General features: G+C 38.8%; 2 protein-coding genes across 4 annotated transcripts; one reads left to right on the forward strand and one right to left on the reverse strand.

The window, feature by feature from the left end:
* Positions 1-272: 272 nt before the first annotated feature.
* Positions 273-2,921, reverse strand: LOC121959457 (N-acetyllactosaminide beta-1,3-N-acetylglucosaminyltransferase 2). The gene is made up of 2 exons (XM_042508733.1): positions 2,894-2,921; positions 273-1,639 (listed from the first exon to the last, which is right to left on the reverse strand). Exon 2 carries the CDS (start codon positions 1,608-1,610, stop codon positions 273-275), a length of 1,338 nt encoding a protein of 445 aa, XP_042364667.1. The 5' UTR covers positions 1,611-1,639; positions 2,894-2,921.
* A 1,582-nt stretch (positions 2,922-4,503) lies between these two features.
* On the forward strand, positions 4,504-27,959 carry smad2 (SMAD family member 2). 3 transcript variants are annotated; one of them, XM_042508730.1, is made up of 11 exons: positions 4,504-4,644; positions 8,928-9,450; positions 17,141-17,230; positions 17,977-18,170; positions 18,718-18,852; positions 19,052-19,126; positions 19,321-19,374; positions 19,626-19,838; positions 20,182-20,319; positions 21,108-21,252; positions 24,726-27,959. In XM_042508730.1, the coding sequence occupies exons 2-11, from the start codon at positions 9,194-9,196 to the stop codon at positions 24,847-24,849; spliced, it is 1,425 nt and encodes a 474-aa protein (XP_042364664.1). In that variant the 5' UTR covers positions 4,504-4,644; positions 8,928-9,193; the 3' UTR covers positions 24,850-27,959. The 3 variants fall into 3 exon arrangements, with proteins under 3 accessions (XP_042364664.1, XP_042364665.1, XP_042364666.1); XM_042508731.1 differs by having other exon boundaries at positions 19,052-19,114; XM_042508732.1 differs by lacking the exon at positions 17,141-17,230.
* Positions 27,960-72,089: the final 44,130 nt, after the last annotated feature.

Consider the following 72,089-nt stretch of genomic DNA (forward strand, 5'->3'; position numbering starts at 1 on the left):
GTCATTTGTGGGGCCTAAATTCGTAGATATGAGCTGTTGTGTGTGCATTTTGGAAAGATATATGAACCATTCTATGAGGATACGTTGAATAGAAGTACACTTTGAGGTAGATCTGTCTCCTTCTCCGTGTTACTTAACACTGGGGGGAAGGTTCATTGCATGTGACTTTCAGACCACCTGCACACAATCGCAGTTTGTAAGTTTTCCATATGAGTGTGGTGACAGCATTCGTCCTGCACTCAATGAATCCTATTTGCCTGGCAAATGAGTCTTTAGCATTGACCTGGCAGGTTGTGGAGCTGCTTCCATAGAGTCAGCATCTCCTTGGGACTCCGTCTGTGAACAAGCAGAATGGATCTGTAAGCGCAAGGATTGCCCCTGTCCGTCTCTGGGAGATCAAATGTTAAAAAACCCGGGTGATGGCTCGGAGAGAGTCCGAGTCTGTGCATGCACATGCCCAGATACACATCATCTATTGGGAAGAGGTGCACCCTCTCAGACACCTCTTTCAGTCGTAAAGCAAGTGAGCCAGAGTACACCACCCCTCCTCCACCTGCATACGGAGGGTACACGCCTTTGTAGAAATGTTCTGGTATGTAGTATTTAGTGGATGGCTCCCGGTTTGGCATTGCGTTATTGATTACATCTCCCACAAACAAATTCAAGTTAGTTTCATTTGTATAGGCCTTCCACAGGTTGTGCTCATCCCATTGCTTGTTCAGGTAATCCAGAAGGGCACCTGTCCGAACAAAGACATCATCGTCCCCTTTGAAGACAAAGATAGCACTGGGGCAGTATTGCTGGAGCCAATGCCAGAACAGCAAGTCCTTTAGGGTCAAGTTAAAGAAAGTGTCTCGGAAATCCCACTGTAAGATATCCCCGTACTTCTGATTCTCAAGCTCCAGGAGGTTTTTGAGGTCTGGGTGGGGACCTGTACTTGAGTCCTGCCTTCCAAGCAGGAACACTGTGCGCACTAATCCGCCCCTTTTATTCGATTCCCCCCTCACCAGACCACTGCGTCCCCATGTTTCACGAATGGCCTGCCTGTTTTCGAAGTTCCCCACTTGAGATTTGATAGCCATGAGGAGCATGGGAGAGCCCAGACCCAAGCTTCTGTTGTTCCTCCTGCACATACCAGGTTGATTGATAAGGAGCGGGTACTCCCTGCAGTGCATCGACAATATAAATGCCCTCATTTGTTCTGGCAAACTGTTGAAATCATGGACACGAGGGATTGAACACTTGTGCGACATGCAGTCAGAAAGGCATTCATCTTCGACTTCGGCTAAAATCTTTTTCTTCCTCAAGATCCCAGTGGCGTTTCCTAGCAGTATTGGGTTATGCTGGCGGTCCCAAGCGTGCTGCAGCTGGTTCCACAGTGCACTGTCCTCCAGACGAAGGTTCCAGAATGGGCCAAGTGGGTGAGAGGCCATTGCAGAGGAGTTAGCAGAAATCCCAGATGCAATATAGTGAATGGTTATTTTTGGAGGGGTGTAGGAGATGGTGACAAATATGGACACCATGATGTAAATCAGGAGGTGGCCGGTCATCATGCAGGGCAGCAGGCACATGCACAGAAGTCTCCCGTTGCATTTGCAGCATTTGCCCATTGCCAGTAGTGAACAAATCAGACACACACCTAAAAAAAGAACCACATAAAAATATTTTTTAAACAGAGAAAACATTCAAATTCCCCACCTCCTTCCCTACCTGAGAGATTTTTATAGCTAACACTGTGAGCAGCCCTCTGGAGTTAGTGTCTCCTTGGTGACGGTCCAGTGAGGGTAATTATCTGCTCTTGTCTACACATTCAGAGCATCATCTTGTGCCTACCTGAAAAGCACAAAGCCCCTGTAGACATAGTGTGGAACATTTATATGCAATATATTGGATTAACTCACTCCTTCCTTTGCTCTTAAAAGTTGAGTAAATACTGCATGTTAATTTGGATTTAGCTTCAATAGTATTTGATTTGGGCTGTACACAGCCGCTACATGTATTTTATTTCCTTTTGTTTTTGACAGCAGCACTATGAATTTTCTAAAATGCCTCACCCAACTACCCCCAAAATATTCACTGTTACAGTTGGAAAGAGCTTACTAGCCAAAAGTCTCTGAAGTGCATTTTAGTCAAGTATATTTGATATTTTTCTTTTTTTTGTGAACGTATACCCATGGTCCTTATCAAGAATAAATTCAACAATAAAAATAAATTCAGCTATAAATAAAATATACAGCCAAGCCTGCCACTGCTTGGATTTTGATCAGTTACCGTATGGTTGCTTTGAGTGGCCAAAATGGATCAAGAAAGACCTGTATTTTAGCATATCAAGTGAAATAACATTACTTTGCACATTACATGAAATCCCATTATAATTTGAAGATACTGTACTGTTATTTTATTTAAAATAGGAGCTCCAAAGTCAATTAAAATGCCATTATAATGCATTCATAATTTATTTAAAAATTCAAAGGATTCTTGTTCAAGGTGGCCTGGCTGTCTCCATGTCAAATGTTATGTGATTTTCTTTTACAGTTTTTGAGAAATTTAAAGGGAAAGTCAGTTCAAATGAGATAACAACACACTCAACTCATCAAATGTAGGCTATTCAACATCGCCCCCCTCCGATTTCCCTGAGAGGGGAACGATGACACTAAGAGAGTAAGATGAAGGTTTTTGTACGTTTACATGTTATTTTCTGTTTGAATATGGATAGTTTTAAAGTTTAAGGTTATGCTGTAAATTATGTTGGTGTGAAGTATCTTTAAATCTTGACTCAGGTGCCCCTTTTTAACCTTGAGTACCTGTCCTGCCTTAATTTATGAGGTCCACTGACAATGATATCTGTTTGCCAAGCCCTTGCTAATCGAAGACAAAGCATAAAATTACTTACAAGTGTGTGAGCTGCCTTCCTTGTTAAAGCCGACTAAGATAAAAGACAGAGTAATTTCTGGGGTCCACTTTATGTTGTAGTGTTTCATCCGGCTTGATTATAGGCTGGTTGTAATATATCAGGCATCATTTACGTCCATAACGATGGAGAATAAAGACAAGCATCCTTAAAATCTAAGCGCGTCCTCTCGCCACAGTACAGGCGCATCTGAGCAACAGGTCCCAAGTGACTGTGCGCACAGAGCATGCGCCTCTTTGGCTCCTACACACCACAGTGTTGATGAGAAAAATACTCACAGGATTAATGCAAGAGTCTACCTGTACTGACACGCACTGATTTAAAATCGGGTGGCAGCCTCATCATGGAATAAAATATCCACAGAGAAACTTTGATTTGCATGCAGGTGCTGCGGGAGCATTTGTCTGCGTAGGGCTATTTGCATCATGTGCTCAAATGGCCTATGACTGGAGAACTAAACCGCAACCTTCTGGCCGTCAAAGATGATAATGGATCAACATTTTACTGCTTATACAAACTCGAAAAAGTACTTGGCAAACCACATAATCTATTCTCTGCGTGTTGGAGGGCATCAATGTCCCTATTATAGCCTTCAGTTGCTTGCAGTTTTGAATGCATAAATAAATTAACAAACAAGTTGGCAATTTAATTTAATTTAATTCTTTAAAAAAATCGAATTAAATATTTATTTTTAAAAATATATATTTAAATTAAAAACAAAACAAAACACGAGTTAGCTAATGAATATATAACATCAATAAAACAGCTTGGAAAAAAATGAAGAAAAAAGAATCCGAAAGAAAAAAACAATACGAAATAATAAAAATAAATGGCTATACTGTATGTTTATACGATTCAGTTTAGTGATTGTTGGTTATAGGCTTTTAGGCTGAATCACGCGGTCTATAGGCCAGATATACTAATATAGCTTCATATAGATTAATGGTATAATTGCAACACTGTTATAGGCTTGTGGAGTTTACAGTGATTTTAGGAGATCTATTTTGTCATCAGGGTAGTTTTTAAAAGGATAGATAGATAGATAGATAGATAGATAGATAGATCTTTGGCTTCACAAAAACACAATGACATGGATTACAAACAAAACAACATTTAAAAACAATGAGATTAAGAGAGCGCTTAAAGAAAATAACGAGATCACTACCGTTAACATTGTTCATTAAGAGAAAGAAGTCAAAAATGTAAACATAGTATTTCATAAACTGCCACAAAATTAAAGTTTCATTCCCTATCATTTCACCATTTTCGCAGATAAAACTAACCCTACAACACGGGGGGGGGGGTGGGGGTTAGGGTTAGGGTTAGGGTTTTATTCTATTCTATTCTATTGACGAGCTAGTTTTATGCAATTGTATTAGGACAATCAAGGTTCCCACTGAAAAACATCACCGCTTTACCTTCGTACGTAACAACGTATGACGGACCTCACCTCCAGCCAATAGAACACACGTTTGGCAACAGGTTATCCGCGGAACCCCGGGAATCAGCCAATAGGAGGAGAGAAGAGGCGGGATATAGAGGCGTCGCTCCGCCGCTTATGTAGCGTGAAGCGATACATGTTTGGTTGAGCTTTGAATGAGGGGCCATCATCCCGGCGGCTCGGAGGTGGAAAATACAGTTAAAAGTCTCTCTGGATGCGTATAAAATGAACAAGCTGGCCTCTCAGACAGGCACCTGAGTGACCGTACAGCGCCATTTCACCTCCTCGTTGGGTAAGTGTGGTTTATAACAATGAAACGGTTTTGATTTGAAAGCGACAAAGCATGCAACAGACCTGTTTATTTGTCTGTGACACAAAGTAGCAAGCTTGCTAGCGGATTTTTTCGTACTCTTTTTTAGGAGGAGGAGGAGAGGGGAGGGGGGCTACCAGTCATTTCGAGACAAAAGAAACCCGAATATTTTCACTGTACGTGCGGCTCACCTCAAATGACACCCTGAGTGATATGAACTCGCTTTTTGTAGCTTGTCAAAGTCAATATGCGCTGGTTGTTTTAGTCTAAATCGCCGTTAGTTAGCGTTAGCTTATTCTTCAAACCGTGTGTGTGTTATGTGTGCGGTTTCGGAGAAGAAGAAACCCAAACAGACAGTATTTCTCACCAAAAAAGACGAGACGCTGCAGACAAAATAACGTTGATTATTTTTGCTCACAAGGCCCTGATAGCCGTGGTCAGCATTTCCAGTAGACGTCTAAACTGTGGCCACAGCAGCATGTTTTGTGCTTTTTGTTCCTTACATTAAGACTTTGTGTTCAGTTTGAAAGGCTCCCACTACGACATGGTTTCGTCCCCAAACACCGAAAGGTTATGGAGTTCATACGTCCTTCTTTGTGTAGGCTTTTGCAAAATGAATGATCATATTCCTACCTTTACGCGATCCTTTATTTAGTAAATCAATCACTTTTCAATGACCCCAATCAAGATGACAAACCTGGAACATTTTACTTAGGGACTGTTCCTTATTTGTGAGAAGGGAGTGGGGTGGTGCATGAAGCAGGGTTCCTGAGAATCCTTAAAAAGTCTTGAAAGGCGTTGAAACGGCCTTAATTTGTGTGAAATTGACCTAAAATAATCTTTTGAAAGTCTTCAGACATGGGTGGGAGGAATTTATTTATCTTTTTTTATGATGTTTCATTGTAAAATCTCAAAATAATAGGTACCATCTGGGTTTTATTGTAAATTAATGAATACATTTCCTTTCTCAAACTCGTCATGATGTGAGTCCGAGCAGTGGAATCTCTCATGCAGATTGAGAAACACAAAGTTGCCCAGAAAACAGCCCAGAAATTAGATATTTCCCACTTATGTTGGTACACCAAATAGATATTTCATGAAAATATAATATGTTTATTTTCCTCCATGTGTTCCTCTCTTGAAAGGGTTCTTTTTCCAACATTTGATGGAAATGATCTAACTTTATCACTGGACAAGAAAAGTCATGTTTTGTGTTACAATAAACATTTGGGCAAAACAAAGTTGTCCTTTAATTTTGGTTATCAGAAAACTGTTCATAAACTTAGTTCCAAATGGAATTAAAAAGTCTTAAATCGACCTTGTCTTAAGCTGCAGGAACCTCGAAAAAGGGACAGGCATGTCAAATAATTTTTAAGCACTGGGCATGACTTTTGTTTTATATTTTGGCTCAGGGGAGGGATATACAACTTTGAATGACTTTATTTTGTATTTAGTTTACTACAGATTCTTAATGAAAATATACCTTTTAAAAATTGCCCAAAACATGGCCATTTAGCCATTTATAGAAAGAAAATGAAAGATAGATATAGATATTTTTAAATTTTGCCAAAAAATGTTTGCACTGACTTACCAGCTTGCACATTTAATACACTGTCCTCAACTTCTAAAGTTCAAAGATCAAAGAATCATTTTCTTAAATGTAACTACCACTTCATGGTGAAGGGAAGGTCATGCGTTTTCTCCAGTCACCCGGGGAGGCTCAAGGAAAATTCTTTGTAGCTTCAAGAAGGGAAAAAAAATCATAGTCACACCCCGGCCAGCGCCTTTGTCTCATAAATAAAGAACAGTCCCTTACACTCTATTTTTTCCCTCTTATTCTGGCATCAAAGCCTTCTCCCTGAAGCAGTCATTATGTGGTGTATGCTGGCCCTAATTGATAGCATGTTTCAGTGTTTAGACAACATCAAGCAACTGCAGGTCCTCAGATTGTAGTTAATTATTTTCAGGAATGGTTCGACCCATTCTGCAAGCCATACTCTTGCACTAATAGTAAGCAGTCCAAGGGTTAAGCCTGTGAAATTAATTCTTAGAAGGAGCTTGGACTTTCAGAGTACCATGCTAAGGACAGTTATCCCTTCCTCCCACACAGCTAAATAGAGAAACCGACATCACTGAGTGCTTCTGTCTGTATTTATTTAAATCAGATTGATCAATAATCTAAAGCAGTTATCCCAACACAACAAAACTGTTTTTAGAGGACTGGACTAGGAAAAAAACCCAGATGTTTTTCAAATTTAATTTAACAAATCAAATCGAGTAATCTCTCTTGGTCATTCCTGGTTTGAGCATGTTTCCTCATTAAGCTGAAAACTGGATCTTGGCAATAAAATGAGAGCTATAATATAGGATAAAGTTACATGTGCAAGTGGGAGCTCATGTCAACGCACAGAGCTGACAGTTTAGTGTGTGTTGTGTGCCCACTGATTTTCACATTTTACAAGCTGTTTTCGGCATCATTGCCTCTTTAGTATTAATTTCAAATCATTGAATCGCTCACCTTCTCCTGACTGGGTTTTAACAGTGTGACACTCTTAAGCTGTAGTATTAGAGGGTGAACACTGGTTTCAGCATAAGGATAGGTTCACTATGGGATTAGCATAGGATTAGTGCAGATATTGACAGAGGTTTGTCACCTCATCCAGAAATTCCTTGCTCTTTTTCTGTAAAAGACGATGCTTAAACATCATTATAAATGCAGTTGTTTTCAATGACATTTTAAAGATTGGCCAAATAAAAAAAAAAGAAAAGACATTATTTGACACAGGATCATCCACCCCCTTTGCCATTTGGAGTACAGTTGATCATAGTTAGGTATTTGGGAAGTTTTTAAGTGATTAGTGCAAAGCTACAGATGTACGAACAGCGTCTGTGAAGTTAAGTAACTGACCTGTGACCCAGCAGTCTGGTGTATATGGTGAAATGCTGCCTTGATGATGCGTGACATATATGTGTCACCCGGTTTCCACTATTAAAATGTTTTGTTTTTGTAAAACTATCACTAAAGTTTTTTACAAATGCAACTTTATCAATTCATCATCGATGGTACAGGGCAACATGGAGAAAATCAAATATGATATTTTTGACCAAATTTCTCAATATCGATATTGCTACAATATTGAAGGGTTAACCATATATTTTTCTAATTAATCACCAGTAATGTGGATATAATGACAAAATGGGTAAAGCCAAAGAGCTTGAGCAGTCTGGTAAGTAAAGAAAATTACATAATTTTACTGTAATGTAGCTTTTAAAACCAGAAAAAGACAAAGGTTACGATATTATGACATTTGAAATCTAATATGATATATTGTCTCTTGTCAAGATTAAGGCTGCAAGTAATGATTATTTTCATTATCAACTAATCTGCATAGTATTTTCATGATTGATTGTTTAATCAGTTTGTTTATTTAAAAAAGCCACAGCCTAAAGCCACATCTTCAGTTTGCTTACTCTGTCTAACTTTATTTACTACTTAATTTTTTATCATAAATGACAAAAAAAGCAGCAAATTCTCACATTTAAGTGTTAAACAGTTTTGCTTGAACAATGACTGAAACGATTCATCGATTATAAAAATACTTGGTGATTCATTATTATGTGATCAACTAATTTGAGTAATTGCTGCAGCTCTGATCACAATATTTATCTAATAGCGATATATTGCCCAGGCTTTATTACATTACCAACGCCAAAATTCTGGTAAAATATGCAGTGTGTAAGCAGTTATTGCCCATTATCAACAAATGCACCCCAAAAATAGATCTGTGTTTAAGGATGTAAATGACTTTAAGTTGTTTAGTGGGATTGCAATCCTTTTTGTGCAAACAACAGAGATTAATCTTGTTCGAACTGAAAAAGTGCTAAACAGCACTTCACAGTTGCACAGCAAAGTGTGCACTAGCAGTAGAGTATAGTCATCAGGGGATGACAGGAGAAAGAATGCTGAATATGAAACAGAATCAGTTCATGCTTCAACACTGTGCAGGGTGTGTAGTGCTACGTCTGCCACTCTGGCTTGTACATACAGTACTGTACGTGGTGGGAGAGCCGGCAGCAGGGGGCTATGATAGATGTGGCTCTGGACAAAAAAAAAAAAAAAACCTGTCACAAATCTGGATGTGTGGGTATAATTTATGTCATATCAGAAGAAAATATTATGCAGTGAGTTCGACTTTCATCTTCTTAAGTGTCTTGTTCACAGGTGTTGATATATACTTTCTCTTGTCCCCCCTCTTGTTTCTTAGGTTTCTTGGATGCACTCCTCCCACTTCCTGCTTCCCATCTGATGTTCCTCAAGATTCCCCACAACTATTGCCCTCATTCTGACTAGAAATTAATTAAAAGATACATACACATATATATTTGTTTATAACATCCAGAATTCAATTACCTGTCACCTGCATCACCCTCCTTCCCCTCTCCCTTTTTATCTTATCATCAAATTTAAAAGGGGTCATCAAACACTCGTTACGACACACAACCACATTAATTCATACATACAGAAGCCACCATGTCCTCCATCCTTCCCTTCACTCCCCCGGTTGTGAAGCGCCTCCTGGGATGGAAGAAGACTCCAGCAGGGAGCGGAGGAGCAGGGGGAGGCATCGGAGGAGTAGGTGAGCAAAACGGGGGAGGACAGGAGGAGAAGTGGTGCGAAAAGGCTGTGAAGAGCTTGGTGAAGAAGCTGAAGAAGACCGGGCAGCTGGATGAGCTCGAGAAAGCCATCAGCACGCAGAACAGCAACACAAAGTGTGTCACCATACCCAGGTGAGAGGAGGGCACACACATCTGGTATTTCTATCTCTTTCTGGCTCTGTACATTTGCAGGGTTCCCACGGTCATGGAAAACCCGGAAAAGTCATAGAATTTCACAACCACATTTTCAAGGCCTGGAAAAATTATGGGAATGTGTTGTGTGTAATAAATTAAATTACCTCAGTGTTACATAACGGTGAATTTATTTTCTGTAGCTGATGAACTAATATACCGTACGTTGATGTGTAACAACATTTTGGTTGTTTTTGTTTATTTGTTTCATTTTTTTCATTATCTCCCTGTGTTCTAACTCTCCCTTCACGTCTGCCCATTAGGCATTTCAAATGATTTTGTATGCCCTTGTGGCTGAGGGGAGGGGCATATTACTTTAAGTGGCTGTATTTTGTAATTATTTTACTGCAGATTTTTAAAAACATGCCCAGGGATATGGAAAGCATGTTTTCTTACAAATCAGCAATTCTTCAAAAAAATTGGCATTTTTTTTCTTTAAAGTTTTTTGGCCATTTTTATAAAGAAACCTAAAAAACTGAGTTTTTTTTAACATTAAAAGACATGTTTTCTTTCAAAATTACCAAAATGACACAATTTTTTCATAGCCAAAAACTGTAAAAACCAGAAAATTATTGTTGGATATCTGAAGGTCCCGGGCAAGTGGTGCAAGAAAAAAAAATCATTCAATCATTTTGAAATTTTGTCCATGACAGTGTGTGAGAACCCTGCATTATACTCTGTATAAGTATAAAAAATGTACTAGAATTTACTGAGACAAATGTCTCGAATAATCAATTGTGCATCAAAACGAATGGATGAAATGGCACATCATTTTAGCACTTACTCTTCAAGTTATGCTCACATTTACACAATTACACATCCGCAGTCCCTGTGCACTGGTATACCACAATACCACCAATTCAGATCAGCACAGGGAGGTGTGCCAACACACATGAAAGTATGACAGTGAGATGCAACCACAGGCTTGCAGGAAGAAAAGTCTCTGTTGTGCAACAACACGTCCACTTCCTCCTCTTGCTGTGCCACAGGTTAGCAAGGCAGAAGAAGTGAAACTGGATCGGAGGAAATGCATGTTGAACACATGATGCCAACCAAACTCTGTAAACTTAGTGAAAATTGTTAGAACTTGGTATGCATAAAATCATATCCGTGCATTCACATAGTGTGCAGCATCGTGGATGATTTGTTCTAGTTTGAGTTGCTAAAAGTGTGACAGGCTCTGATTGCACCTCCACCACATCCTTCTGCAGCTGCATAATTGGGAACTGCCAAACCTTGTTACAGTCTTGTCTTTCATCCCATTATGCTGATCAGATTTGTTGACGTAGCCTGTCAGGAGGTGCTAATTAGACTAAGATCAGAGAAATTTAATCAAAAGAAATTAAATGAGTTGAGAGCTTATCACAGGTATTTACAGCATCATTCTTAGATATTTTGTAAACTATTCAAATAGCTTTAAAAGCAGAGACACACCAACACTCTGCAGCATTCATTATCAGTTTAGGTATTATGATGGTTTTGATCAAAAATGTTCTTTGGCATTAAAAAAAAAGTCTGCAACTTCAAGGAAAATGCATGATAGAGCTTTTGACAGATGCAGTAGTTTTGTGTTTCTAACTGATGGCATTCATTTGAGTGTGAGTGATGTTAGATTGGTACTCAGCATTGTCCTCTACACTTACTGAAGTTGATGATGTCTGAATTGGTTCAGAAGAAATTTTGTTTGTGCACCTCTTGTTGGAAATAAAAGAAACAAAAAAACTGGAAAGCTTTAATTTGTCAGGCAGATGTACTCTTCAGTAAAGAAAATATTTAATTAAGAAAACAAAAGCCCTTTTTATACAGAGATTGCGCCATAGGGCTGCTAAAGAAGTAGCTTGTTTAGGCCGCCTGCCATTTTTACCAACCAACAGCGGCATCATTCTGCTCCAGCGTGTGAGTTTATACAGCATGCCAGCAACACTGAAGCGAAAGAGGCATGGCGGGAGTGAGATATAACACAACAGCATCAGCCTAGAGTGACATATAACATTTCTAATCCATAACAATCGCATAACACGGAAGTGACTATCATTTACTGTCCCTATTGAATGACAGCTGATCTCGTCCTCTGCTTGGAGGACAAAGAGCTCCAAAATCTTATTGTTTTCCCAATTTGCAGACATTTACAGCTACTGTTCTTCAAGTTAGCCAATGACTGCTGCTAACTGCTTTTTAAGTCTCCCGTTGCTGGATCAAAGGCGGGATAACTCTGTCCCCCTATTCCGCAATAATTCCTTTTATACAGAGTGGCAAGGAGGCATAACGGAGAGATATTCCCTTCTTAAACAGGAAGTATAAAAGGGACTGTTGAAAAAAAGCAATCTGTATGGCTGATGATGACTGATAATCTGACATTCGCTATGGGCTTTGGTGCATACATTACCCACCTTAGAAGTATAGATGGATTTATATATGACTAAGGTTGAAGAGACTGTACACTATTAACAAAAAAAAGTCTTAGACTGAACACAAAGTTGTAGAAAGAAGATATGATGGAACAAAGTATCAATGCATCAAGCGCTGTAAAGCTGTGAAGAAGTCGTTTAATGTAGAAACTGTCCTCTTATCACCCTAGACTCTTTACAAATGTTCTGAAGAAGAGAAAAATGACACCTTTCATTCGTTGTGTCTGTACATCTCTATGTACTCTCTGAAAATGGAACACCATGAACTCAAGTTGCACATCTTCACATTTCTTACACAGTTTAAAAAAAAAGAAGTCATTTGACAACCTTGAAAATAAACTTAGTTTGTATAAATGTGTTTTCTGGACGCCCAAACTTGCCAATACTGTAGATGATCAGACTGAACAGTTACAGGTCATGTGTCTTTTAGTATAGATTTCTCCTGCATGACAATGTACACGGGCCAAGTCACCAGACCAGGTGAAACCTTATCAAGATAAAGGTGGCAAAGTCAGAGGAGCCCCATGAGAAGCATGTGATTGACGTCAATCAATCCACTGAGGGTCAGCAGAGACGGGAGATAACTAGGCTGCTCTGTGAAGATTTTATGAGCTTTCCTTCTCAAGTTTTCTGTGTAATCGACCCTTTCTTCTTTCCTGCTATCTTAGAATCCTTTGAATATGAAGTATCAATAACAGACTTTACTTTGCAGAGAGATTTACCCCTTTTTGCTCATCTCCCACTCGACCCCCATGTCAGCCACAGATCAGCTCACCTGTAGCTAATGGGAATTTCTTCTCAAAGACACCTCAAAATGGTAGCTTTTTATTTTTTTAAAATGGTGTCGGAACCCTGGCTTTTCACTGAAAAATGCTACTGGTGGGAATTCATTTATACCACATTTTGCAATGTAAATCTGTTATGCATTTGGTTAGACAACAATTGCATTGTGCATTTGCATTTACAGCATTGTATTGGCGTCATTGCGCCCACGCTTGATGAAGCTGGAGAGGTGGCAAGAAAAATAAACATGACAGTTTCAGGGTCAGCAGAGGCGGTGGTAATGTGCTGCTGGTGTTTACTTTTCCTTTTACCATGGAAGGGTTCATCGGATCCTCTACGACTTTAGCAATATCAGATGTCAATGTTCCCTGGTGGGTGGATAGCTTCTCAGCAATGCACTCTGGCTGAGGTCAGGCAAATCTAATCGCACTGCAGTCTTAATGCATGCTCTGCAGATCACACCTTACATCGACGAGCTGCCTTACATGTCTTAATATCAAAGTTGTAGAATTGAACCAGCATGAACATCAGTGCTGACTCAGGTCTGTGCAGCTCAGTGGAGCAACTCACTGATCACCCTTTTCCACCAAATTAGCTCTGGTTCTTGAACCGGTTCTGCTCAGGATTTTTGTAACATTGGTGCTATCTAGAGAAACAGCTTGTGTTTCCACCAATTTTGAGCAGAACCTTTGTTATCAAGGATGCATCATCAATGGAAGGTGTTCAGAATTAGAAATTAGTACCAGCCATGAGCCAAATGCTGGTAAAATTTCAAATTACTGCTGGATTTTCTTCAATCAACAGCCAAAATGTCAATGGTAATCTGTTTAGTGGCTGGTAGATTTTGGAATCCACCAGCCACAGTGGCAAGTGGACAAAAAAAGTTAATTTTCAACCTTGAGGGCATTGCACAATGCACAACAGTAAACAGAAGTAGCAAGATGATAGATTGCATTGATTACCTATGAGCTTTTGTTCTGTTACTTCAGATATTGGTTTTAATCGACAAAAAGCATGGGGCACCTATTAATGATTAGGAGGTGTGGAAGACTATTAGGGCTGTACACAATTCAGAATAACGCACGTGGAATCAGATTTGGCTGTTCAATATGAATGCTCGATGATTTGTTTTGTTTTCCATCCAAAGTTTTCAAGTTAAACAGGGCTCTGCAGGTTGTCAGTATGACAGTGGCATTCAGTCAGATAGTAAGCAAGCTAATGGTGCTAACAATGGGTCATAAATCATCTACGGTCCAAACCATCCCCAGAGGTACACTGCACATGCTGAATAGCAAAAACAAACAAATAAAGCAAACAAACTGCTTGACTTGAAGCAATCTCCGTCAACTGAGGACTGATGATTCAAATCTCTGACTCTCAAAGGGCAGCCCTAAAGACTATTACTTGAAAGACTCCATCGTCTCTTTCCTACCTCTATAATATGACATTCTCACTGATGTTGTGATGGTTCGCACTTTAGGTTAAGGAAGACCTGCTGTTTTTGGTTTCAGCTGGAAACCAACTTTTTGGGTTCCGAGCCCATTTATTTTTGGTCGAAATGCTCCAAACTGTTTAAAATAAGGTGTGCGATATAGAGTGGAACTGGATCCATGGTGGTGGAAAAGGGGTATAAGAATGTGAGTAATTGGTTAAGTGTAGTGTGAAGCAGGGCAGTGCCACAACATGAAAGTTGTATACTGTATGCTAATAGTATGTCTGAAACTGGTCCCGTTGTTGAGGAAATAGGACATTGCAGAAGTACTGTAAATGTGTGGGCAAAATAGGATAAAGACGTGCAGAAGTGGAACCATGTGGCTAAAGTGTCTAAAGCCGAGAAGCAAAGCCTCTGTGTTTCTTAACTCTGAGGAATGTAGGCTAGATAGTAGCTCTTGAAGTGGTACTGATAAGATGATGTGGGATCTTGTTAGACATTCACTTAAATTCTGCTGCTGTCTACAATCTCCAAAGATGCAAGTTGAAAAGAATCCTCATGATTTAAGCCTTTGAACCATAAAGTGTGCGTTCTTTCAACTATCTTTCTTGTTTGGTTTGCATCTTATGTTTGTACCAAACCAATCAGTGAAGGTGGCAGTTATTGTTGTACAAATAAATACAATGAATGCATGATATAGTGCTATCTCTCATTGTTTGATAAACTAATAAATTTGGGCACAGTTAAACAAGTCCTGTCCTGTATTCACCAGATGCTAAACATTGGAATCAGTGAGTTTGAACTGAAGTATCGCTGTCCAGAAATAGTGTGGAGAAAGTGTTTTTTTTTGTTAACATCATGTTTCACAGGTTGACTGTGGTTTGGTTGAAATGACTGCATAGGGGTAACCCTTCCATGGAGTAGTAGGTCCAGATGCATTACTTGACAGTTGCCAGTGGTTTTCAGCAGATAACACGTCCGGCCTTTGATGCTCAGCTCGCTTCCCTTTGAACATGGAGAAGTAAGGTTGATAAAAGCTGAAGATAAATTGCTCTGGCTCTTAACGTTTTCATTTGTTGTTTTTGTTTTTTTTTTGTTCTTTTTTGGGTGGTGGAGGATGTTAAAGAGGTGTGTCGAGGATTGTGAGGAGATAGCAGGTTTGAGGTTGAGGTGTTTTTTTGTGCTTGTCAAAATAGGGTTGTCAAAATAAGAAGTGGAAATGTCTTTACTTCTTCTGCTCTGTGTAGCCTACATTGCATGCTTCTGATGAAACTATGATTCGCGGAGCCTAGTTAATTCGCTCCAAATCAGTTGATGGAAATGTGTCTAATTCACATTTATTAATTGCAACATTTCAAAAGTTTGCTTAAAATTTGCTTGGATATTCATTGGAAAACTGGTTAGCGACTTACAGGTGAATAAACAAGGATCCAGAGTCTTGCTAAAAAAAGGCACTTTTTTATAGACACTTGGGATTTTACTGGTGTTAGGTGAGAAAGGAGGCAGGGAAGACATTAGCTGTGACAAGAGATGGTCTGCACGGGGCTTGTAGTTGTAGAACTCTTTGAGTAGGTTGATAAATGTAGAGATAGCAGGTCCTGTACAGACAGGTCCTGCTCTGATCAGACAGCAGAATCTCCTCTCTATTTGACATGTCAAGAAAAAACTGATAAGAGCGTCAGAGGACATGTTAGCAACAGTGGGGATGTATGTAAAACACACACGTAGTAGATTTCTAAACACATTTGTGTTGTATCTGGTTTTTCTGTTGTCACGTCTTGACACATTGTTATAGTCTATTAAACATTTTTTTTTCTTCATTCATATTATTGTGTAGACACATCACACTTCTCATGACTTAATAATATTTGCAGAAATTTGAATCATTTGTATGTGTTCTTCAGATATTCTGTGCCATCAGGCATTGCAGGAGTTTATTTAACCCTTAAAGGAAAACTTAACCTTTTTAAATGACCATTTGTAGATCAATTACTCACCACATGTTGTGTAGAATGCATGAAGAAAACTTTTCTCACTTTGGTGAATGAAGAATTCAAAAATAAAGAAAGCCCTTTCCGTCGGGGAACTGAACTAAAAATGAAACTCATCGATGCTCTCTTCAAAGCCAGACTCCATTGACAGAACAGTAACTTTACCTTGCTGAACACCAGAGCTACTGGACTACCACTGTTTCGATCAGTGTGTGTTATTGTGTGACTTTGGTGTTAAAAGGGTTAGTTCTGGTTCACCAGTCACTCAATAACACAAACAAACGTCAGATTCAAGCTCCCATGTTCAGTGAGGTAAAAGTACTGTTTTTGTCAATGGACTCTGAAGAGAGCATGGATAAGTTTCACTTCCCATTCAGTTCCCTGCCGTGAAGGACTATCTGTTTAGGAAGTACTGACCACACTACTGTAGACGGATGTTTTGATAGTTTTGCTGATGATAAACACAGACCCCTTTTACTTCAATCCATCAAGAATTTTCTTCATTTTTGGATTCTTCGCTTACTGGCAGCATGCAGAAAAATACATTTAACATAGCACAGGGTAAGTGATCGATGAAAAAAAGTTCGTTCTGCAGCTGAAGTATTCATTTAAAGCCTTATAAACAAGTAAAATGATCTGACATAATTTATCAAAAATTGAAGCATGAAAGATAAATTGGAAGATACGTTCATCCAGCATCATCCTTTATCTCAAAGTTTTAACAGGGAGCAACAATTCAATCCTGTCTTTTCCCTGCATCACCTGATTGCATCATGTCACTGTCTGATTTGGATTTGTCACATGATCACCTGCCATCCAGTTAGGATCTCTTATTGAAAAACTTGAGGGCGGATCTCTTTATTTTCCTCCTTTGTGTCAATAAGAGACCAACTGTACATGTTTGTGATTTCATCCTACTAATTTGGAATGAATCGCCTCATGTTTACCATCTGTTTTCTTTCATTTTTATCCTTTTTGCACTTGTCCTGTGTGTTTGTGTGTGTGTGTGTCTGTAGTAATTGCTCAGATCTATGGGGTCTGGGCTCAGGCCACACGATAGAGCAGTGGGACTCTGCAGGCATGTACGGATACCATGACCACAGCAGGTGAATATACTCACACGCACTCTATCAATCTCTTCATTCCTACAAATGTTAAGCAATAAAAATGCTGATGCCCACATGTTGCTTTAATGTTTGTCTATCTTTCTGTAATTTACAGTATCACTAAACACTGGCTATGGCTATGTATTGGTTTATTTAAGATCATTGAAAGACTTTGAGTGTATTACAAGTGGCAATTATATTATAGAAAACTTTATTACTGTTAGTGTAATAATACTTTATATAATGTTGCCAATAAATAAATAATTGAGCTGTATTTTAGTAAAAAAAAAAAAAAGCTTGTAAGTGGTGCTGCAGATGCATAATCTATTACATTAAGTTCAAATTATGAGTGATGTCTTCTGTCTGTGCTATGAGATCAAGCAGCAGTGTTGATTACTCATCAAAATACATGAATAAAGATGCATTTCGTTATAATATCCATAGAGATGCTGAGTTTTTCTGTAAACATGGTTAGTCAAGTAAAGGTTGTTTTACAAGATAAATGTGTTTTTTGCAAGGTTTGAGTTTCAGAGAGGTAATTTAAGTGCTGAAAAGTTTTTAAAAAAATAAAAGTTGGCTATAAAACCAGCATTTTGAACTCTAATAGTTAGTGGTGTTTCTTGGTTACTAAACTAGATACTAAAGAAAACAAAAACATCTTAATGCATTCCTCTCAGGTTACAGTCTCCTGTCCAGACTTGGACACATTTCTGAGTCAGTATTAATCTTTCTCCTGTCCTTCTCAGGTCACTGGATGGGCGTCTTCAGGTGTCCCATCGTAAGGGCCTTCCCCATGTCATCTACTGCCGCCTTTGGAGATGGCCCGACCTTCACAGCCACCATGAGCTGAGGGCCATCGACGCCTGCCAGTTTGCCTTCAACCTCAAAAAGGATGAAGTTTGTGTCAATCCCTACCACTACCAGAGAGTGGAGACGCCTGGTAATTATTCTTGAGAATTCTGTGTGTCTACTTGTCCGAGTTTCTGTGACTTATTACTGCTGGCTGTGATCTTCAAGGTGTCCTCTATTAAGGTTATAATCACAGTGGTATTGGCATATGACAGAGTTTAGAATTTCATTATCACTTTTAGATTTGCCATAAGGGATAGAGCAATTGTGGATTGTGACTTTAAAAAGCCCTCAGAAATAATTTGATTTTGGGGAATTTACATTTATCTGGATATTCAGGTTTGTTTTCCACTAAAAAAAAAATCATTAAAAAGATTTGTGTCTAATAAAATATTTGTTTAAAGCATATTTTGATGATTATCGTGATAAGATCGCAAATTGCAATTATTTTGGCAGAAAATGTCCATATCGTCCCATGCCTATTTGCCATTTTGTGTATTGGAAACCAGTCTAGATGTGTTAATTTTTCTGTGTTTTGGTGTGTATAAGAAGCACAATATTTTTGCATCAGCATATTTTCTTAGAAACAAAGTGCATTTAATTACACAGTTTAAAGTGATACGTCTTTATCTCTCCAGTGCTCCCTCCGGTGTTGGTGCCCCGTCACACAGAGATTCTGACAGAGCTTCCTCCTCTAGACGACTTTACAAACTCCATCCCTGAAAACACCAACTTCCCTGCCGGCATAGACCCTCCGAATAACTACATACCAGGTGTGTTTGCAGTGCATGTTTTAATTTTCTCCTTACTTTAGCTTTTATACAAGCTAACTACATTTGCATTCAGTAGAAAGTTGTTAATTAAAGGTAAGATTTCCAGCCTTGTGTTTTTTTTCTACTGTACAACATCATACATGCATCATCTTTATGTTGACTTACAAGAACTTTTTTGTTTTATTTTATTTTTTTACAGAGACTCCTCCACCTGGCTACATCAGTGAAGATGGGGAAACCAGCGACCAACAGATGAATCAAAGTATGGAATCAGGTAGACTAGTTGAGTTTTGTGCTAGTGTACATGCTGCTATTTATCTCACTGGTTTGAAAAACAAAACAGTGTAAGGATCAGAAGATCAGTTTTGACAACCTAAAATCATCAGTAAAATTATAAAGCTCACTATATACATCAAATGTAATGGTTAATAAAAAGGTGGGACGTTATGTGTCTTTTTTTCCTCCCAGGTTCACCAGCAGAAATGTCACCCAGCACCCTGTCACCTGTCAGTCATGGCCTGGGTAAGACTATTTTCATCAGTCTTCTTCAGTTTTATAGTAAGTCAGATATAGCTCTTGGAAGTTAATAAATGTGTGAGAAACTGCTTGATTCATTCAACGTTTAATTTGTCATATGAATAAGTGGACAGAAATCGTAACGTTTTTCTGCAAATTAAAGCACGGAAGAGCTGTCACATGTGGGAAATGGAGAAACAGAAACTGTTGTTGACATTAAAATGTCAAAATAAATGTTTTCGTTGATTTTTTTCCAGACCTTCAGCCAGTTACCTACAGTGAACCAGCTTTCTGGTGCTCGATAGCCTACTATGAATTAAACCAGCGGGTTGGAGAGACCTTCCACGCCTCACAGCCGTCTCTGACAGTCGACGGCTTCACCGACCCCTCTAACTCTGAACGCTTCTGTCTAGGGCTTCTCAGCAACGTTAACAGGAATGCAACTGTTGAAATGACAAGGAGACATATAGGTACGAGCACATGCTCTTCGACACAAACACATACAGAATATAGATCATAAAAAAGGTCAAGGCTCTGAGATGTCAAGCTTTTTGGAAAAAATACACTAGTCAAGAGATTTTAAAATTAGTTTTACTATAAATTTACTGGGGTTGCACGGCGGTGCAGCACCGTCGCAGAGTTCTCCATGTTAGTGTGGCTTTTCTCCAGGTTCTTTGGCTTGATGATAGATGGATGGATATACAGCTAAATAAACACATTTTCTACAACACAGCATTCAGAACTTCTTCATGATTTATGTCTTCCTACCTTTCCTTTCACCCCTTTCACATTTTTCTGTCTCACACTCTGTAGGTCGTGGTGTAAGGTTGTACTACATCGGAGGGGAGGTGTTCGCCGAGTGCCTCAGTGACAGTGCCATTTTTGTCCAGAGTCCCAACTGCAACCAGCGATACGGCTGGCACCCTGCCACAGTCTGCAAGATACCCCCAGGTTTGTAAACAAAAAAATGTTTCTTTCTTTTTGAGCCAGATGGACGATACACATCTGACAGAAAGCTTCCTTTCGGGTCTGCTAAAAAGATAAAATTGCAGTTTTGACAATAATTTACTTAAAGTGGATTGAGCTCCTACTGAAACTTAAATAAGGAGGAACAAGAAGCACTACCCAATTACTTCCGGCTAACCTTCATGTTAAAAACGTGTCTGGATTGGGGAACTTGAGCTTCTTTCACCTGATATTGATGAAGTAAAGCTTGAGGAAGAGCACTAATGCCCTCCATAATGTGACAGTTTTTCTCAGACTCTCACCCACACACACTGACTCATCTTTGCCCATGTAACTTTGAACGTTTCGTTCCTGGACAAATGAGCAGTGTGAACAGTATCATTACCGAGGCACAGAATTGTACTGAAAGAAAATGGGGATGTTGTAGACATTTAGGGGTTTGGACTTGTCAGCCTTACGGAGAATGATCACTAACAAACAAAACACCCACACCTCACAATGCATCCGCTTTGTGCTTTGAAGTTATGGTCAAAGAAATGGTGAGGTAAAATCAATTTGTTAAGTCACTGGATACAGTAAATTAATTTATAGTTTGAAACTTTTCGAATCATTCTTAAGCCTTCTAATGCATTCATAAAAATCAAACATATCAGACTTTATCTGGGATACAACAAAAAGTCCTGAAAGTATTTCTGTTGTTCTCAATGTTTTCTCAGTCCACCCTTCTCTACCAACTTAATCTCTTTTACATACATTTTTTCTTCCTTTTTTAGGCTGTAATCTGAAGATTTTTAACAACCAGGAGTTTGCTGCACTGCTGGCCCAGTCAGTCAATCAGGGGTTTGAGGCGGTCTACCAATTAACCAGGATGTGCACCATCAGGATGAGCTTCGTCAAGGGCTGGGGAGCAGAGTACAGGTATGTTACGTATCCAATGATGAGCATAAATAAGCCCAAAAGCACACCATTCTGTCTTTTACTGTCATCCGTGATGAATGGAGGGTTGTAGTGCGGTGAGACCAGAGTGGAAATTCATTTGTGTGTCCTCACACAAGAGGTCATGCTGGAAGCTTGGCGACATTAAGATTCCTTGCAGGCTGTGCAGTGGCTGCTGTTAGTTTTGGATGGTGTGACACAGCTGATATTACACAGCTTTCCTGGTTTGGACATCTCCCCTTTGTCCTCAACTTTAGCACCAGCTCTTTATTGCAATCTAACTAAGGGTCAGATTTACTTAACCCCTTGTGTTTTAATTCATTGACTATAGTGATGTCCTTTGAAATTTGATTTCTTCGCAAAATGTTGTTGGTATGAATGCTGGAGTGAATAAAGCTAAACAAGATTTATCTGTTTCTGGTAGGGGTGCATGATAACATTGGCATAACTTCAGTATCTGCTGATATTGGCTTTAAAATTAAATATCAGAATCGCCCATCATACTGTCATATATGGGCATACTGGATATCGGCAAATAAAAACAATATCATGCATCCCTAGTTTCTGGCTACAGTGGCTGTTTATCTTTCTTTGTTGAGGTATGACTGCGTGTCAGAGGAATTAAAGGTTATTCAGGTTTTTATGCCTCTGTGCTGGCAATGGCTGTGGCTCAATAATGCCTTGAGGAAACATCTTTAAATTTGGCACAAACTTCCACTTGGACTCAAGGATGAAATACTTACAATTTGGTGGTTGGGAGTCAAAGGCTACTGTGAATTCACGTGCTAATTATGACTAACTTTCACACAATTGGTGACTAATCTTGGGTGCCCACCTGGAAACTGTGCTGACTGTATAGATTGTATGAGCTGCTGTGTGACACATCCATGCTTTCACAGACATAGATTTAAACTGTAACTGCAACTTGACTGGTTCATGGAGGTAAACAACCCAAGGTGGTAATTCTGGTTTACTCAAAAACCAAAACATCATGTTTCAGAAAAAGGCACAACTGCTTAAACAAAAAAAGTAGGGTTTCCCCTTGAAAACTGGAGATTGGAATCATCAGTTGGAAACCCCTCAGTCGACTGAGATTGCTTCAACTCCAGCGAACACTCATGACTTTTATGATACTCTGGTACAATCGGTGGCGGCCGTGATGCAGCGACACAGAGGAAGAGAGAATCTGCGCTGTAAGTCTCTGAGACATTATGTTCTCTCTTCTGCCTAGAAGTCTTGAATTTACAGCTCACAGCAACTTAATAAGAGACAGTCTCTGGCTTTTGTTTGATATCTAGTGTCTGCAAGAAAATGATGTGCACCTAAGATCTGTCCTTAGTGCTGTTAGCTTGTTTACTGCATTACATTAATGCCACAGTCTCACTAAGTATCCTGCTGAACCCCCATCTAACTAAACACTTTGCTATGTTTTTTCGGGGCTATACACAGGTACTTTCATAACTACATCTCATTTTCTTTATTTTTTCAGTTTGTCAAAAGCTTTCATTGAGAGAAAATGGCTTTTTTTCCACATCATAATGCAATCATTACACAGCAATGGCCTCAGGTAGTCAGCTGGAATCAGATGGGTCACTGCAAGGCAAAGTATCATGGGAGTCACGTAAAGATATAGAATTACTGTAGTTTAAAATGTCTTTTTCCTCAAAATGAACACTGTAAACAGACTACTTGTTTACTATAAGCAAATTATTTAAAAGGCATTCGAATATGGCTCAAGCTCTTAAATCATATATGTAACTGATCACTATAATTGGTTTCCACTGTATATTCTAGAATCAGTAGTAACCTATTACAAGAAGAAGCAGTAGTATTGTCAGAAGTGTGAGTACAGTAAGAGCACTTCCTTAAAGTGATTTACAACAAATAATAAAAGTGAATGGGAGCTTGCATCGCCCAGGTCTGAGCAGATGATCAAACACAGCTGACTACTCTGTGGTCCTGCCAGACTTGGCCTGCGCTCTACAGACAGCGGAGACACTGACTGCTAACCAGACAGGCTACACAGCGGCTTAACCCTGGCCACTGAGGACAAGCCAAAACACCCCCACAAACACTGCTGTCTGGCTCCTGGGAGGGAGCAGCACAAAGCAGAGCCAGGAGCAGAACAGATGTTTGCTGGGTGGGTGGTTGGAGGGCCACAGTGACAGAGATGCACACAAATACTCGATAATCTCTGACATTTTACAACAAAAGGAGGAATATAATGGAGATTATACACATGCGGTGCAGATGAGTGCATCTACAAGCTCAAACAAACCTCTTACCTATCAAATTCTTACTCACATAATGCACATTGTCACTCCTCAGGTTTTTATGTTCAGATACACCTTTGTGTATTTAATAATCTTCATTACAAAGTGGAGGAACAAGACAAAAAGGAGAATTCTGTGCTCTTTTTAAGACGTCCCACACATTTTGCCCAATTTGCTGAACGAAATGTCAGGTTTTATCAAATCATATCAAGTTTCGCATAGAGAGTGGTGACTCAAAATCTAAATGTAAAATCTAAACTTCACTTTTAGACCATTTAACCTGCTTGGACCAGGACAGAGTTTTGCCAGTCGAATCAGATTTGGCTGTTCAGTACAAATATTGGTGATTTTTTTTTTTTCATATTAAGTTTTAAACAAAAACCACGGTGCATTCAATACCCATTACGATATGCAATTCCATTCAAAGGGGCTTTATTTGCGTGAAAAACATGTTTATGTTGCCAAAGTTAAATCAAAACAAAAATTGCATGTACAAAAAGCTCTTTTTTTTAACATATCACTGCTGATTAAGCCACCAAACGAGAGGAAACTTAGTTCAAAGCCCCACTGCACACCGTTCCACACCTTTTTGAGGAAACTTGTCCCTCGGAAAACCCTAAAAACCATAGAAAAATGCCACACACTGTTTTCATATTGAATGTGCCCCTGTTGTCTACTCAAATTACAAGAAAGAGTCATGGCTGCTAGTAATGCAGACAAAAAAACAAACGCACATGGGGAAAGCACCTGGGGTTGAAGATGCCGTCGTCAAGTGGGTCAGTGATGCACAGTTATGCCATGGGAGTGGGCCCTTGGTAGCGGGGCTGTCTGTTTCAGTACTTTATATTAATTTAATAAATATGCAAATGACAACTACGTGATAATCTGCATGAGAAATAAAAATTTAAAGAAAAAAAATAGTATATTAATCATCCGTTATAGTGGTCAATTTGATCCAATCAGATGTGATCACTTTAAGAGGTTTCTGCTGTTCTTAATTTGCATTATTGATTCAATTCTGAAAGCATCTCAGTAAAACCTTTTGTGCAGCATTCACTTTATAATCAGATAAGAATGAGTATGAATGTGTAACATGAAGTACAGGAAAGTCTGTCACCGCCTACAAATGCCATCTGTGTTTTGACTCTTTCTTTGCCTCTCTGCTGTATTTCATCCCCGCAGACGTCAGACAGTAACCAGCACTCCCTGTTGGATTGAGCTGCATCTCAACGGCCCCCTCCAGTGGCTGGATAAGGTGCTGACCCAGATGGGTTCACCATCAGTGCGCTGCTCCAGTATGTCCTAAATGCAATGTCAAACTGACATTTCACAACATTTGACCAGTATGTCCTGAGGAAGACCGCAGTGCAGTCTTAAACTGACGCACTAACAACATTTTCATCTAGAAAAAAACTGGATTATACAACAGACCTGGAGGACGAGAGAATGACATCGCTGATGGACGATGTTAATGATATCACAGTGGACCTGATCACTTTTGGCTCTGTTGGATTAACGTTAAGATGACATTCCAGTAATCATGGACTTAATTGAAATCACCCTGCAATACCAAAAGACGAGAGTGATGTCACAATGGACCAGACTGCATTCATGTTTTTGGTATCTGACTGAGGCATTGATCCAGAAACACAAAGCAGGACGGAGCTCTACTGTCCGGCTGTTTTGGGGATTGATGAGCGTGAGACCTTTTAGCAACAGGGGCAGCCTCTCCAACCACTAGTCCACCTTACTGCTCCACTACTAACCTACCACAGCACAACTTTGATTCCAGATTTCTGTTTAAACAAGGTTGACCAACAGCAGTACTGCCAATCCAGGCTCAACCAAAGTCAGCTCCACGCCTGGACATGATTTTTTTTCTTGGTTTTGGTGACCAAACTTCCATTTTTATCTGCGATTTTCCTGCTTTTCTCCTGGTGAGTTCTGTGTTGTTATGACCTAACAACTGGACTCTGAAAAGGGGCGATCACCAGGAGAGCAAGTTGATGTCTTTAATTAATATTGCATAGCCTGTCTTCACATGTTCAAATGCACGCACATATACACTGTAACACAGACAAACCTTACTAGCTATTTTTGACACAACTGCAGAGCATTTCGTCTTTGCGTTTTATTGGTTCTATTCAACCATGAGCGTGCAGTGGGGTAGATGTTTGGATTAGAGCTCAAACTGCTGCTAAACAGCACGGATAACTGGAATGAGTTAGTCATTTTTAGAACATGTCCCTCTTCTGGAACTTCATCCAATCTTTGAACTTCTTTTCAGAGAGTAGGAAAGGCATAAGGAGTTAACCACAGCTAAATGTTTCTGGTTTTCGAGGCCCAAAAGTTTGCACTGACTCTGTTTCCCCCTGCATGCTCTTACACTTTCTCTCTTGCATTCTCTTCATCAACTTTTTTACAATTATATCATCTTGCTTATGAAGGAGAGTTGTATGTTGGGCTTGGAGATGTGTAGGAATAGGACTCAGTATAAATGCAGTTCAAGAATCTAAGCTTCAATGTCGCCCCCTGCTGTCTAAAAGAAAAAATACCATCACTAATGTTTTGCTGATGCAAGTCTCTCTCGAATATACGCTTGGACTGATGCACGGTTTCCCCATTATTGACATTTTATTGTAAGAAAGACGAGTCCTGCAGCGTGGGACTTTTGAAAAACTTCAGCTTCTATACTGTACTTGCACTGCCCCAAATTATGCACACTTGATATTGCTACAAGAAAGTTGCCTTTGATGTAAAATACAGCAAGATATGCTTTGAAATGTACAGATAGGAATGTTGAAAAGTCCATTTTAAATCATGACAATTACAAAAAAATATCTTCCATATTTTTAAGAATGTTCACTATAATGATTTTTCCCTGTATATTGTCTGAATTGGCTTATTAAAGAGCATTAATTTGATTTTAATAAAATTTCTTATCCCCAATCTAAAAGCCAGCTGGTACCTACATTGGTATTTTAGAGTCCAAATCTCAAGTATTTAAGCTTTAAGTATTTGACAAGCTAGTTATACTACACAGCTATTTTCTTTACACATTCTTTTAGCTACATTTTGTATTGTGTATTTTTTACATATGAATATATTTAAAAAATGTCAAAGCTTTCTTCCCTTTTATTAGAATTCAATATTTTTTTAGAATATGCCCCCTCTTCGAAATGACAGCTTAATGATGATTTATGAAATATGTAGCATAGGATGCAACATTTTCACTGATTTTACCACAGTAGAAATTTTGAGACTTAGAGGCTGAGTCATCATAATTTCCTTTGTTTTCTTCAAAACTTGATTTGGCTACTAAAATGGTAAAAGTAGCTGATGAATTTGGGGATTTTATCAGCTGTCGAAGAAGGTAGTTTCTTGCTTTATTCTTATTAATTTTATCAGCTCTATGGGCGTGACCCAAATTATGATAGTGCTGTCCCAAAGACAGAATGCATGTATCTACAATATGACCTGTACACTGCAGATCCACTGTCACAAACTGAACTGCTGACAAAAACACAACAGCACCTGATGACAACATGACATCAGACAGACGTTGAATATTTGATTGGAATAATATTGGTTTGATCATATTTTAATTGTATGACATTAGAATTTTACATTTTATGGACATTAACATGACATTTTTCCGATGTTAGGTTCTGTTTTCCCTACCTTGTAACTAAATGCTGTAACTCGAAAAGACGTTTTCATGAGGCGTTTGGAAGACGTTGGATTTTGGTAACACATCTTAAAACCACCAAAATATCAACGTTACCTGCTATCAGTATTCTTTGTCAAACTGACGTTTGCATTAGATATTGTCATGACATTGACTTTTGGTCACTCGAAGTCATAGCCTAAATTCAACCTTGTTATGTCTAACGATGTTGGTGGCAAACTGGGCAGTTTTCCAGTTTTGAATTTTACTGGCTTGATGATTAAAATTTCCGATTTTTCTTTTTGGGGTTTGGTTAGTTGCAAAGTGTTTGGATGAAAAAAAACCCAGACTTTTTGGAGATATTAGAGTTTAATCCAGCAGCTAGGCAATGCAGATTTTTTTTTTTTTTTAACAACAAAGCAGTTGATTTTCATTTTAAAAGCTCTGATTTTGAAGGCGGCGTTTGTAGAATTCTGTCTTACTTTAGCAACACAGGACATTCCAGTACACAGTGTAAAAGCTGCTGCCAATTTCAGCTCTGCAGATGTTTAATTCTAATGACTCCTAATGTGTGGTTGTACACTGTTAATTTACAGTGAGCGTGTTTACATGCACATATGATATTGAATTGCATTCAAGGCCTCTTTACTCAGAGTTTATTCTTCATGTGTTTCCCAATACATCAGCAGAATGCTACCACAAAAATGGCTTGCAAGTGGGACGTGTAAATAAAAGTAAACTGGACCAGGTGTGAACTCGCCTCACTATCTTGGCTCATACTGTCACATTCCAGAAAGACTGACTTGTTTAAGACCATGGGAAAAAAGGCTGACAGTGGTTTTGACTTCAAGTACAGTAATGCCAGTGTGCATGTTAATACATTCACATTTTTTACTTGATTACTGCAACATGTGGAGGAAATGCTGATTTAAAAATTTTGTTGTAGAACACCGAATGGTTTACTTTATCGTAAACTGGCTGAGATAAGAAGTATATAGATTCTGATGTTTAATCATACATACTGTCAGCATCCTGCAGAAATTCAAGATTTGCATTTAAAGCACACTTGATAGATGACATCCCCTGCTCCAGGGGGATATATTTTAGCACTTGGACCAAATTGAAAGATTGACATTTTTGAAAAATCTGGCAGGACCACCTGTTTTTATGTTGGTTTGAGCACGGCAAAGGAAAACAATTTTCTTTATTCATCGAGCATTTGCCTCTGTCACATTTTTATCATTTGTAACCAGACAAAAAACAGCCAAATGCAGTGATGTTTGTCTCTCCGTATGTGTCTGTCCACCTGTCTGTCCTGTCTTTTTGCTTATTTTTTTCTTTTCATTTATTGGCAAAAAACATTGGCTGGACTTAGTCAAGGTCAGTACACATGACATGGAAATATACCAACTATGATTGTTGTATCATTGCTAACCAACGTTTTTTTCTATGCAGTGACATTGAATAGTTTGGACCGAACACATTCCTTGATAGTGTTTTTTTTTTTGATTGCTAGAGCTGATTTATGCACATTGCCAGGGTCCAGCAAAAGCCTTTGTATCAACGTTTTCTTTTTGTTTCTTTAAATGAGTGCCACCCAATATTCTACCCAAAAACCAACAGGCTTTTCTCACCTCCTGAAAATTCTGTTTTGGAGATGGAAAATGAGACCAACTACATATTTTGAGAGTCCACATTCCTATTTACAGATTACATATTGTATTTTTTTTTTCTTATTGTGATGACAATTGTGTATCTCCAGACAAGCCTCTTTCTGTTCGATTCCTAAGAAGGCGGCTTTTTGGAGGAAGTGAAGTTTCTACATGTCACTATTGATGTTCTTGTATAGTTGTTCTTTTATTTTACCATACATGCTTTTCCTTTTTCTTGCTATCAACGGAGCATATTCCATTAGAAAACAAAGCTGTTAGGATTTCTGTCCTCTTCAAACACTGATGACGATCTTCATAGGCTTTCCAACTATTCTACATATACAGTCAACTTCTTACAGTGTACACTAATAAAGCTGTTTTAATTCAACTGAAAATGTCTATGTGTTGCACATCTGAAGAGGTATGTATTTTTCTTAACTTTAAACACAATTCATAGGGGAATTAGGCACCAGCTGACATTGCAGAGGGTATCTTAAAGCATGTGGACAGTTTGCAGGTCTTGGAAAAGTGAGTTCTCCATGTGTCAAACAGAGTACATCTTTTGCTCAACATGTACATGGTGTTTTGTTACCTTGTCAATCACAAGTTTATTATAGTTAATTAGAACTCATCATAAAAGGAGTGAAAAACATTTTACTAAACTGAAACAAAAACAGAAACTAGACTTAAAAAAATGAAAACTGACTGAAACAATATTGTGCAAAACTAAACATAAAAAAATCAAATCAAATATACATACATTTATAATATATAAAGTACTGTGCAAAAATCTTAGGCCACAACAGAGTTTTTGTTTTAGAAAAGTTGTAATGAGGACATAATATATACATGTATTGCTTGGTCTCTGCATTCTTGAATCTTCATAGAATTTTTTTTTAAAACAGCAAAAAAAGTCATTATTAGTATTAGTCTATCTATCTATCTATCTATCATCAACATGTATGTATGTATAGATAGATATATAGATATATAGATATATAGATATGCAGGAAATGTCCTCAGTTGTGTCACAGGTCAACCAATGGCGCCCCGCTAGAGGGGCGGGGCTTATGATTAGGTCAGCAGGAAACAGGTGTGTTAGGAAGACAGTATTTGCGGGATTTTTGAAGTGACGCTTGGAGTAAGCTAGCTCGGACCACTTGCTAGAACCATGACTGATTCCGTCGTTTGTAAAGAACTGCCTGTTGAAACAGATTTCTTTTTGTTTTGTTTTGTTTTTGTTTTCGGACTGAGTTTAATAACATTAGTGAAACTTGAGGAAACACACGTTTGGTCTGGCCGCTGTGTGTCCTGCTAACAGCTGGAGGTAAGCTCAAAACAACCCAGTGTTAGCTAGACTTTTCTCACTTTAACACCTGCTTATAACTCTTTGAAAACACGCAATACAAAAACTGCTTAAGGAATGACTTTAACCCCCCACACATATTAGAGAGGGTTTCCTTTCATTCTGATATATAGTAAGTAGCTGTGGTAATGGTGAAGAACAACATATTGTTGAAGTAGCTTACTGCCAACTCACACGAAAACTACAGATAAATTATACATGCATTATTTTTTGCCACAACATTACTAAAAAATACATCTTAATAAGTTAATATGCAATGCACGCTTTTAAAAAAATAATCTACTGTACCTTAGTAGCTCAGTTTGTGCCTCATGTATTAGTGTCTGATGTAGCATGTTTGTACATACTTGGGTTAGTATCTTTATGTCTTCATTAATTGTGATTGCACCGCTGAAAAAGTCTTTGTTGAAAGATGCATTTTTATATTTCTTCTCTGTATGTCTGGTATAGAGATGCAAAAAACCTCTTTCAACCTTCATTAAAATGTGCCTCGCTCTATTAAATTGCATGCAATTGCATTGTGAGTTGCACAAGTTTGTTTCACACCAAAAAGCAAAACCAAGAATACAACTGAATGCTAGATTATAGACCACTATACATCCATGTAACAATAGGATAACCACAAGTGGCAGATGTAGCACATTTGAGTGTAGATTGGTGGTATTGTAATACACTTTAACAGCCAGTAGAGGGAGTTAGAAGCACATTAATGAAAGACCAATGAGTGAGAAGCTGTGTATTCATCAAGTTGAACCTGTCTCTATTGTTTGTCACTGTAATCATCCATGTTTTTGTTGAATGCAGTACATTTGATTTTGCATCAAGATCAAGATTGTCCTTGACACATTTTGGACATCATAACTTGCATTTAAAAAGTATTTTGTTGGTCACAACCTGGGGAAAAAAAGGTTTTGAAAACTCAAAGCAGAGATTGCTTCTCAGATGGGGCTCTGATATATCTGATCTTGTTGTAATTTCAACTCTAAGACACAATTGTGAGTTTTCCTTCCATACACACACATACACAGCCAGACATGGGATCACAACCCTGAAACAGTAATTGATAAATAACAAATAAACAAAACGTTAATTTTTCCCTCTGAATTATTTAGATTTGTTTATTGTCAGAAAGTGAAACCTCAAATCCCTCGCCTCTGTGTGCAGTGCAGCAGGCTACTTAGCAAAATGATGGCCTTACAGTTAAACATCTCAGAGACATTAAAACACATTAAAAACCATTGCAGTTAAAAGGTTTGGTGGACTGAGAGCGGGCAGTCTGATAGTAAAGAGACTGTGTCTGTATGTGTGTGTGTGTACGGCTGCTGTTCATAAAAAAAAGCACATTAGTTGACTTCATTGTGATGTAAATGGTCAAAAAAATTAGGTACTTATTTTCATCCGCAGTTTTGCTCCTGCGTTTACATATGTGAGGCATATACGTTTTGTTTGGGTGTCCACGTACAAATATTTGGCACCTACTGGGTTCCATTTGCATCTGTGTTAGTGCACACATTGCCATGTGTATGCAAAGTGAGCCAGAGTGAGTACTCTTTTTAAGTGACCCGCTTGTGCTCCATTACCAGAGCATCATTAAGCTGTTGTTGTTGATGCTCCTTCCTTATGGTTTGGCCTTGGATCTCATCCCTTCCCCTGAGCCCTATTACAGTACAGAGCAGTAAGCATTTCCCAAACAAATTAATACTATATCCTGAGTGTACCTAAACTTTCTGGAAGTGTAATATAGACTGGTAATGGTGGCAGTCATTTTTATCTCTCTCGTGGTTGCACAACGGATTTCAGTTTATGTTTTTGAATGGTTTATAGACACGAGCACGTTAATTCCTGTGACTGTGGCGTCTGCTTTATGGGCTGGATATTGATCGGACGTGCTGTAACCATGCTGTCTCGTGCAGCGGCCGCAAATGCGAAATGCTTTCCAATAACTATGGGAGTAATTCAGGTTGGTAAATTACAGTCAGCAGCATGCTGTACATATTGCAACAGTGAGCTTACACTGGCCTGTTAGTCTGTAGTGTATTATGGATTTCATATGAATGAGAGGTTGCCAGGTTTGGATTTCCTTGCTGGTAGGCAAAGAAGAGAATATTTCTGCCAATATCATAGCGCATTAAGAGTAGATTATCAGAGTGTAATTATGGGCTTTCATTGGTCTCTGTGTTACAGAAATGAAGCTGGGATTGCTGTTCTTAATAGTATAGGCTAGTTTATTATAGACTGAAACATAATTTTGCACACTCTTAGTATATGTTAGAGCTATTTTCAGGTTTTGGCCAGCATTTTGTTCACTTTTTCTAAGTTGTACTACTCAGCTCAAATCACACATTTCAGGCCTACTCCACACAGATGTGGGTATTTCTATAAACAGGGTTCTCTCTCCTTTGTTCTCAAAAAAATCCTGCTTACACACACTTTTGTAAAAAAAAATCTCTGTCTCAAGAGCATGCCAAACCTACAGGCGGCAATATAACTGTAATCCTAAAGCCATGCAAAGAAACTGAGAAAAGAAGATATTGGCAGCCTGGGGAAAAAAAAAAAAGCTAAAAAGCTACCTGGAACAGTGACCTCCGCTGCGCATTCTGACGCCTCTTCCTCGAGACAGTTAAAGTATAACTATACATTTATGTGTAAACATGTAAAAAGTCATAGGGGTGAGGGAAAAGAATGATACAGCATCGTATCACGATATTTTGCATGGCAAAATTTTATCAATATACAGACACCAAGTATAATTCTTTTCAGAGAATAATAAAGAATATAAGAATATTTAAATTAATTGCTTTTTTTAGTCCACTAGGTACATGTTGTTGCAACAAAAATGATTGAGGATGAACAGAAATCTTTCTCCTTACTTTGCAGTTGAAAAAAAATTAATTGCACTATATCGCAATATATGTTATTATTAATATATGTTATTTCAATATACAGCATGCAGCTGTGCAGCATGCAGAAACTTCAACGTTGCAATAATATTAAAATATTAAAATATTAAAGGTTAGAGCCAGCACTGTGTAGGTCTTGTCTACCATTGTATGAAATGCTGCCTCATTCACAGAGGCGATAACAGCACACACTCTTCCATTGTAAACTAAAAACTTTCATATTCCCTCTCTACATGGCAACACTAAAAACAGTTTCTTACAATTTTTACCCTTGATAGAGTGTCCTTGAAAGGTTTTTGTTTTGGGACCTAAAACACAGTTTATGCCCGGGCAACAGCACATGCATGAGCAGTGTGTGACTGCAATCTCACTGAACTTCTGCAGCTTGCTTGCTTATGGTGTTCACATCGACCGCGTTTGATGTAGTGCTGCTGTAAAGCTGTCTGCTGTTAGAACTGCTGTATTTTCACAGATAAAAGCACATACTTCAGTAATTTACTTGCAAGCTACTGCATTGTCAACAAAATGGTCCTGCAAATATTTTGCAATAAAATGCCTTGTGTCACCAACCGATGGCAGAAATGTTGCAAGAGGGCTTTTATTTTGAAACAGACAATGTAAAACAGATGTATTTGTATTTCCTCATACCTGTGACAGATAAAGACTTTGAAACTGTAGTAAAATTATAGAGTTATCAAAACAACATTTTCACTGTCTATTTTTGATGACAACCTTGTGCGTCACATGGAAAAAATTTTCAAGACTCAGTTTCTCTAGATGTAATGCAGCTGAGGAGCAGCTGCATCACCGCTGAGAAGCGCTGTACGATACACACATGCTTCTCATGCATGCAGTGTTGCCCGGGCGTTAGTAAAGACATAGATTTAAATTCTTTGCTTGATCTTTAATGTGTTTGTGTTAATATATATTGTTATCCACCCCTCTATCTGTCTTTTGTCTATATATCTAAGGTAAAACTCCTGCCTGTCTCACACAGGGGAGGTTTTCATAAACACATTTAACTCTCCCTGTCTGCCATCTTCGATTCCTAGTGACATAGCAATGTGGGCCCTGACATACGACCTGAGTGCTGACCCCAGACTGTCATCTATCATTAATATGACTTTTGTTTCTGACGTTGTTTTTGTGCTGTCTGACGTCCTGGGGTAAGGTTCCTCCCAGGGTTCCTTACATTTCACCTACCTGACCCCTAGATTCTAAACCTTAGACATGATGCCTGTGTGTGTGTGTGTGTGTGCACTCTTCTTTACTTCTTGGCTTTAAGTTGTAGAAAAGCACTTTGTGTGTGTTCATGTGTGTTTGGGGCCATAGGACCTGAAGAAGGGTAATCATGTATAAGTTATGTCAACTAATTAAGACTGGGCCCTAACCTATGGCTGACCCTGAGGAAATAACAATGCACCATCTAAAAGCCTTTGTACCTGTGTACCTGTGGCCTCTTGGCCACACTAGAGTGTTGGATGTCCTGTGTGTGTGCTCTGGCTGGCTGCTAGTGCGGGGCTACCTTGATCTGGTAACTGGAGCACAAGGAGAGAAGAAACGAGAGAGCAAAGAGAAAAGGACAGCGAGAGAGTGAAGGAGAAAAGAGAGGGGGTGAAAGAAAGAAAGTGCCTCTTCAGTGAAAGAAAGTAAGAGAGTCAGAAGCCTAGCCCATGTAATTAGGCCTAAATGAGTTTTCCACTGACTCAGTGGGTCGTGGCGATGCAGCGCTGGGACAAAGATAGACTGGAGGTCAGGGAGTCAGAGAGTCAGGGAGACAGGGCATGCTGTCGTCATCTGAAGAGAGGGGGCGCACTCTGGAACTCTTCTCTGGTTTAAGGTTTTTCAGGGAAGCTGCACAATACCAGTTTTATTACTGTTGTTGCTTTAGAGCCGCATATATAAAGATTTTATGTGAATAAAACATCCATTTTACAGGCTTCACTCGTGGAGCTGCAGTAGAGAGAAGATTTCAATAATACTCTTAATTAAAGGCCCTGCACAGCCATGGTGCACCCACACAAGAGATTTCACTCATTGTAGCTTATTTGACTTCTTCTCTGGACTGTATGGGCATGCACTAGGTAGTGCTGCCCCCTGAAAGTAGGGAGCTCGATTAATCAGTCAACTGAGATTGTTTCAAGTAGAACAGTCATTTTTTTATCTGTGCAGTGTATGTTTGTGGAAATTTTGGTCTCTAGATATTGCTGAGGAGTGAGTGCTCTTGGCTTTCATGCTATTCTTTGATTCAGAGGAGCTGCAGACATGCTGCAGAGGCACAGAGGTGTTCTGGTTGGTCTAAAGCATTAGATGGGGCTGAGGTCAGAGAAAGTTATTGAACGCCAATTATATTAATTTGGAATATTTGTTTAATGTCACTTATGTCATTTCATTGCGACTCAAGTCAGATCCTAACAACATTATTTTTTAACTGTCAGAGAAAGCCAGAAAAATGTCAAAAATTAGTCAAGGAGAAAAACTTGTATAATTCCATGGTCTGTCTTTACCTTCGTAACAGCACATTTGATAGACAGAACATTGTGCTTGGTGGGTAACAACACCACACTTAACTGATTGTGCTGATTGCTTGCTGCTCTTTGGATTGGGAAAGATCATTGACTCTTGGGCTTGATTCTGAAATGCAGTGGAAAACCTGAAAACTGTACATCTGTCATACTAAAAACAAGCCGTTTGCCCCCTACTTGCATCATGCTGCTAAGACTCATCGTAAAATGTTTAAGGGCCATAATCCATGGCTGAGGCCTTGAGGTATCACAGTTAAAGTCATTAAGTAAACCACAACTAGTCCACTTCAGTACCATTCAGCTGGTGTACAATCCCAAATGGATGAGTCAAAAAAAGTCAAACTATACTCTAACCTTTAACGCTAATGGCCAATTACATGACATTGTTGGTCCTAAAACTCATTTAGTTTGAGATCAATTTGCCACGAATCAATTTGGGGGTGGAGTTCAAACACATTTTTTATTCTTATTGGTCACCTGTGAGTTCTACAGTATCAGCCAACCACAGGCCATTATGATAAACCAGCAGGAAGTCAGTTTGTGGTTTAAATGACATCACCGTGACCCACTCCTGACCTGCACTCAGGTTGGGTTCAGAAGGTCACTGGATATTACCAGGGTTTTTTAGGGAGATAAGTAGGAGGTAAGTACTTTAGGTTAGCTCACTATGTAGATGGGAAATATCAGGGTAAGCTTGAATTATAAAAAAAACTTTCTTTTGTCAAGTTGTTCTTCCAAACTAGCCATACATGTTCATTTTAATTTGGTAGCGGGGAAAGCACCGCACTAACATAACTGAAAAGAAATCATGTATCTTCTTTATTTGAGTATCCCTCTAAACCATGCTATTGACTGTACAAGCACTGGGACACCAAAATGGAATGCAGCCATCAGCAATGTTAATTAAAACTGCTTTTTATGCGATGAAACGTCAAAACATCTGCTGTGAAAAAGGTGTTTAGCGATATTGGTCCTCTCTCCAATATAATGGAACTAGATGGCTCTTTGCTTGTGGTGCCAAGCTCCAAAAGAACTGAATCATTTGAAAAAGTCATCAGCAATGTCTCTTTCTGGAAATCATGACCTGGTTACTCAAGATAATCCACAGACCTTGTTCTCAGCAGTGTAATTTAGGAGCTGCTTGTACCAAGCTACAGTCAGCAACCATCACCACGTGAGAGGAAACTTTCATCTAGTCATGGAAGTGAGGCTCATGCTCGTGACAGCTAGAGGTGTGAGCATTCATAGAGTCCTCCTCAGATGAGCTGTAATATTGGCTTATTCAGTCATGCTCAGTGAGCTAGCAGTAGATGCACAATCTTCTTTATTTAAGATACCCAGTAAACCATGCTAATGACCCAGTAAGGAGATCAGCAGGGCCATGGAACTGGGACATCTAAATGGAATGGACCCATAGTTAATGTTATTAATTACACCTGTGCTTTTTCTGCTATTAAATGTCTGCTGTGAAAAAGGTGTATAGCACTATCTAATTAAGTGTGGTAATACACTTAACGGTCACGCTGTGTTGTGCATTACTGGTTGGTTGCAGTGTTTTGCTCAAGGCCAAAAGCCTTGTGAGAGAGATCTCCAGAACTTGGCACACTTACCACAAAACAATCTAGATTGATAAACAGCGCTACAGGTAAGAGAAAGAAATATGTAATTTTGGGATGAACTGTCCCTTTTAGACTGATTACAATATCATTTATTAAACATTCCTTGAGGTTTTATTTAAAAATCAGCTAGTGAAAAGATCTGGGTTTTAAAAAAGAATAAGAAGCCTATGTATCTACATTAGATATGAGTTGAGGATATTCATGTTACATGTTATCATAAGTCAGATCAAGATTGTGGAGGTAAATGAAACTGCTGATGCATTGCAGCCATCGCAGAACCATCAAAACTTCTTGCTCGACTTTTGTCATGATCTTTGTCAAAGTGTCTCGACTGCAGTCACCACACTCTAAGGTAGTTTCCTTTTCAACCACACACACATCCCTCTGCCCAAGTTAAAAACGGGTGGGTGACGTTGTAAGCTTAAGCCATTAAAAAGAGTGTGTGACATTTTTCTGTTCTTTTCCATATGTGCATTATGCTGTCTTTCACTGTGTAAAATCTACAGCATGTTTTCACGTCTTGTCTTGTTACTCTCCCTGGCAATGAGGTTCTGTAGCACACACGTATATTCACACCTTTCCTTTCTTATCATCACACACACCTCCACCCCCCTATTATTCCTCCCCTCCTTCCCCCTACATGTGCTACATGGCGGGGTGTGTGTGGGGTTATGAAAACAGTTAGGCTTAATAATTGATGTTCTGCATTTCAATCAATTTTACCACAGTGTTAGGCTAATTAAGGTTAGCTCCATCCTCCCAGGGGGTGTGTATGTGTGTGTGTGTGTGTGTGTGTGTCTGTGTGTGCTGGTGAAAGAAAGAGTGTGTATGTTTGAGAGAGAGAAAGAGAGGGCATGTGTGTGTTTTCCTGTTCCTGGGGGCTCCACGCTCCATTTTATATCTGAGAATACATGGGAATTCTCTATTTCAGGAACAAGAGATGAGAGATTGTTGCTCTCTCTCTCTCTCTCTCTCTCTCTCTCTCTCTCTCTCTCTCTCTCTCTCTCTCTCTCTCTTTCGTTCTCTCTCTCTCCTGTTCTCCATCTATCTCTCTCTTTCTCTCGCTCTCTTCCTCTCCTCCCTCTCTCCCCAGGCAGGATCCTAAATGCAATTAACACAGCCGCTTTACTGCCTGCTAATTATTAACACACACTCACATGCACACACACCCACCACACACACACACACACACACACACACACACACACACACACACACACATACACACAGCGGAAATGATTATTTTATGCTGGACTAATTTAAAGTTCATTGACAATTGTTTTAATTAATTAAATAAGAAAAGTACACACTTTAAAAAACGTCAGGCTGCCAGTGTGTGTGTGTGTGTGTGTGTGTGTGTGTGTATGTGTGTGTATGTGTGTGTGTGTGTGTGTGTGTGTGTGTGTGTGTGTGTGTGTGTGTGTGTGTGTGCGCGCGTATGGTAGCAGCTCACCTACAACTTCGTTTTTTTGCGTGTGCATCCGTGTCCGTGTGTGCATAGTTTACCCAGCCATACAACCTTAAGGTGTGTGCGAGTGTGAGTCTCTGTGTGTTAATGAGTCTTTAAACCCTCTCTGCCAGTATTTAACATTAACAGGAATAAGTAAAGAGTCCAATTAAGAAGCAGAGACTGCTTTATGTGAAGCAAATTTGTATCTATGATTAAATAGTCACGGGTGGGCCATGCTTACCAGAGGAGACTGGACCTCTCCCACTGTGGATAAGTTTCATTTGATTCTGTATCAGTGATAAAACTGGAAAATGCCATTCACAAATAGTTACACGCATTTTGTGTTTAGAGGTTCTGGATGAACTTTGACACAAACTGGATGTAAATACACTAGGCTGTTAAACACTACCTTCAATGATAATGGCTTTCCCTTTTGCTAATTTATGTTCCTCATGCATTATAATTGAAGTTTTGGTGATTAAATATCCATTTAGTATAGTCACATTTTCATTTTCTGTCATTTCTGTCTTTTTATTTTAGACCTTTTAATAGAGGCACACTTTGTCCTCTAGTGGAGTATCAGGTGATGTTCAGTACTGTTCTGGTGGACCTTTTTCACAGATATTTTGACATGTCACAGTAAGCTAAAGAACGGGCATAAATAATAAAACTAATAATGTCTCAGTGTTATTTAGTTACAAGATCTTGGTGTTGTGCATGCTGGTTCACCTTCGCACTGTCACGGCTTATTGGGGCACTAAAAAGGAGTCACTGTTGTTGTTTTTAGTAACACCTTTTCCTCTTTTCTTGCTATGACAAGTCAGTATATCTGCTGTGAGAAAGGTCTTTGTATAGCAGGATTGGGAACACGACTGCATTTGATTTAGGTGAGCTAGTTTCAGGGTCCTGGTATTGTGCGTGCTGGCTCACTTTCAGTTGTGTGGAGACCAGACAAATCTGTGAGCCCATGTTTTATTTGCTCTGGCAGATGTGTCTGGCCTCCCTCTACTTTGTATGGACTTCCAGAGGCCTGAGAAGTTTTGAGCTGATCACAGCTTGTCTGGTATGGAGTGTGTTTAAAATGAAAACTGAAAAGAGGAGTGCTGTCCAAGCATTTTCGAAAACAACTAAAATGGCTGCAGCTATCATGGAACTTTATGTTGAAGAGGTTATTGCTTCAGCATTGAATGAACTGGTTGGTGTGTTTTTGGTAAAAGACCAACAATTAACTTCACAGAAAGCTTACTGTGTCTGCTAACTGTAGTCTGTTTACATTTGTCTGTCGCTCAGAGGTTATTTTCTTCCCACCTGCCCTGATATGGTCACTGATCACTGGTCACTCAGTGCTACATGTTGATAAGTCATTGATAATACCCCTTGGAAATCGAAAATGAACTGAGAGGTAATTTGCATTTGGTCCGGTAATGTCAGGCTACACTGTCATGACTTACTGGGGGACTTTATGGAAATGTGTCATCATTAATGAAATTTGTTTAACCTGTGTTTGAAAATGTCTGCTGTGAAAAAGTCCAGTCTGGAAACAGATTGATTTTTAATCATGCAGATCATGGCCACCAGTGTGATAAGTGAGCAGCTTGTGTTTCTTGATAATGCCTGGTATTTGTGAAAATGGAATGTTGCAACATTAGATTTGTAAGCTTTCAGGACAGGGTGCAGATTCAACTCTCGGCTGTGTTACCACACAAGTTAAATTGTTGTCATAATAACAACAATTACAAATACAGTGATATCCGCTAAGTTACCATCAGTCTAAAAGTAACATCAGTAGTTTTCATCACATGCAGACATTAAATAATTGTTATGTACCAGGAAATACAGCAACTTTATTGAAAGTGTTTTTTTTGTGGTTTTAGAGGTCTAAAACAACCAGCTTGATCTATAGAAAGCTATTTGGGTAAACTCAATCTTGCAAAAAAAGTGTCCAAGGGTGATATTTTTGCATTTTAGAGCACTTTCCCTGCAAAAATTTGTTATTTTAGCGTGTCCTTAACAGTCATGTTATGAACTCCCTAAATTAAAGACATTTCCGCCTTCAAAATGATTTTGTTTTAGCTAAATTTCCTATTGACTTATTCATTTACTGTAACTGTGCTTATGACACTGTCTACTTGCAAAGTCAGAGTTTAACTTCTTACCTTTGATTCTCTTCCTTATTCCAGATCACCTTTGCTTGCAGCAGCGTTAGTAAAGTGATGCAGATGTGGAAAACACTGAGCAAAGAGACATACACAAAGGTAAGGAGACACATGTTTGCTGATTTGGATGTGTGTTGTGAAGATTTGATCTCGTGCTGCTCTTGTGTTTGACAAGTGCACGTCACCAATGGCCTCAAGTAACTAGACACCAGCTGTCATTGTTTAATAATGTCAAAGAAATATGTAAAAAGGAGAACCAAACAAAAGAGACAGAAAGACTATATTATAACTAAAAGATGAAAGAGAGTGGATGAACAGTGAAAGACTGCGATATGAACCATGTGTGCTTGCTTGTGCTTGTGGTGGACTCAGGTGTTGAAGTACATTCCCATTACACTCCAGACACAAGGCTGGAGCTACAGAGCCACTGTCCTCCCACCTCCTGACCTCCACTCTTATCCCCTTTTCATTTCAAGCTTTATAACTCCTCTTGTTTTTTTTTTTAATCTCCTTTCAGCTCTTACCTCCCCTTGTCCCCTTTAGTAGTTTGTCTCTCCTATTTTACATACTCATTGTAAGTTATGAATTTAAATTCTACAGCTACTTCTAAAATTACTCTCAAGCTTGGTAGTTTTTAATCATTGTGAGATGGAATTTATGGAAAAAATACATGATATTGTTAAGCACTGTCACTGTTTTGTTATTACTGTAAAAAGATGGTAAGTCACAGTCCACTGTAGCAATGAAAAAGCTTGGTGGCAGAAAAACATTCACATCTCACAACCTCAGTTTTCACAAACTCTACTGATTGCTATGGATACTTTTATTGGACAAATTATTATTTTTTAGAACAGGTGCCATGTTTTTTCCAGAATATAAAAAAAGCAGCACAGACCAAATACAGGCAAAACAAATAATGCATTCAGTCATGCAGGTGTAGGAAGGTTTCATGTGTATGCCAGAGAGTAAATGCACAGGTGGCTCTAGCAGTGGCACAAAACTAAAAACCACAATGCAACCGTTGCTGCTAAAGTTACACACTTGCCACTGTCCCTAAGGTAAAGCAGCATGGCATGTTATGGGTGAAAATATACACTGTCATGGTCATTGAGGAAAGAATAGCATATAACACTAATTAACCATAATGACTTACAGACATGAAAGTATTCATACAAAATCTAATAATGCACTTGTTAATAGATTTTTTGTCTATATTGTTGTCTTACTTCAGGAAATGTATTTGCCACTGCCTGATTTTTTTCTACATGAATACATTTTGCAAAAATTTGCATGAGTATACACACTTTCAGTCTTCCTTTTTCTCTTTTCCCTCTTTATTACTCCCTATTTCTGTTTCTTGTTTCTCCCTCCATTTGTATTAACTATTCCCCTCTCATCATCCCTCATTTTCACCAGGCCCTTTACAGACACATATAAACCTATATAAATATACAATATTTCCCATTAATTCATCTCTTATTTCTTCATTTTTCCTCATTCTATTAAACACAGAAGCGCTGCAGCAGAGCAGCAGGAAGACACGGGTCCAGGGGTAGGGGTTAGACCTCGGGCCTGAGGGCAGAGAGCCATATTGTGGGGTTGGTGTGTGTGTGTGTGTGTGTGTGTGTGTGTGTGCTTGTGTGTGTGTGCTTTTGTGTGTGTGCTTGTGTGTGTGTGTGTGTTTATCTCCCCTCTCCTGACCACCTTTTGTGGATGTGTGTGCGCGTTTGACTGAATGCATGAATATGTGAAAGAGCGTCACGTATGGGGGTGTATTTGTGCACATGCTTGTGTGCATTTGTGTGAATGAATGAATGTGTTTTTGTGTGTGTGTTTGTGTGTGTATGTGTGAATGGAGGCCCCTGGCCAGGCCATACGTTATTGATGCTCCCGCCTCGGGGTACGTCGGGGGAAATGGATGTGTGCGTGCGTGTGGGAGTGCGCCTGTGTGTGTTTGTGTGTGTGTGAACAGGGGGTCATGTTGTGTCGTCAAACGGCGGCTGGTGAAAGATGGCCAGCGCTGATATGATCAGTCATCTGTTGATCAAGATGTACTGCTGCCGCCTCGTCGCAGTTTCTCTCTTTGAAATTCACTGTTAACTCGCTCTCTTTCACTACTCTCGCTCTCTTTCTCACTCTTTGTCTCTGTCTCTGTCTTTGTCTCCCTCCCTGCGTCTCTTTTCATTTGTCTTTAAATTGCTTTCTCTTTTCTCTTAATTTTCAAAGTATTGTCAGTACATTTGACATTTTTTCAAAGTTGTAATGAAAAATAAATTAAACTTAATAGGGAACCAATACAATAAATCGTAAAGAGGTTAATGAAACCCTGTAACAAAATTTAAGATACCTCTAAATGAAGAGGAGAAAAGTATGGTCAAAAACCCTGAAAGTACAATAAAAAACACAGTTATTTCTTTTTTCAGGTCTTTTTTTCTACACTCTGCTCTCTCTTCAAATCTCTGCTGTGTATCTTTCTTGGACTTTATTGTTGTCTTATGTCTATTGTCTTTCTCTATTTTGCTTTTCTATTTGTTCTGTCTTTCTAACATCCGTATTTCTTTATCTCTGTGTGTGTTTCACTCACTATGTGTTTCTCTGTTTTTTGATCCTTCTGTCACTCACTGTAACACAGTCTGGGTATTGTCTCGTGTGTCTGATGTGACTTTGCGGTTTGACAGTATTGATGTCCGTGTGTTGTCTGTCCGTGTGTCTTCATACTCTGCAGTTTTTCCCTCTTACGTCGCTCAATATTGTTCTCCTCTGTCGTCTCCCTCTTCTTGTGCCTCTGTCTCTTTCACCCCAGTCTTTTTCTTCCTTTCATTAAAGTGTCATATTACACACACACACACACACACACACACACACACACAGACATGCAGACAGGAAACAGTAACACACAATAACACTTACATGCTCCGTAACTCACGCAGATGTTCAAATACACATACACATGGTCAAACACTGAGTCACAGACAAATACTGTACACACACACACACACACACACACACACACACACACACACTGCGGTAAGTAGGTAATGTGCTTTAGAAACAGTGGTTAACTGTAAAACACCAGTCTAAAGTGCTCTGCTCTGCGGTGAATAGCTAATGGGCTTCAGAGAGTTTGGTTTTTTAACCTTAAGGCGCTGTTGTTTTCTGTGGTTAAAAGATGTGGGGTTTTATTGTGTGGTTAATAGCTCTGTGTGTGTGTGTGTGTGTGTGTGTGTGTGTGTGTGTGTGTGTGTAATACTGTGAGCTAATTATTTATTCTGATTTTACAAACAAGCACAGACTCAAAATGATGTAAGTCTTCTTGTGTTTTGAATAATCAAAGATTATAAGTCTAACAACTCAGGTTTCACAATTGCTGCATGTAATAGAACTGTTAACAGTAAGAAAAACATTCCGTCTTGTCTGAAATAGGGAGTCATTTGTTTGTGATTTGATCTTAGGCCATCATTTACATTTTACTTTTAATAGGCAGCATGGAGATTTATTGTTAAGCACTGTGTGCGGTCCCAGTGTCTAACTCTGCTGCACAGGGCCTTTCTGTGCAAAGTTTACTTGCCTTGAATTAATGTTTCTCTCTCCTGCCCTTTTTCCCAGTGCATGCTGGGACAGGCTTCCGCTCCCCTGTGTCTAAAATCATTTCCTCGTTTATTCATTCATTTATTTTTCTTAACCATTCAAGAGTGAGCAGTAAATTAAGATTTCTTTTTTAGATGAATCATAATGTTGTGTCATCATTGACAGATGGAGAGTTGCTAAACAGAAATTCTGTCATCTGTAAAATGGAGAGCATTTCATTGTTGGACTGTTGTACATACCATGGGCACTACTTCTTTTTTTCCAGTTTGGACTATTTGCAGACAATATAAAGCAGGATGTTTAAAAACATGTTTATTTAGTTATATTTTTTTCTCCATGCAAACCAATCCACAAAATGTTAACATAAAGTTCTAGCCTAGTTGGTCTGGTTGTCGTCGCTATGATTTTTGAACAGTCATAGCAAGCATGCAGTCTTTTGTAGAAAGCTGTTGGAAACTATAAGGACAAATCATGCCATTAAAAGGACTCTGGTACTTAGGGTGTTTCAGCTGCTTCCATTTGTATCAAAGGCTTTGTGAAAAAGAAGTGGTGTGTTTTAAATTTCCCTGTCCCAAACTGATGAGTGTGTCTCTTGACACCGGTGGTGCTTTAGATTGAATCTGTGTCGAAATGGTTTTGTGCCACAGGGAGCTCAGTCTTTACAAAACAGAATTCTGACATTTTGCAAGAGTTATTGTGCTTGTGAAACTGTTTTGGCATATAGGTATACTGTATATTATATGTTTGGATACACTGTAGATGTGTGCTGTTATTTATCAATGTGAATGCTCAATTCTTCATATTTACACTTAACATCAATGTGTGTATACACAGAGTATATACAGTGCTGGCTCATCAATGCACACAATTTCTTAAATCACTTACCACTGCGCTGGTGTTGTTTTCTGTGGGAAACTGATAATGTCTTTACAATGTGTGGTTAGAGTCGAGACCAGCACAGTTCATTGTGCTCCGACCCCAGCTGATACATAATGTATCAGCACTGACCACACTGATGTATTAGTGGACTAAATGACTGTATTAATGGTGCTCAGTGCAAGGAGGAAGAGAGGCACTAAGAGGCCTGAAAAGTGCTTTAAATGAAGGTGTGGAACAGTGATTGGCTGCGATGGGACAAGTGTGTGTGTGTATGTCTGAGAGAGTGTTGGAGTTCCATTGCTTGTGAGGACCATGTGTCCAGAAAGATTAGATGTAAAGGCACTTTTCAAGGATCAAGACAAGTACTGTAAACTTCAAGTCAAATTGCAGGTATTCTGCATCTGCCAGAAGTGAAATGCTTGGTTTGACATCACTAATTGTTATAAAAGTGTTTAATAGATAGTGTGTGTATACTGTTTGACATTTTTAAAAGCATCATCCATTACAGGGCATAGTGTCAGAGTCGTATAACAGAGAGAAAAGTGAGTGTTGACACTTACACTAATGGAGTGGCCAAAGTGGTTCAAATAATGTTCAAGTAAAAGCTAGAGTGGGTCTGATTTTGTTGCTGTTCTTAAATCTTCCATCATCTGATTTAAAGCTGTTAGCATGGAAAGCTATTAGAGCTCAACCAAACAGCTAATATCACAAAAAAAGGTCTAAGTTTTTTTTTTTGTTTTGGTTATTGTTCATTTGTTTTCTAACATACATGGGTGTGTGTTACATTAATCTTAGCTTATATGCATGTTGCTAGAGGAAGCAGGTTGAAGAAAAGTACAGGTATGTTTGCTTGCAGTATGGGATTATGTGTGTGTTAGTGATTTTCATTTTGAATCTTTTGTGTGACCGAGAGCCAACTCTCCTTAACTGATCATTAACGGTTACCTGACTATTTAAAAGCAGTAAAATCTTACTTCATTGTTGGGCTACAAATACGTATTGCTTTGCTCAGCGCCTCCTTGCTCTGCTGTCTCTCTCTCTCTGTTTATTAAGGCACTGTTGCTGTGGGATTGTGAGCTCCTCGCCAGTCTAGCTGTTAATGTAAATCACACAACTAGTTTTAACTAATCAGTTTAACACCAGAGTCAAGCCATTTTGGTGTCTGTGTTTGAGTTTTTTGAGACTGTTTAACAGTTTCTGATGCTAGCCCCTGTTGCTGTGTTAGGTCATGTTAACCAGGCAGACATTGTAGTGACTGACTGTGTCAAAGAAAGTTTGCTGATCTTTTCCACCAGTGAAGACTATTCATGTTCAATGAGGGGATATTGTCTCTCATAAAGGTGTCCACTTCTGCCTCTGGGTCCTTTTTGAGGGGTGCTGTAGTTATCTCGCAGGAGCAACATCGTGGCATAGCCCCGACAGCGTGAGCCGCAGCAGACTCTGTTGTCTTATCATCCCTCCCCATAGCACTATTTTATTGTATTTCATAAATTCATAAAGTTAAATTGTTAAATTTATATATTAACACATACATATTTTTAACAATTTAACTTATCAGTATTAATCAGTCAACATTTTCATGGTTTTATGGTTGGTTAAATGGTTAATTATTAACATCCCTGTGTGTTTTTGTGTGTGTGTGCCTCTGTCTGTTATCCTAACATGCCTGTCTGCTTCATGTCATCGTATATGTCCCCTAGACATGTAACATTATCTACAAAACTCGTTCTACCCCTTTTACCTCATTTCCTTTCCTCTTTCCTTGTTTCCTTTCCCTCCCTCCTTACCTTTCCTGCAGTTTTCTTACATTAATCCATCCTTCATTCCCTTCTCTTTCTCCCTCCCTTCCCCCCTGACTTCTTCAGTGTCTGGCCCGAGTTGTAAACAACTGTCATATCTGGCCTTCTTAAATAGCCTTCACTGTTGCGCCAACGTGCATGCACACGTACACACACACACACACACACACACACACAGGCACGAGCATATCTCATCAATGTTTCAGAGGGAGGGATGAATATCGGCTAGCTATATCCCATACCTAGTCCTCACTTATTTACATCCGGCTGCCCCCGCGCCACTGAAACCTCAACAGCAACATCAATGATTCATCAACCAATGTTTTAGCAAAATGCATGCCTCCTCTGTCGATACGCAGGAGGAGGAGGGAAAGAGGAGGAGGGAAATGATGTGAGGAAGGAACGATGGTGAGGAGAGGGAAGAGTGAAAAGAAAAAGAAGTTAAGATGGGAGTTATAAGGATGAGAAACATAAGGAGATGGATGGATGTAGATAACTGGGAGAGGAGATATAGAAAAAAGAAAGCAGTAGAGAGAGAGATGGGTAAAGGAGACAAATAACAGGAGAGAAGGAGCAAAGGGAGGGTGTGAGACAAGAAAACGTGAAGATGGGATGGGAGACACTGGAACACTTGAAGGAAACAGGACTGAGGAGAGGGCAGGAATGGAACAGGAAATGAAAGACTTGTGAACAGTGAGGAGAAAATTGAAAGGAAAGGGAGAAAACTAAGAAGCGGGGAAAGAATGGAGCTAAAGCAAGAAAAGGAAAATAGAAAAAAGGAAGAAAACACTTAAAATATTGAACAGTGGTATAACAAGACAAAAATGACACAAAGAGAAGAGGAATAAAGAGATGGAAAGGAAAGACAAAGGGGGTAAGTAGAGGAAGTGAGGAAAGAGACAACCAAGCAAGATGAAGAGAGAGGAAGAGACAATATTGATAAAGGGAGAAAAGGAAGGGAAGAAAAGGGGGGAAGACATGCATGAGGAAGAAAGGGAGAAGCTAGGGAAGTTGATATTACTTGAAATAATCTTGGAAACCGATTGCCTTGAAAAAGCAAAGTAAATATGACTGTTAATTTTCATTTATGTTTTGTGAAGTAACTTAAAAATAAAAGTGAACCCTGTTCTTTGGATCAGCAGCTTTAGCAAACCAAGTTAGTCTGACTTAACTTAATCTCGACAAAGAGGACTTTGCCAATGACAACGTTTTGTTAACATGTTTAAAAATATACAAATATGGATGATGTGTTTGCAACTAGCAGAATACAGATATATATAGCACAGTGAACTTGGTTTACTGAAGTTGCTAAAACTTAAAAAGACTGATTAAACATTTTCAGCGCTGTTTTCCTAGATGTTTTTAAGTAAACTCAACTTGTCCAATTTTACAGTGCATGACAACAAGAGAGAAGAGGAGCTAATAGAAGATATCAATGCATCCTTCTCCCCCCTCCTCTTCTTCCCACCCCCTCTTCTTTTCCCCTGCTTTTTCTTTTTCTTTTCACTGTCCAACACTTGAGCCCTCTTTTACGGATGAAACATGGTCTTTTTTATCTTATTTTTGTCAGAAATCAATGACATTCTGCAGACACACACAGACACGGGAGTCCGATATGTCTTTTACTCTTTAGATTTCAGTAGAATATGACCCCACTCTCCTCCTGGGGCTTTAAAGGAGTTCACAGACATTCACACATTGATTTTAAAAATGTACCTGCGTTTTGAGATTGCGGTATGTGTGGTTTTGTGGTGTTCAGTTACACCAGACACAAGATAGAGAGCGTCTGAAATCAAATGGGCAGGAAGGAATTTGCCTGTGCAGTACACAGTGAAGAAGCTGCAGCGACCAATTACATTTGAGTCTGGTCCACTTCCTCTTTTTATTTTAGATCCTTTATTCAAAATCAAATGGTATTAGTTATCCACTGATAAGTATAGCAATGTAATAAGAGAGGTGCAAACTTTTTGTCAACTTTTTCAAATTGAAAAGATTGAAGGAAAGATTTTATTTAGAGATTTTATTTATTTTGTGCTTGATCTCATTTTGTTGTTTCCCTACTGAAATACATTCAATTAATGTTAGATAGTACAATACCATGATGCTGCATTCACATAGAAGCAGGGACACAGTTGAAGGCAGTCCGGGTATTTTAGTGGACAGGAAATAAGGTGCAACTGGCAGAGAACACCCACATCCTTAACAGTAGACAGCACTACCGTTCCATTTTAAGATATTTTAACTTTTTGCCGACCTTCGCAACAGAATTTATAAGCAAATGTTGCATATCGCCTTCACACAAGTCAAAAACTAACAAAATAATTATATTTTTATTGTATTTTATTCCATTCTTTGTAAACGACACAGCTTAACAATTGCAATATATCATCAAGCATCTTTTGTTTTCTGGGAAAACCCATAAGAATAAGATATTTATTTTTATTAAATATGTCTAAAGATTTTGTGGCAATGCACAAACTTACAGGTTAGTGTGCAAGTGACTGACTGGACCCTCAGCAGCAAGAGGGACATAAAGAAAAACAGAGGGGGTAGAGAAAGACCGGCTGAGGGGTAGTTGGCCTTGACTTTGAGGAAGAGTTGTTTCAGGGTAACAAGGACGAGACACCGCTGCTGTGTTTTTCTCTCTCTCTCTTTTTCTGTCGCTCTTTTTCTGTCATTTGGCGCCCAGGGTGAAATTATGATAATAAGAGAAAGGAAAAGCTATTACTGTGGCTGCTCTCTCATTATGTAAATGATATTAAACAGGCCCTCTGTGTGTGCTATGTGTGTGTTTCTGGTGTGTATGCAAGCCGGAGCAGCTGAGCAGCCAGGTGCACATGCATCGCCTACATGTTTTTTCATGTTTGTGCCTCTGCGTGTGTATGCATGTGCGTGTTTGTTTGGCTGTTTGTGCATGTGCGGGCATGTTTTAAAACACCTTTCTCCTAATGTGTGTGTCTGTGTGTGCGCTGGTGTCTGTCCTGGGGCTACGGGTGCTAATCTCCACACAGTGATTACAAGGTGTCAAACTCCCCCACATTGATTATGACATGTTAATTACACACTGTGTTTCCACCTGCTCTGATGACACAACACACACATTAAAAGGTGTACTGTACGCATGTGTGAGTTTGTGTGTTCACAAACCATTTGTGCATGTGCATGGGATGGTTGTGCATTTGCAAGAGACATTCCATAAATAGGGGATGTCTGAGCTTGGGTGAGTATTTGTGTTAGCACATTTAAATGTTTGGTTAAGGCTGCAGACAACTAGCACTCACTGAGATGTCTGAGACATTGTAGTAACTGCATTGGATAGTTGGTGTCAGCTGCGTTGATGCTGTGTGTTTACCTGGAGGCAGTTGATGTCTTTCACACATTTACACACAGATGTACCACAGGAAACTGCATAATGCTACCTTTTTTTTATTTGTAATGACATGTATGATCAAGAGATGATACTATATTTAAAATGTATTATAATCAATTTCTGTGTGCAGGAATAGACTCAGTTGCTTTCGCCAGCCTGTACATGTACAGTATGAAGACAAAAAATTTAAATCTTTGTTAACAGCCTCTTTTGGCCAAGATGTTATTTATAGGCCACAAATCTATTGACATTGTAGTTTTTGTTTTTTTTTTTTTTTTTTTTTTTTTTTAACTCTGTGGCCAAAACCTTATCTCTTGACTCTAAGCTGGATCAACAAACTTTCCAGCTTTGTCGTCTGTGATTGGCAGGAAGTGAGGCGGAGGCACAGCAAAGTACATCCATGGTTATGTTAGCTAGCTACCTGCAGTCTCTTTCAATGTGGCTGGCTAGCAGTAGGCTGGCAGCCAATCATCAGGCCATCAGGTTTCATCTAACGTTAGTTGGAAAAAACAGTAGATCCCCAATACGCATGGCCATAACTGAAAGTTGACATTGAAAAGCGAACAAGAATGTTCTAAGTTGACAGGTCACAAATGACTTTAGTTTTCTTATAATGATCTTTTACCAATCCCAACATGATTTTGTTTCAATTTTGACACTTTCTGAAGTAAAAGGGAAAAATGTGTACCTCACCATTGGCAGCCCTTTTGCCAGTTGGGTATTCAGTTGTTAAATTGTTATTAAGCAAACAGGAATTGTAAAAAGATAATACAGTAACATAAAAGAAACATAGGTAATCATTTGCAAACAGCTTTTGAAATTGTTTATTTTATATTTGACAACCACTAACGCATCATTGGGCCAGTAATAAAATGCAGAACTGCATAAATAATCAATAGTCATTGTTTCACCTGATTTCACACACAGTAAATTGCCTTTAAGCAAATCACTCTGGGAGCTATTCTGAGAAACTAATTACAATATTCTTTATGTGATTATGAAATTTTTTGACAAATATTGACAATCTGCTGAGATTTAATGGTTTCCCTGTCTTCTTTTGTCCTTCTCTTTTGCTGTCTTTTTTATATTTGTGCTTGATTGCATATGCACTTTAATATGTCGCTGCTTTTATTTGTGTGTGTGTGTGTGTGTGTGTGTGTGTGTGTGTATGTGAGTGTGTGTTTGCTTGGTGGTCTGTCCTACTCTACTCTATTGCTTGTTTATATGCTTCATACCACAGGTCCTCGGGGGTTTATAAATATTGATCGTTACAAAGGATGGATAGATGCTTGATAGCCTGTCCAGGCCCTGGGAATACACACACACACACACACACACACACACACACACACACGCACATACACGCACACTCCTAAATCCCTCTTTCCGAGTAGCCACAGCCCAATACAATCTCTCTCTAATGTGTTACTTTGATTCAGAAAACAACAGCAGTATTTTTAAATGAAAATGCGTGCAATACCTCCATCAACAGTCTTTTTGTTTTGCTTTATGTTAGTGTTCCCATCTAAGCGCTGCAAAAGCACCAAAATAAAGCATATTAATATTTTTATATGCGTAGCGGAAGTTCTTATCCAGAGTTCAGGACCCTGCCCAAAGGCTCTTTCAGGGCGCAAAGCTGCGATCTGCATTTGATAAGACACAACTTTCCACAACTCTTTGGTGTTGTGTTGATACTGTGAATGAGTAAAGGTGCAGGTGGGTCCTTTAGATTGTAAAGTATAAATTTCTTTGCAAAATGAAAAAAAAACAGCATTTAAAAGCAATTTTAAATTTAAATGTTTATTAGCTGCATCCATTGGCTGCTTATCAATGATTAAATTATCAATTTGACCAAGGCCTCAACCATTAGAGCACTTAGCATATTGTATATTGTGAATCATTAACAATGTGGAGCTGTGTTCCAACTAGTTCCAACCTCATCATTTTTTCAGTCCATGAAACCTGTTGGCATTTTAGTCCTTTTAATCAACAGATTATACTGAACATTTCAGTCAATCTAGTCGAGCCAAAGCCAACATTTTTTTTGTTGTTGTTTTAGTGTAGCTTATTCCACATCATTATCTGATAAAAACACAGGTTGAATGATTAAGGATGCATCTTTGCAAAAGTGTCTGATCTCGTGGTCTGATGGTGTCAGTTTAGGAATACACCCAGACATGGACCACGTTCTGGTTTGCATATTTATTTTGAAACAATTCTGTTCATTATTAGAGTTGGATGTTGATGCTGTCTCAACTTTGTCTCGCCTTCTTCCCCTATATATCCTGTCTTCATTCTGTCTTTGTTCATTAAGGAACATATTTACTCATAATTTAACAATCATCATCTGATCAGCTAGGTTGGCGCTACTTTTTACAAAACAATTGAGCCAAAAATCAAACTGAATTTTATTGTTGGCTGAAACGTTAGTAACAATGTTCCTAAATCATGCATTACTATAAAGGTCCCTGAAGCACTCAAGCACTAACCAGCATTGTGTGAAATCTTTTAGATCCACCATAAATCCAATATTACACAGGCTACAATGTACTTTCTTTAAACCTGCATTTCAAAGACAGACAAGTTGGTGAAAGTGGGGTGGGTATACTTGAACTGAATCACATTTTGCAGGAATTTTACATTCACATACCAGTGAGAGAATTTGAAAGCAAAGATTTGAACGTGTCAACTAAACCACATTTGATTAATCTACTTTATTATAAATCTATCAAAACAAAAAAGCAACATACAGACATTCACATACAGCTGCAGATTTGCACATTCGAAAAACCCTATTTTTTTTATTTTTATTTTTTTAGTATTCATACACCACTCTATTTTTGTGTCACTCTGCAACAAACATATTATTTTTTTTATTAATATTTTCATGTGATTTTGAAAACTCACAAAACACACGACTTATGTAGAAGTAGTCTGTATTTGATATTCTCCATCATTGTCAACATGTATGTGAATGGTGCTGCACATGTTCAAAGCTGCAGAGAGAGTGACAGGATGGCCCCTCAGAGCGCACAATAGATTGAGATGATTGGATTGAGGCTTGGCTAAAAGTGCAGCAAGACCACTTGAAGAGGCCAAGTGTCTGAACAGGAATAATGAGACAGCAAGATCAGACGCTGTATTACCATGATCCCATCTGCACTGCCAGATACTTCTGAACACTCCATAAAACATCTTTCTTACACACTTTTTAAAAGGTCCCCCGTGTGAGTGAGAGAATGAAAGAGAAGGAATAATGAGATGAAAAGATAAGACAAGCTGTATATCCTGGTACACAACCGGGTTACTGGACACTTGTAAACACTCCACGGTATGTTAGAATATCCTCCGTGTCCATGTGACTCCGTGTGCGTTCTGTGTCGGGGTGGATTATTTAGGGCACCATGTTTGCAGTGTTTGTAGGGACTGTCGAATTCATTCGACAAAGGATTTGTGGCTGTTTGTGGCACTGTTAAAGGTCCATGCACACCGAACTAACATTAAAGAAATAGTGGTGACAAAGGCTGTTGCGTTGTGTCAAATTGCCCGTGCTTCAGCAAAAAAGTTGCATCTGGGTGTAATTTACAGAAATCTTTCTCTGTGTAGTAATCTTGTAAAAAAGTCAACAATCTTATTCAGATAAAAATCCCCTCTTTGTACGTCACATCTTTTTTGATAAGCCTTCATTTTGGGCGACTGCTACAAGGTTTTATTAAGAACTGCAAAGTTCATGAGAGAGATTTCCTGATACCATCTTTGCCTTCCAGATACCGATTTCAATGCCTAAACTTGTGTATCGGCCAATACTAAATACCATTCTGATACCGTAAAGTTGAAAAAAAAAGAAAAGAAAAAAACATTTACATCTGTATACCAGATGTCAATATTGCTGATATTTTGCTAACAGCTAACTTTAAACTATTTACCCAAAATCAATTTTACCGTGCTAAAAGGCAAGTGGCTGCACAGGCTATTGTTTTAAAGCACCAGAGAGGAATTGATTAACAAAAGTAAAAGTTTGATAGAGTAGATTGTATTGGATCAGTGCATAGACAGTGCAAAACCTTTAGGATGAATTAGAATGGCAACTGTGAGCCAGACCTTGTTGTCCAGAATCAGTGTTGGACCTATCTAATGCTCTTGTGGCAGAAAGTGAGCAAATCCTAAAATGTTGTGGAAATCCTTAGAAGAGTCGATCAAATTAGGTCCCTGGGGTTTGTAAAAAGTAGACTGTTACATATGGGTGCAGTGTTTAGTGTACATGGTTTTATATGCACATATGTAAGACAGAGAGAGATAGTTATAAAAATTGTGTGTGTGTGTGTGTGTGTGTGTGTGTGCGCGCGTGCGTGCGCGCATGTGCCTCACCTCATCTCTCAGGGTGTGTGTTACTGTCTAATTCCCAGTGACAGATAACTGGTTGGAGCAGCACTGTGTCAGCTCTGTTTAACCAGGACAGGCCTCCTGGAAATTAGACTTAACTCATAACCACAGACGCCAATTGTCCCCTTATACACACACACACACGCACATTTATGTGGAGAAAATTCACCACACAAATGCATATGGATCGACACAAACAAATGTAGACATGCACATGTACACATGCAGATATTGCAGATATTATCCAGAAACACAGGTAGGGGCACACGCAAACTCTCAAAAACATCTCTCTACAAACACACACGCACTGTCCCAGAAAACAACTTATTCAGTACCTGTCGCCTCTGCTTAATAAATAAGAATCTGGTTTTGTCTCTGTGTGTAGGGCAAGTTTAAGGTGTGTGTTTATTTGTGTGTGTTTGTGTGAGAGAGAGAGAAATAGAGATTGGGTTGAGCGGAGGAGTGGAGCTTTCTAGATTAACCATCCAGTCGGTGTGGTCAGGCCCCTTAATGAAAACCAATAGAGATTCACTCTGCTTTAATGAACAACACACACACCTCACAGCTTCAATTTACACCTGCAATAAGGCCCTGTCACTCACCCAGCATCGGTGTGTGTGTGTGTGTGTGTGTGTGTGTGTGTGTGTGTGTGTGTGTAACTGAGATGGGATGAATACTGTAGGCAGGGGGGTATTTTTCTCTTTTTATTTCTGTCTTCCTCTCTTTCTTTATTTGTCTTTCTGTTTTTATCTTTTGTTTTCTGTTTCTTCAATTCTGTCTCTCTTTTTTTAATTCTCACCTCTGTCTGTCAGAGGTGGTGAGCGTCCATGGCTTTGTGTGTTTTTGGATGTGAACCTTGCAGAGTCAATCTGGTAGGTGACACCCTTGATCTGGCTACTACAACCAGTAAGCAACCCTGGCAATCACAAGCCACCAAATTAATTACCACTTGTGCGTGAATGTCTTTGTCATTGAGCTTGAGAGGTTACACAGACACACACTTACAGACTTGACTATCACATCAAGTGTAAACTGTAATCTGGGACGACTTGCTCTCTACAGTATGTTATTTTTTGTCTTTGCCAATTCTTCCACTCACTTCCTCTTTCTATTTTTATGGTTTCTAAGACCAGATGCACACTGGATGACAGAATGACCAATTTTCTCTTTTGTGACACACCAAATTTTCAATTTGTAATACATATATAAAATGTATTAAATTGCTAGTACTGCCCCCTATAAGTCAGAGATTTGAATCATAAGTCTATGACTTCTCAGTCAAATCAGATTGTTCACGTCGAGCTGCCTGACATGGGAAAGAGAGGCTTTGCACGGACAGGCACTGAGATGAGGTTATCTTCTACCTTCTGCTTAGAAGTAGTAAATTTACAGCTCAAAGCAACTTAATGCGATGCATTCACTGGCTTTTGTTTGATATCTAGTGTTGGCAAAAATGCTTTTATTACTGCACATAGCTTAGTTAACATGTATTAGCTCAGGGGGCTAATTGGCTTGTTTACTATGATACGTTAATGTCGCAGTCAACACGAAAGTCCTGCCTAAAGCCCGGGATACAGTGTGCAATTAAAACAGCTCTACAACGGTGGTCCTACGTCACATAGTGAAAGAGATTCAAGGATTGACGTTGTCACGGTCTTGCAATCAAAGACAGCCTGGCAGCCTGACAGTGTCAGAAATTTGGGATGACCATCTCACTGGGTGACTACTGTTACAACCTACGCGTACCGATCAATAGATGTGCAGCATTAAATGACGCACTCATCAGCACGGCACTGTTAAATGCCAATAGATGCTAATATTTACTACGAACTCTCATTGCAAAATTGCCATGCCAAGTTGGCCTCTTTTCCTCAGCCATGACCACATCCATATTCTCCTCCTCCTTCTCTTCTTCAGACTTTTTCAACACACATAAATGCTACTATAGTGAGGGCTTGATTCATGTTTGTTTACTTCTTTTACTACTGCAGCAGCGTAGATGGATAATGCATGCTAATGATGTTTTGTTTTTGCATGTTGACATTGATGATTGTATATCGTAGCCTGCGATTTAGTAGGCGTTGTCATTGTACAGTCTGCATACATAAAATTTGATATGGTACCCAAGTTAGTTAGACTGTTAGGATTGATTGTATGGATAGTTTACACTAAACTTATAAGGCTGCTAAAATTGCACAGTCTGTAGAGGCCTTAACCCTGTTCAGCTTCTCAAACTCTTTATGAGGAAAAAAAAAGAGAATAAATGAATAGTCAAATACAGCCCTGTAAATCACACTGACAGATAAACCAAATTAAATATACTCATATGCCTGTCTTAGTTTATTTTATTTCCAGTTTTATGTTTATCCATGCTCTTTAATATTAGAAAATGTTGCCTGCCCATCATCAACAACAATAATCGTACAACAAAAATACTTTTTCATGCCTGGTGTGCCAACTTAATGCCTTTGAGTGACTGGATTGAAGTAAAATGATTAGTAAATCATCTTTTTGTCGTTTTTTTCTAATATAATATAAAACATAAAGCCTCTTTACCAAGAAAACAATCACTCAAACATTCATCCAAACAGATCTTATAGTCTTTTTTACAGAGAAAAACTCAGATTGAAACTCTTCATAATGCAAAAGATCAAATTCTGAGTTCATGTTAATAATCAAATATATTGTCAATGCAGTATGCATTGAAACTTTCTGTGATTGAATGAGTTGACTGTGTTTGGCTTCACTGAGTCAAATTAAGGCTTGAGAGGCAAAAGCCTCTTTGAATTGTCGGTCAGGACCTCACCAGATGTTACTTATTAGATGAATTAGATTGATGGCAAACAGCAGTGCAATCGTGTATTTGTGGTACTATAATACAAATACGCCTGCAGGGATTTCAGTGCAGTTTACTTTTTTTGGGGAGGGGGATTCAATTAACTCAAATCTGGTTATTAAAAAGTAACATACAGACATTTAATATTATTAAAAACAATGCATAACAGAAATGGAAGAGACAACTGTTTATCATGAGAGGTCAAAGGGGGAATTATATCATTTGTGATACAAAGGAAGGCGAACTAGAGAAATAACTTTAGTCAGTTCACCAAAAAGAACTCAAATACTTGAGTGTTTTTTATTTTGAGTAACACAAGCATGAGCATGAGATAAAGGCTACCAATCAATTCAAATGTCTCATTTTTTAATTTACACAATCATACCAGTACATGATGGACTTTTGGAGTGTGAGATCTATAGCACAACCTCTTGGTGAATTTAATGCAGTCAGTGTTGTTTAAAATAATGTTATGGACCCAAGCAGGTATTGAGATCCAGCAGGTAGTGAGAGGTGTGTTACCTTTGTCGGTAAGCTGAGGTAAAGTAACGGTAACAGGTCACAGTGTGTTATCTGAACAGGTATTTGACCTGTCTGACCTGACTGTGTTACTCCTACACTGGCAACATGATCTCAGCCTGACTGGGGCTGAGTGCTATGACTGACTTATTCAGCAGACAGACTCATAAGGTTAGACAGGCTGCTTCCTGTGTGTGTGCGTGTGAGTGAGGTCCTCAAAGTTAGATGAGCACATGACACTTGACTTTTCCATCATGGTTTGGTGAGTACTCTTATCCAAGTTGGGTGCATTTGAATGACAGAGAGTAAACACGGATACAGGCGAGAGCTAGAGTGACACTAATGAGTTTGAAATGTGACTACAACACCGTCTCTCCATCAGTGTCACTTTTATACAATCAAATAACGCGCGCACACACACACAGACACACACACACACACACACACAAAATACTGTTCCTACTGTAGTTACTAGAGTTCTTGTTCGAATGCTACCTTGAACTCCTACTATGACTCCTGCACCACCCCTGCTAATCTCACTACCAATACAACCACTGCTTATACTTATACTACTAGCACTGCTACTAAAACTACCAAAGCTCAATTAAGAGCAAAGATTTGCAACAAGACAAGTCAAAACTTTAAAGAAGTTGCAATGTGCCAGTTTGGACATTCTGAAACCTGACAGTTTACACCAGTGCCACTAGATGAGGGGGTGTATTGTCTCCGAAGCAAAACCTCTCTGTACTTTTGTTTCTGGATAGTGATAGGGGGATACTTCGAGCTTCAGATGGATCCATATGCCACAGCGATTTAAACAACCAGTGCAGATGAATCAGTCAATGCTTTATACAATTGTTTTCTTTTCTGAGTAAATTTTAAAGTGTATGTCAGACAGACATGGCTGTTTCTCAAACAGAATCGATGAAGTGATAAACTATTTCCTCCAACCCGAAATCTGTCATTTTTATCAGCTGACAGACTTGACCAGCTGACTTTGCCACAAGCTGGTTGGTTGCTGAAACAGGTGGCATTCTTTACGGTCTAAAACCAGCCACCAATGACTTGACAAGCTGAGTCGCAGGTTATACCATCGGCGGGCTTGAGTTGAGCTGAGGCGGGGAGGTTGACACTGCTGCAAGTTTTTTCTGTAACATTCAAAAATGGTTTTGTCTTGTCACAATTCTTTTAACAGAACTAGGTTTAATGTTAGTCATACTGCTATTACTGAATCCCACATCCACTCATTACAACCGACATCTTTTTAAGTCATTTTGTCTATAGTTGACTCCTAAATATCTCCTTTCTGAAAATAATTGTAATTATAATGAGTCCTTTAAGCAAAGTTTTTCCACAGATTTTCTAGAATTCTGTGTCAGTATCTTTAATGAAAACAGAATAAGACCAACACTCAATTTTTGCATAATTTAAAAAACAGATGATTCATGTTAAAAATTGTTAAAATGACCTCATTGTAAAGGCAGCTTTTTTTCCAACTTGTTTTTAAAGATAAAACTATTGGATCAAGTAACAGATGTCAATGCAGGTCTGTGTAAAGTAAAAAAAAAAAAAAGTGAAATGACTCTCTGTGCCGCAGATTAGACTGTTATGTGTCAAAAAACAAAAGCAGGAAGGTTTTAGAAGAATAAGATGCAACAGAGGTGAGATCTTCTGTTTTTTTGGGTTTTTTTTTTTTGATTCTGCAGGGCAGTGAGAGGGTAATTGGCACCAGTTAGTTAAAAACAATACATATCTAAGAGACAACCGTTGTTAGTCGATAAGCCAGAAATATATCCATTCAAAGTTTGCTTTATTGCCCAATTGTTTCCCCCAATATTAGTCAGTGATTGTGGTTTGAATGGTTGAACTATTATTTTTTTGATTTGGTGTACTTCTAAGAAAAAGATAAACACACACAAACACACACACACACGCTCACGTCTGACTTTCACTTGCTCCTTAGGTATGTGGCCAGACAGCTGAAACACACACCAGAAAACACATCACCTGAGCCACCTCAGGTACACACTATTACCTTCCACTCTGTTACCTTACCTTCACACAGTGTAACCTTTCTTAATAATTACCTCAGCTTGCACACACACATTGAGGGCTCAGATGACGATTACCTGTGCAGTGGTGAACGTATAACATCACACACTAGAGGCTGTCTGTGAATTCAAGCCTCTCATGGTCACTTTTCTAAGAAAGACGCAGGCTGACAGAGACCATCAATGTACAATAAAATCCTTAAGAAATTTACCTTATAGACAGCATTTACGCTAACAAGCCTTTTTGTCAGTTTGCTAAAGAGTCTGAAAGCTTTATCCCATGCTGTGACAGTCGCCTACAGAGTAAAAAACAACATTGAAAATGTCAAGGTGTCCCTTTTTAACAACTCTGCCACATTTATTGTGACATACCCACTAGGAAATGCAACTAATGCCATCACAGTCTAATTATGAGCCAGCTCTGACTGTGCTGCGGGCGTCATCCATCATACTCTGTGCTGATACTGTCTCTGCCCATATAAACGCCTGTAATCATGCTCTGTCTCATGTGCCATTTGTCATCCTCTATGCCTGGCTGGGTTTGTACTAATCACTACTATTACAACCATATCAGCACCCCTAAGCAGCCCCTAACGGACTCATTCTGGAACGTATTTTTCTAAGAATCATTGTTTTCATTTTTAAGGACTTTACAACCAAAATATTTGGATGTTTTGAAAAGGAGCACATTAGTTTAAACTAATGAGAACCCAAGTTCACGCAGATTGTTATTATATAGTATTATATTATTTTTGCCTCGATTTTTATTTAATACAGTACAGTTTTTGATCCAAAGTACATGTTTTAATAATAATAATAATAATAATAATGATAATAAATTATAATATTTTTTAGTTTAGTATAATTTGTTTAAATTATTATAAAATAATTGTATTTAATTTATTTACCAATTAACTACCTAATTAATTTATTACCAGTTTTATTTAGCATGAAAATAATAAACAAGAATAACAATAACTGTGAGTCAGGCATTTCTAGGACATTCTCTAATTTTGTGTATGCTCACATTGGTACTGAGGTATTTATACACCTTGACACTGTATCAAAGCAAATTTGAAAATTTTGATTTCTTTTCATTTTGCCGCAGGGATTAAATGTCTGTCAGTTTAATTTTAATTTAATTTTTATTTATTTATTTATTTTTTTTTTTTTTTTTTACAATTTTATCAATACATTTGCAAGGCAAATCAGATTATGACATTACAACTGTGAGTTTTGGCAGCCTCCTCAGCATCTGCCTATATGTTTAAAAAAAAGTCTGTTTTGGGGCTGAATGTTTGGCATTTTAATTAACTTAAAGACAGTTACTCTAAATACTTGGTGTCTTTTTTTTTTTTTGAAAAAAGAAACAAAACCCAATGCCTGTGCTGTTTGACTGAGAGAAATGCAGTGCAGCAATGCAGTGCAGAAATGCACAGAAATTGGCATGTTTTCTAATACATTTTCTGCATTCTAATAAATGCCCCACATATATCCATATGAATCTTGTTTGTCAGTTCAGCAAACATGATTTGCAGGACCTTTGAGGATGATGCAGGGAATACAGTGAGTTGGAGTGAAGGAGAGGCCTGTAGGCCTCAGAGGCTGAACTCTCACTTTGTCTCTCCTTTAACCTTTTCCATAAAACTCATCTCCCTTCCACTGTACATCTTTTATTCATCCTCTTGCCTTGTCTTTTATGTGTCCTCAGCCCTCTGTCTCACTCTGTCTCTTCATTCTCCAGTCCTACCTCTTCCTTTCTTTTCCAGATGCCTCGGGCTTGTCCCTTGGTCTGATGGCTCCCAGCAGGAGGGGGGACTCAGGACGCAGGCGTACTGCGAACACACACAATGCTACATGATAAGGATGTTGTAGTCACAGGGCCCCTCTGAATAATGTAGTTTACATTCAAATGTTTCAGTTACAACAAGGGCCAAATACTTGGTTTTGGAGGGTTTTGGTGTGTTTAAATGTATCTATCTATATATATATATATATATATATATATATATATATATATATATATATATGTATGTATGTGTGTGTGTGTGTGTGTGTGTGTGTGTGTGTGTGTACTGTAACAAATTAAAGTAATTCAGCCCCCGAAAAAAAACTACCAAATTCTGACAGCAATGTACATTTTTTTTCAAAGTACAGTAACACACTATAAATAGTGATGTTTTTTCGAGTCAGTATTACAATGTAGACCTCACATTCTTCTGTAGAATACTTTCATAAATTCAACTGTAATATACCGATAAAGTAATTTAGAGTAGTGACCCTGTAAAATAATGGAGGGATGCTGGGCAAGTGCAGCTGCCAGGAGTTTACCGTAGCAAAATAATTATATTAAATGTATCAAATTTAAGAGAAAAACATGATATTGGAGAATAACAATCATTAAATCTTAGTCAGAGTTTCAGTTAACCAGTTTTGGAAATATCTTAAATCCAGGTGATCATATATTTTACATTAGAAAAAGTGGAAAACTACTTTAAAGAAATAGTCAAACATTAAAAATGAATACCTTTCCAATAGTGAAGGCAGCATACGTACACTGATTCCCAGTGTATATTCATTATGCAGTTTTTTGGGTTTTTTTGACTAAATGTGATGTGTGTGTCTCTGCACTGTCTTGCCACTGAGGCTTTGCGCTCATTGTAAATCACTCAGCTTTCACTGGCTGCGAACATCAGCTGCAGTAAATGACTCAAATATAAAATGAGCACTTTGTGTGTTTATCTCATCACTTGAGTCCCGAGCCTTGACTGCGCCGCATTGTAAAGTAATAAAGCAGTGCGTAGTTTTCACAGAGAGCTAGTAATTATGGGAGTGCTGTGATGAGAAGGTTTTCTCTAGATAGACTAGATTGGCCATTCATTACCAGGCCTACACACACACACACACACATACACACACACACACACAAGCTGCAGAGAGACAATGGAGTGCAGGCTGATTCAATCTGGGCTTGTACTTACAGACAACAATGAGATAATCAAGTAGAGAATTACACCGCACAGTGCAGGTCTACGTGTGTTTGTGTGTGTGTGTGTGTGTGTGTGTGGGTGTGGGTGTGGGTGTGTGTCTCATAGCTGTATGCTCTATTCCTTTTTCAAAGGACAAAAAACACAATTCTTGCCATTTTATTATCTTTTTCTGTCATATTGTGTATTTCTGTCATTTTTCTCTGTTAGCTGAACTCATTAGTGCATACGATACAAACACACTTTGGCTCCAGCAAAGAAACAGAGAGGAAAAATAAAAATCCCTCAGTTTCCCTCAGTGCGCTGTGTAACATTTTTACATCTCTCTAGGGAAAGCAGTTTAAAGAAAATTCTAGAAGTAGGATGTCCCGATTGGACTGAAAGGATCGGTATCAGGCTGGATCATTGCCTTTTTTTAATTGATCAGGAGAAGTTTTGAGCACTTGCCCCACCTGATTCTGTGTTTATGTCTGCCGTCACAAAGGTGTTGTAAACAAGAGAGCATGATTTGTGCCAGATATTCATGTTTTATTGTAATGCTGCTACGTCAAAAAGTAGAAACTGATTTTTTCCTGTTAAGCTTCAGCTGGTACATCACTGTGGAGTGGAATTAAAATTTTTCTTGTTTTACTATAATGCTATAATAAGTGGAATTGTGACAAATTTTTATTTGTTGTGACTGGAAATGTTCAAGTTCAGCTATAACATTACTTTGAAGTGGAACTGTGATTACAGATTACATTCCTGTCTGGAGTTGAAGGAGGGCGAATACTGCAAAAGTGTTAAGAGACAAAGAAAAAAGTAAAGAAAAGTGGTGGAAAACCGGAAAAGCAGAAAGAAAAAGGCCTGTGATTTATAGTTGTCAGAGGAGCAGAGTTTACCATAGTAGCATCACTGTCTCTGTTTCTTTTACCCTCTTCTTCTCACCAGTACTTGGTCTCTCCCTGCTTCTCAATTGATATGTGCTTGATTTCTAACAGCCCCCTCCGGCGCCCGCTGGGGAGCCTTTTTAGATTTTACGCTTGGATATATCTGTTTAACTCCCCGTTTACCCCTCTGACAGCACGATCACACACACACACACACACACACACACACACACACACACACACACAAACACAGACGTGTAGAGCTGCCGGCGGAGAATGTGAGGGAGAGGGATGCTACCCCACGCTCCTCTGGGAATTGGATATAATACAATACAATAAAAGAAAGACAGAGAGGAGAAGGGGAGATGTTTTTATTGTGGCGTGAGACACCCCACATCGATGTGTGTGCATATATCTGTGGATGCTGTTAAGTGGATGGAGTACAGACACAGTGGGACTCGTTTATCAGCGAATGTTTGCAGGAGCAGAAGCCAGGCCTAAAAAATAAAACTTACTTTGAGTGTGACGTGTGGATAATAGGGACAAGACGGGGAACTGAAATGTTCATCTCTTCAGCATTGTTTCTGGAATCAATACCTGTACAAAGTCAAATAATTTCACATAAGCTTAATCTGTTCTTGTGTTCTAATCCATTTCGTAGGCTCGTTTATTCATGAGTGTCCCGAGGTGTGCGTGTTTCAGGGGTGGTGTTATGGTAATGAGACTTTGGATGGTTAACACAATGCCTCAAAGGAGGAGGAAGAAGAGGAGGGGGTGCAGCTACATGACCGTGACTGACAACGAGCAGCATGACCGATAAAAAGATCAACTTTATCCTTGCTACACTTGTGATTGTTGTTTTCAAAATTATTGACATTAACAGCAATAAACAACAACAACAAACAAGGAGGGCAAAAGATCCACAGAGTACAAATCACAGCAGATATTAGTTAGATTATAAAAAAAAAATAGTTAATGTGCGTATTTATGAGACTGACAAAGAAAATTGGAATACAAGATGAATCCATAAAATCCAAGAACCCATTAGAATAAAATGGCAGTTTTAAAAACACCTGTTCACTAATGTGCTTTAAAAAAGAGATTTAAAACACTGAAGTAATTTTGTGAGTGTGAAGGCTCGACAATTCTTCGGTCTGCTCCCTTCTTCAATCTCCACTTTCATTTGCCACGTTCTACACCACCATCATTAGAGTTTCATCTGTCCACCCTCCTTACCTCTTCTTTAATCCTTTCTTCATTCTTTTTGTTTCTCCTTGACACATTTAGCTGAGAATAGATCCCAAACCATGGCTCTTTTCATCGCTGTTCATGCTTTTTTATTGTATTCTTGTTTCAGTTTTTTGCATGACATGTTTAATCAAAGAGATAACGCTAAAATAACGTTAGCATATATTAATTAATCAGTTACATGCTACATTACCGCATTATTTGCATTTGTAAATTTTGGTGGTCCTTGTAAAGGGTGACTTTGGTTCACCTGGACCTAAGTTTCCCGTTTTTGCTCCTGGGTAATAAAAGCTACCATTTACCAAACCATATTATACTCTACAGAAGTCACTTCTGGCAGAGTGTAACTGAAAGGGGAGCTTTGGTATCTTTTAACCTGGACCTTATTTTCCCATGTTTTCCCATGTTGTTCACATCAGTCACTTAGACATAATCTAAGCGACTATTGTGCACAACTTTTGAAATTGGAAATCGTATTTTGAGTTCACCATCAGCAGTGGCGAAACAGGCTGCAATGTAACCAATCAGGGCATTTCACGCCATCAATTTACATCACCTAAAAGGGTTTGCTTTTGCCATTGAGAGACTCGGATTAATTTTCTAAGTGTTTGACAATGTTGAGGATAGGATTTCTACAGAGTTGGGCCAGTTTGTTAAAGTGTAAAATATTTTTGTTTAACCAGAAACAGCTCTGAGATTGCTATTGCCGACTCCATATAAATAAACAATACTTTTAATGTGTATAGATTTTGCATATTCTCACTTCTAACAAGGTGTATTAAGGGTTTGTTTCAACCAAATCAGAGTTGTTGATTGCTGGAACAGTGGAAAGACTAACCAGAACAGCTTTTGTGAGTTTTATTTTGTTTCTGTCGACTTTGAATGAAGTGTGTTTTAAAAGGCTAAAAACACTGGATATTTGAATGGACTCTGGTGGAATTCATGAAGACTTTTTGGGGCAGCTTCTGGTTAAACAAAAGGACCAAAGTTGATCACTGTTGAGATCTTTAACAAATTGTTGTCAGACACTTTTAATGGCAAAAACAGCTACTTTTAGTGGATGAAAAGTGGTGGTACCAAATGCTCCAAGTGGTTACATTGCAGCCTGTTTTGCTGCTGATTTTTGCAGCGCTCTCACTCAATACTGGACCATCTTCAATAATTGTTGTTCCCATTAGTCACTTATGCACAAAACGTGGGAAAAAAGGGTCCATGTTAAAAATACTGAAGTTACGTTTTAAGTTAAATTCTGCCAGAAATGACTTCTGTATAGTTGTTTTGTTTAGTAGGTTGTAGTTTTTATTACCTAACAGCAAACTGGCATATACGTAACTAAATAGATGTCAGACCTAATTGATCTATAATGCCTTTTATTCTCTTGAAGCAGGCGTGACGGTGAGAACATATCTATCGATCCCTCCTGTCTCTCCCATCCTCACACGTTCCCTCCTCCCCTCCCCTCCTCCTCTTGAACCCTTGACCACGACCTCTAAAGGTCAGAGGTCAAGGTTGGGGGTCAGCTTGAAAAGTCCAGTGTCCCGCCCGCCTCTTTTTCTCCGTTTAAGCAGGTGGAAAGAATGTGATTGTGGCGTTAGATTGATTGTTGTTGCATGCCAGAGACCCGCAGTATCTGTGTGTGTGTGTGTGTGTGTGTGTGTGTGTGTGCAGCTCCAACAACAATGCATTTCAATAGGTCTAATATGAGAGCTGTCAATACTGCTGATCCAAACCACAACGCTTCATAGGAGGTTATTGCCCTTTGGCTGGTAGATGGTGTGTGTGTACAGAGTGTGTTCATGTGTGTATGGATATGTTACATGCTGGTGTGTGTGTGCGCGTGTGTGTTAATTGACAGATGTTGGCTCTTACACAGCAGCCAGAGGGAAGTAAAGGAACCGTGTATTGATCTGTTCAGTCGTGATTGTCAGCTGTCTCCTCTTACATTTATTCTCATATTGTACTTCATTTATTGCTTCTTGGATTTCTCTCTTTTTTTTAGTTTTGTCTTCCATATTTAATAGTTAGAAGTTGTTATGTCTTACACCTGCAGTGACTTCATCTACAATTCTTTTTTGTTTTGTTATTTTCTAAATGTGTTCAATATTCATGGCGACAGAAGAAAATTGCCCACCTGTGAGAAGTACTAATATTTCAGATTGCTCTCCAAAGACAGCTGAGATAGAGGCTAAACTTTTGCAGATGTAAATGCAGATGAATTGTAATTTACTCTCAATCATGCACTCTGAGCGCCATCTTATTTGTTTTTGTCCACAGTTTAGATTAGATGTGATTTTCAGTAGCGATTTATTTAATGCTAGTGTCATTACTTCGCCCCAGTTGTATTTTTACCTTGATAAATTGTCCTTGTTGTTGCGCTGTAATGGAAGGTTTTGTATTCACTGTTTGATTTTAAAAAATCAGCTTGTAATATTACCGGGATATTACACAATTATTACTGGGCGATAGCACTCTGGTGGTTGTATGTTATTGTATGTTGGCATGCATGTTTACATGTTGACGATCATCCCTGTAGTATGTGTGTGCATGTGTTGTGAAATTAGGTGTTATTGAGCTCCTCTGACTGGAGTGTCCCTGTGGTGCAGATTCTCACTGCTGGAGATCAAACTACACACCACCCAATATACGCACACACACAAAACACACATGCATGCGCCGACACAGACAAACACAAATCCCTGTGGTGATTATCAGATCCCCTCAGATCCTCTCGAAGCCTCAGACTGAAGTGGAATTCACTTTGCTTTTTATTTACTGGCTATGGAAGGACCGACGGCACGCGTATACAGAGACCTAACACACACACTCTTACATAGGTGCACACATCAAGACTCCCACAGTACAAAAAGTATACATTTTCCTGACCTGTCATAGATAAAACTGCAAGGATTAATCAAATAATCAGTAAGTGGCCAACTAATTTCATAAACAATTAATCAGTTTGAGTAATTTTTTAAAAGCCAAATAAGGCAGTTTCTAGCTTCTTAAATTGGGGTATTTACTCCTCTTTGACAGAAAACTGAATATCTTTGGGTTGTGGACAAAAACAAGACATTTTAAGACACCAGCTTGGGCCTTGGGAAACACTGACTGACCATGACCTTCTTCACCATGTTTTGACCCTTTATAGACCAAACAACTAATAATTTAATCAAGACAATAAGTATTACAATTGACATTTATTGAAATTTAGTCAACAGTTGGTAAGTTTAGGTAATTTGACACTTTTCAGAGCAACCTTGCATATTTTTAGATTTTTAAAATGTCAGTTTGTTCAGGCTGAAATCATTGAATCTGTCTCTCTAGTTCAACAATTGTCACTGTTCAGTTATTGAAACACTTCACAACCTATTCAGACATGAATGAAATTCAGATCTTTTTGGCTTACGGGATGCTTTCCTCTTGTATAATGTCTTCTCTCACTCTCTTATTCTCACCTGAACCTCAGTTACAGCAAAAACGCCAAGTCACAACATTTAGAGGGAATCATGTGATTGCTTGTGTGTGTGTGTGTGCATGTGTGTGTGTGTGTGTGAGTGTGTGTATGTTTTTGTCCACAGCTAATCTTGCAAACTACTGATGATAATCAGCCTAATATTTTGTGTGCACAATTATGACTGTATGCTCAAGGACCTCTCGTGGTTGCAGTGATTCACAGGTGTTGAAAAACAAGTTTTATTGACTGTTTTATACCATCACTGACTGCTGACTCCTCACTTCTCCTAACTAGCCAGTAGTTTGTCTTCAACAAAATTATGTTGCAAAAGCAGATGGTAAAAGGCATTTCCAGAAATCAGATCATTTAAAAACAAGAAGTCTTACCATCTGTTGCAGGCCACATTTTGGCGTTCGTCATGGCTCAAAAACATTGGTCTCATTTTGATCTGCAGATTTAGGGTATATGTTATGATCCACAAAAGTTAGGCATGATACAAGATGAGAAGAAAAAACAAAAAAAAAAAACAGTTTTGTTATCTTCGCAGCCATTTTGTCTGTAGGGGAGTACGGAGGGACAATTCCACCAGGCGAAGCTGCGCCACGAGTCTAGACTGGCCACAATAATCTCTGGCGGCTTCTTGGCCGGGATACACACTTAACTGAATGCACTTTTTTATCTGTTAGTTACTATTTAAACTGTTTCTGTCGTTACATTCAGTGTCAGCTCCTCCGAGTGGGCTAAATATCTAAAATGAAAGATATTCACTTATTTTTTTTTGTTTAAAGGGTTTCGGGAACTCAGTTGATTTTCACTTATTAAAGCACAGATAGAATAGCGTCAGCAGACATATATGCCAATTGCAATACAACTGTGCTACAGTTGACCAGTGTATTTATGGTCAACCTCTATCGTGTATAATTTCTTTGTAATTGTAGAACCTCATTGAGTAAATTACCTCAGTGTATTAAATGAGCTTTGGTGCTGCCTACATTATACTGCACATCAGAAGTCTCTTGACTTAGAGAGATTTTTTTTCTATGTGAGAAAAAATCCAAAACAACTGCAGTTGAAAATCATTGCTGTCACCATTAAATCACCTACAGCATCTCTTAAACTTCATTTTTTCTAAAACAGCCTTTGTTTTGACAGACATCCACATCAGATCTCCAAAATAGGAGCACAAGACGGCATGTTGTTTTGATTCATACTTCATATGAGTGTGTGCCATTTCACCATCCACTGATGTACTGTATGAATGGAAAAAAAATGTATATGTGTTACTGCATATGAGCTTTTAAACCTGTAATACCTCTAAAACAGTTGGATCTAAATTATATTACGTGCGTGTGTGTATGCGTAGGTGTATGGTTAAGGCCCAAATATTTGTGCATGTATACGTGTGTGTGTGTCCCTGAATGTGTCTCTAAGTGATCATATTTGTCCTCTGAATGTTGCTGAATGTAAACCAGGTCCGTCTGATTCCCCACAGACAGGCAGGTATTGAGATATTATGGTATTTGTGCGGGTACACCTCTCTCTCTCTCTCTCTCTCTCTCTCTCTCTCTCTCTCTCTCTCTCTCTCTCTCTCTCTGTCTCGCTCTCTCTCTTTCTATCTCGCGCTTTCTTTCTCTGTATGTGTGTAGGGATATTATGGAGATCAGACGCAGGCTGGGAGCCTCCGAGGCTATTAGCTCATCTGTATTGTATTGAGACGAGGGTATGTACACATCTGCTGATGACACCAGAGAATTGAGCTTTGTGTGTGTGTGTGTGTGTGCGTTTGATCCCAGACACACTCATTTTTTTTTTCCAATGTTTGTGTATGCACGTCTTCATGCTTGCTTGTCTGGCTAAGACACCAATTTTATTATAACTTGACAACTCTGCTCTTGCAGGCAAATTGCTCAGCTGTGGTAAAACAACTGAAATATACACACATAATGTATACAGCACACAATTTGTTGCTTTTTTTTCTCTCTTTGAGGAGCCAGGTTTGATCCATCAAGGGAGTTATTGCTATCAAAATGTAAAACATTTGAATATGTGAGTTGCGAAATGAACAGCAAATATGTGAGATGCAACAAGAAGAAATAAAAAAGGGTTGAAATATTGCCTCTTTGCCCATGTCTGATAATGCTTATTTTGCATACAGACCTCTTTTGTATTTTATCATATCAGCACATCCTTGCACCTGTGAGAATTAACAGTAAAATCGTATTTTGGCATTTCATTACATTTCCCTTCTGCATCAAGAAATTGGCTCTGTTCAAAAGTTAAATTGATTGGTTTATTTGAAACCCGTCCTCAAATGCAGCTTCCTCCCAAATACAGTGCCTCTTGATCAGCCTGTTTTTTTACGCATTAGCATGAGCTGCATTGCACCAGAGATTTTTTCTCTCTTTCACCTATCTCTCTCTGTCGACCCTAGTGGCTCTGGGTCAGTTGATGAATACAAATGTCACCTAATGTCCCATCAACTAGACAAAAAAGTAGTACAGCGGGTGGGAGAGAAGGTGATGGAATAAAACGAAGAGTCCCGCTTCTCCTTTTCTGCAGACGTTAGCAGCTTTTAACCTGCTTTGATTGATACGGCATCAGAAGTTACTCGATTAAACGGCGTTTCACACTGCATAGATTCCTACTTAAAAGTCTCAAGACCTCTAAATTATTTATTGATGTCTGTTCCAATCTACATCTGGCTAAGGAGGACTGTGCTCTTTGTGTGTGTGCTTGTGTGTGTGGGTGGAGGAGACGGGTTCGGAGGGGGGTGGCTTGCGCTTCCGCAGCGCCTAGAGGAACTTGTTTTCCATGTGCACTTGTTCACCTGCCCGTCTTCTCTAATGGGGCTCAGCAGGGAGGGATGAATAGGCCTGAAAGTGGCAACGCGGTGGTGAAATTGCATCGTGGTGGCTCAGCGTGCATAGGCCTCGGCTCAAGTAAAATCCCACCGCTGTCTTTTCTTTTTCAACTCTCACCTATAGGAGAAGAAAAACAAGGAAAGCATGTGATGTACACGTAATTCACAAACTATCAAGTAAGGAAGAGAAGAAACACAGATACACTCACATGAGTGATCAGGTAAAGCACCGAGCCAAGTAAATGAGAAGATATTGGATAATATCCTTCGCAAGCAAGGATCTCTTTAAAGTTCAGGGGCAAAACAAAGCAGTTTCTTACTCTCTTCTCTTTTGCCCTGAGGTGCACTGTGATAGTGGATTGGGAAAT

This window comes from Plectropomus leopardus, chromosome 20, assembly GCF_008729295.1.
Source record: "Plectropomus leopardus isolate mb chromosome 20, YSFRI_Pleo_2.0, whole genome shotgun sequence".
In the NCBI taxonomy this organism is placed as follows: Eukaryota; Metazoa; Chordata; class Actinopteri; order Perciformes; family Serranidae; genus Plectropomus; species Plectropomus leopardus.

Coding starts and splice junctions, on each gene's coding strand:
- smad2 (XM_042508730.1), top strand. CDS start 9,194: ATGTCCTCCATCCTTCCCTTCACTCCCCCGGTTGTGAAGCGCCTCCTG. Junction 19,375..19,625: donor ACCTGTCAGTCATGGCCTGG/GTAAGACTATTT, acceptor ATTTTTTTCCAG/ACCTTCAGCCAGTTACCTAC. Junction 19,839..20,181: donor AATGACAAGGAGACATATAG/GTACGAGCACAT, acceptor CACACTCTGTAG/GTCGTGGTGTAAGGTTGTAC.
- LOC121959457 (XM_042508733.1), bottom strand. CDS start 1,610: ATGGGCAAATGCTGCAAATGCAACGGGAGACTTCTGTGCATGTGCCTG.